Raw genomic sequence first — 72,089 nt, 5'->3', positions numbered from 1 at the left:
TCATTATGTAACTGTATTTGTAAACATGTATTATTTGTCTTAACTCTGTGTCCAGGACATACTTGAAAACGAGAGGTAACTCTCAATGTATTACTTCCTGGTAAAATATTTTATAAATAAATAAATATTTTATAAATAAATAAATGCCAGGGTCTGCCTGTCTGTAAGAAACCCGCAGTAAGAGGGCTGAATCAGTAATTCTAACTATGCGCCTCTCACAGGCGATTGTGCGGTTTTTATTTAATTTTAAATATTACAGTTATGTAGCAGGGGGTCTTTGGAGCTGAACCGCATTGATTTCAGGTCCGGGGACCCCCTACTTCCTGAGATACAGGTTATCTCCTATGCATGGAAATGTCTCGTGTCACGTGATCGAGACATTTCCATGCACAGGAGATACCGGCACCCCACAACGGGGCCTTTATCTCGGGAAGCAGGGGGTCCCCATACCTGAAACCAACGTTGTTCTGCTCAGGAGACCCCCTGCTCATCTACAATAGTCATACATTTAAATAAAAAATGTAGTAAGCACCAATACACAACCCACCCCCCTGTGACCCAAATAAAATGAATATTTATTTTTATAGACACAATATTAATACCAGAGACAAGAAGGGGTCCACCCATGGGTGTATATGGGCGCTCGGATGGTCCCCGCTAAGCTCCATGTGCTTCCAGGTGGTCCCGTGGGTGTCCGTGGGCCCCAATGGGGTCCACATGTTGTCCCTGTGGGTGCCAGGGGGCCATGGGTCATCTCCACAGGTGTCTGAGGGCCCTCGGGTGGTTCCCACGGGTGTCTGGGTATTTGGGCTAGTGGTGTGATTTATTTAATTGATTGGTTGGTTAGTGGTTTTATTTACTTTAGGTAATTGATTGGCTAGTGGTTTTATGTCTTTAATTGCTTGGTTGGCTAGCGGTTTTATTTAGGTAATTGATTGATTGACTATTGCTTTTAATTTTACTGTTTGGGTGTTTAGGTGCTTGTTGTATAGGTTTTATTATTGTGTATTTTGGACATTTAGGCTTTTGTATTAGAGTGACCATTGACTGCTATAGTAGCTTATGCCCATATTATATGGGTATGATGTACTACTATAACAATCAATGGGTACAGGATGGGTATAGTGTGTCCGGGGTGGGTGGTTAGGCCTCCTGGTTGTGTAGTGGGGCAGAGTGGGTAAATCCCTTAATTACTATAGCGGTTATTAACCGCTATGGTGATTAAGGGGTTAGGGGTCATTAGATTGTATTTATTATGTATGCTTTCTGGCAACAGAGGACATGGCTTGCAGTATGCTGACGAGGACGCCCTTCACATTGGCAGTCGTATGTACAGTAGAACGTTTTTTATTTATTTATTTATGCTGCCTAGCTAATATTGTGTTTAATAATGGGCAAATGATCTATTAAAATACAGGAATGGTACCACAGGCCACCCAAGGGCCCCCAGACACCCGTGGGAACCACCTGAGGGGCCCCAGAGACCCGGGGAGACAACCTCCGGACCAACGGACGCCCACGGGGACCACCTGAGGTCCCACGGACACCTGTTGTGAGGAAACAGTTATGGAGGCCCGGCGGACCAGCAGGGACCACCCGAGGACGAGTGTAGATGAGCAATGTGTCTCCGGAGCAGATTTGCATTGGTTTCAGATCCAAGGACCACCTGCTTCCTGAGATACAGGCCCCCTTATGGGGAGCCGGTATCTCCTATGCATAGAAATGTCCTGATCACGTGACGCAAGATATTTCCATGCATAGGAGATACCGGACCTAATAACGGGGGCCTGTATCTCGGGAAGTAGGGGGTCCTCGGACCTGAAATCAATGCAGTTCAGCTCCGGAGACCCTTTGCTACATTACTGTAGTGTTTAAAATTAAATAAAACCCCTGTGATCGCCTGTGAGAGGCGCACATTTAGAGTGACTGATTCAGCCCTCTTACTTTGCATCTCTTACAGACAGGCAGACCCCAGTAGGACAAAGCAGGGACCCCTGCTGTCTTAATCTGATGGGCCACTATGTCTGCAACTGAACATCTTCCAACCTCCATGCAGCATAACGCATCATTTACGCATCTGCATTCAATACATATTTTCTTCTGTCATCAATCCACAATTTTTGTATTACTATGGTCAATACCATTTTTTTTGCCTTTCAAATAATCCTTCAATTTTGTTATAATTGTTTCAACATTTTTTATTTTGTTATATTGTGGGTGTGTGTGAATTTAAAGGTCAAAATGCTTCAATGATTTAGTAACAATTATCCTTAACCGCTAATTGCCACTACAATTTCTGACTGTTGGGTACGTGACAATTACTGGCATTTGAAACATATGTTTTTATTTGTCTAACTAAAGTATACCAATAGCTACGTCACATATTGAATAAATATCGGGTTATAACTATTAGGGCATGCTAATCAACAGATATTCATTGGTTCCAAACACACATGGAGGCTATTGTTGCTAATTTTTGGGGGTAACATCTTTCATTATTTCAAGTCACGTGGCTTCATGACATATCTACTTAAACAAAGTCAATGTTACACTTACTTTGTGGTATAGATGGTGGATGCAGAGATGGAGATACTGTAGAGTTGAGTCAAATTATGATGAGAAAGAGAACCCTGGCTTTGGAGGAGAGACAGAGGAGGGGAGAGAGGAGGGGGAGATAGGAGAGGCGAGGGGAGATAGGAGGGGAGAGGAGATAGGAGGTAGGGAAGGAGAGGACAGAGGAGAGAGGACAGGAGAGGGGATATGCCCCACCAATGCTTATACCGTGAAACAACAGTTTTGGAGGGGCTTACTGAGGAGGAAATTTTAGCTGAAATTGCTTCAGTTCAGCAGCAATCTTAGCTCTTTATGCAGAGTTTAGAGAAGATTTAGATTCCGTAATAGACAGAGGTCGTGCAAACCTTGGCCTTGTTAAAATGCTGTGCTCATTACATTTTCTTGCTTCTGCATCTTTCCAGACAACTGTGGGCATAGTAGTTGGGATCTCACAGTCGGCATTCTCGCGGGCCTTTAGCCAGTTTCTATGTGCACTGACTAGACATTCTATGAATTATATCCATTTTCCTAGAGAGCAGACAGAGTGGCAGGAACTCAGGAATGGCTTTTATAACATAGCCGGGCTACCATGCGTGATGAGTACAATCAATTGCACACATGTTGCACTGACCCTGCCTAGTGGGATTGAGCATGTATACCGTAACAGGAAACACTTTCACTCCATCAATGTGCAGGTGGTATGCGATACCAACATGAAAATTGAATATGGTAGCCAGATTCTCGGGTTCCTGCCACGATTCCTCTATTCTGAGAAACTCATCAGTCTTCCATGCATTTGAAACGGGTTATTGTGGACATGGTTGGTTGGTGGTTAAGTACATATAATACAACTAAGCGGTAATGTCACTTTTGTTTGATGTGTATGCCTTTTATACTTAATAGTAATATTCTATGGACATATATACTGTTTTCTATAATCAGATCTATATTAATAAATACTTTAGCTATATGTTATAATTTTGTACATTTTGTTTCGCATACAAATGTACATGTGGATAGAATCACATATACAGACACACACACACACACACACACACACACACACACACACACACACACACACACACACACACACACACACACACACACACACACACACACACACACACACACACACACACACACACACACACACACACAATTTTTTTACACAATACAGCTGTTCTGTCATACTTAATATTCTGCATATTTTGAGCCAACATAGATAAGAAGAAATCATGTAAATTATGAATGACTATACTATGGATGTGTATTTTTCCATAATTACATTATGAAATAATGTCTCAAACACAGATATCTGCATGTTGGGTGAGCCTCTAATATATGTATAAACACCTCACATCAGATACTACATAGTTGTTGTAAAGCTATTGAATGTTTTAGACCAATAACAATACATATTGGTGTACATTACTACATTGTACAATTTTGTAGTAATATTTTAAATTGCTGAATTATATGTGATTCAGGAAACGGGATCCGACCGTGGCTCCTCAACCCACTGGCTAACTTCAAACCACTGCAGAAGAGCGATATAATGCGGCACACATATCCACCCAATCGGTTATTGAGCGGACATTTGGACTGTCAGTTCAGGTGTCTGGATAGATCTGACGGTGCCCTACAGTACAAGCCTGAAAAGGTGTCTGACAGTGATGTGTTGCTGCATTCTGCACAATATTGCACTGTGTCACAATCTTCCAGGCAACATACAGGAGGGTCTCAAGGAGGATCCTCCATTCCATGCTGCAGGGGATCATGAGCAGACAGCCAGCTGGGTGGAGACACGGTGGAATGTTATCGCCACCTATTTATCAGGTAAACAACAATGTATGTTTTAATATATACTGTCCTTCGTGTTTATTTGAATTAAAGCTCAAAATATTTTCTCATCATAGGATAGTGATGGCTGTACACGTCTTGTGTGTTCAAGCTCTGCTGTGTGTACATGCCCATCTGTCTATGGTATGTCAAGCTCAAACACATTTGTTATAACCATGTAAACAAATATGTATCATAGCTGCGTTATTTTCCAGGCAGGGATTGAAGCATTTTATTCCCGCTGGCTGCAATACTGCACAGTATATATATATAAACTGCATTAAAATTCATGAATTTATGCCATCTGGTAGACGCGCGAAGCATTGCAGCCTATTAAATCCTAATCATTATCATTTAACAGATCAGCCGCCCGTCAGCCAGGCATGAACCGAGGCTGGGAAGGCAAATGCAACAGGGCTTGTCAGAGGTGAGGAGCGGCGCATTCCAGGTATCTGCCAGGTACATACCGGGTATTTGCTCGAATAAAGTGTGTCGGTGCAGTATCCTGTACATCCATGGTTGAGTAAATCAATGGATCCTGATGCATTTACATCTCGTTGCCAGCGTTGCTTTTTCCGGCCACCTCATTTTCTGCCCAGTACATGGGCTGAATCATGTACGATGCTTGGCTAATGTATTTCCCTGCACAATGGTATAGGGCATGGAAGCTTTGCAAGTTCCCATAGTAGTTATATCTGGCTTGCCAATCATACTATGTGAGGCACTGTGCTGAGTCTGATATGAGACACCACTCTGTGAACGTCGAATTTTTATGGGTAGCTGAAGAATAATTTATTTCTCATCCAATAGGTGTCATAATCGAACATACCCTTACACGATTCGAGTACTTCCCAGTAACAGTACCTCTTTCCAGGATGTAATATTTTTCGACTGAGTAATAGATAGTAATACTGCACACCAAAAATATATAAGGTAAAGATACTTGCAATAACTGGTGCTCCTGGTTCAGGGAAACCTGCCTATAAATTCCTATATTTAGTGAAAATAGATGATTCAGGGCACAGCGGATTTTCTATAGAATTTATTGTGCCAGAACAGCACGCCGTTTCAACCTTCAGTGAGGTATTTTTCAAGTGACTGTCATAAACAATCTAGCTGGAAGTCCATCATATATAGTCCAACAAACATTTGCTTAAACTAATGATAATCCCCCCTAATTACCCCACATGGTTCTTCATCTGATCTCTTCCGCATTCTGAATAGTGTGTCTGTGCGCCGGTCCGGTCTGTAGTCACGGTGACGTCATCATGCCTTCCCATCATCCACCATGGTTCTTGATGAGTCCAGAACACTTGTGAGATTTCCTCTGCGTCGACGTCATTGTAGGGGAATTCGGTACTGCCCTCTCATCACTCGCAACACATTTAGCTCCATTCCAACTTTACGCAGGCACAGTGTAGTTGCACATCCATGTGCATTCTCCAGTGTCCACACAGGGTCTAATGGGGGAGGGATACAGCTTGTCATGTAGCTAGATCATCATATATGGGGAGGTGGCCGTCACATAGAGGGAAGAGAGAATAGAATCAGTGAAAAAACACACACCAAGGGGCCTATGCAGAGAACTGCGAGAATGGCCATTCGCCATACTTTAAACTCTCCATGTTTTTGGCGGATTTCCCTCGCAGTATGCAGGAAGGTGCGCATATCTGTGAGAGGAATCCGGCAGAGAGATGGCGAGCCCTGGCGAGAAGTGCTCCGCTGGCGAGATCTGTCAGCAGAGAGCGAGATCCGCCTCTCTCTGCACAAATCTCGGCTGGAAAAAAAAATGTGCACATAACAATTTGATTACTATTATAGATGTGCAGGGGGTCTCCGGAGATGAACCGTGTTGGTTTTATGTCCGGGGACCCCCTGCTTCCCGAGATACAGGCCCCGTTATGAGGTGCTGGTATCTCCTATGCATTGAGATAGCCCGATCACGTGACGCGGGACATTTCCATTCATAGGAGATACTGGCACCTCATAAAGGTGCCTGTATCTCGGGAAGCAGGGGGTCCCCGGATATAAAACCAACACGGTTCATATATGACATTGGTGGAGGTGCATGTAATTCTACTCTTTATGTTATACTTCTGACCATTTCTAGGATGAAAAATCTCATCCCCTGTATTGAGGCTGTTGCAGATAGAGCAACCATAACATTTATAACACCCATGTCTTGGGTTGCTCAGAAAGTGGGATGTATTATACTGCTTTTTGTCATCTGCTGAGATAAGAATATATTTTAGGTTTTGTCCCCTTTGATATGCAAATCTTGGTTTGTCATTACAGACAGGGCCCAAAGACTCATCCATATGAAGCATCCTCCAGTGTTTGCAAATACTATTTTTAATAAACTTACAAGCAGCTGTGTACTTGCTTACAATGTTGATCCTCTCAGTATTTTTATCCTGATGTGTAGCTGTTATCTCTTTTTCAAATGCCCTATCTAGGGTTAATATGTGTGCCCAAGTGACATAAATCTCATCTTTATATCTGTAAGTGTCTCTTTCAGTTTCTCTGGCCTATTAATTAGACTATCTTTTTGGTACTCTGGAAGCTTGTAAAGTGTGGACATTCGTTTCTACATTGTTCGTGGATATCTATGAGCTCTATGGCAGGAGTTGTTGTATTGTATGTCTTTATTTATATAGGAGGAGGAGCCTAAGGAGCAGTGTCCCAGTCATCCCAGCCGCGAGTCTTACGGAAGATAGTGACGTCACACTAGAGCGCCGGATACACGCGAGGTACACGCGGTACCGGAGCGGACTACCAGTGACTCAGGCGGCAGTGTGTGTGTGCTGGGCCGAGCACCTTTTTATTGTATTTTAACTCACCTTCTTTTGTGAGTATTTCATTGTGGTTTTGGGCAAGTGCCATTAAAGATTTATTGTGCTGCGCAATCCTCTGTCCTTCTTCTTTTTGTTCCCTAAACGGAGTAAGAGGTACAGGATTCCTAAAGACAGGGGCTGCAGAAAGATCCCTTCTATACCCACGGAGGCCAGGAACACCACGAGGGGTTCGTGCGACATCAAGAGGCTTCCAGGGAAAGAAGGTTTAAAGAACAGATTCTCTCCCCTGCATGTGATCTAGCCACTTCTAGTAAGTAGGCAATTCAGATACACATCTATATTTGGAAATAATATTGTTTGTCTCAATATACTGCGCAATGTTTGTTCTCTGCTTGATATCTTTAATATGCAGGATCAAGTACAACATATGAGAAGAACCATCTGTTTTGATGAACTGTGAACTGAGTCTGTGCCCAACCGGACTTTTAAGGTTGTAACCATTGAACTATCATTTCATCACTTGGCACCATTTGGGACTATATACACAATATTTTTTCATTTTTGTTTTTTTTTCACATATATTAGCGCCGGGTTATGTCATCTATTTTTGTGTTTATTTAAATTAGTTAGAGATAATAGAGATGTCTCAATAGATTACCAGGCTGCTTAGTTTAGTTAGTGCACAGCACTGTAGTAATAGCATTAGGTTTAGCGCTTTAAACAGTATATTTGTATTTTAATTTATTTATATAGCGCCAAAAGTGTACTCAGCGCTTCACAAAGAATACAGTACAGGGAATTATAATAATACAATAAGTGCAGCAAAAATCAGACATAAGGAAAGGAAATCCCTGCCCCGAAGAGCTTACAATCTAACAGGTTTGTGGGGAAACTTACAGAGAGCAGGTGAGGGAATAAGTACTGTAGATGGGTGTGCTTGGCCAGAATGGGTGGTATAAGTGACTGTGGGACAGTAGCCATGGGTGCAGGCTTTTGGGATGCTTGATTCGTGGGGCAAATTTTAAGGTTAGTCAGTTTTAAATTAAATGGTTAACACCATTTACAGGGAAAGATATGGAAGGGATGCATGGGTGAGTTCAGGTGTTTATGTCTGGCTTCAGGCTTAGGGTAGATCCCTGGCAGAAGGAAGGAGTAGATAGAGGGTGTGAATAGAGGATTTGTGTGGGTGTTTTTTTATTGAGGGGTAAAGAAGTTGTTGGGAGAGAAGTGTATAAATAATGGTGCAGTGGGGAGTGGGGATGTTTTAGAGAACAGAGATGTTCACAAAGGAGTGAGGAAACAGTAAACATTAAAAGAAATAGGGAGGGCATAGTGAGATACAGGAGGAGAGACTGCCCAGTTATTGGAGGATAGGAAGAGTACAAAGAATCACAGCTTTTAGAAAGTAAAGTTCTCACAGGTATGAAGTTGTTGTGCAGAGTTCAGATCCTCCTCAATCTTCACCTCCAATTTCAACTCCAAGATTAACTCTGCTTCACACTTAAATGTTACACTTTGAAGTTACACAGCCATATGGCTCACAGCCAAAGTATCCTGCCTTAAGTTTGCTAAAACACAGCCACATTGACTAATAATTAAGGGAGGGGTCTGCCTAATCAACAGACACACCAAATTGTTAATTAAATTTTAGGATCTTTCAACTTGATAGTAGAATCCAGTTCACACATACCTGTTTGGAGAAATAAGTCAGAGTGTTAGTCCATGCTTTTTTACTAGCTACACTTGTGAGTGTACTTTTTTATAATTATTATCGTTGAGAATACATTTTATACAGAATTACGCTATGTAGCACGCCCTCTCTTTTCCTTTTTCTGAGATATATATATATATATATATATATATATATATATATATACACATAACACATTAGCGCACACTTGATACACTTGATACACTAAGCCTATAATGACAATAAAATTGTAAATAAAACCCAGTAGAAAGGCTATAGGAATATGGCTGATAGTGTGGACAAAAAAATACATTGATATATTTTGGCTTTATTTTTGTTAAATAAATCATGACAGTGTAATATGCCATGTGTTTTTGTTCATCTGAAGTTGTATTTACCTCATTTGTGACCTGCTAAGGAACAGGTGATTGTTATTATGTCCTGATATGTAAAACCATAGAATTCAAAGAGGGTTTACTTTCTTTTTCACACAACTGTATATATACAGTATGTATGGTAATTGTAGCCAGAATACTCTCACTTAACACAAACTTAAATATAGACTGATTTAAGTTTGTGTTAAGTGAGAGTATATATATATAATATATATATATATATATATATATATATATATATATATATATATATATATATATATACATATATATATATATATATATATATATATATATATAAATATATATATAGTAAATGAAAAAATTGTTTGCACTCACGGTTTCTCAAATGAAGGCAGATGCTCATCCCATATAGAAACATGTACAGGGTAACCAGGGAAATCCATTTAACAAAGAGACAGCACACCGCAATAACGAAGTAAATGAAGTGTATTAACAACACAGGGCAGCCAACGTTTCGGTCCTCAGAGTGGGACCTTCCTCAGGGCAGTGCAACCAGTGACTAATCCAGACCCCTTAATATACCCCCACCAGTGACTAAAAACACACCTGCACCAAATGAAAAACAATCAATGAAATTAACTACAACTATGTGAGCACCGCCTACTCAGGCCAGCAGACCAATGAAAGGCAAATGCAGATACTGACAGCCAGACAGTCCAATGCGAGCAGCTCTGCATGTAGGCATCATGTGTATGCAAATGTCAATAGTTGAGCGGCTCGATATCCTAGTTGCCAAACCACAGAGCTGGTAAGGCAAGGGTGCCGCTCAGCAAGTAAAACACTGTAACCCCTTAAGCTACTAGCAGGACAGAACACACAGAAGAGCTAAATGAGAGAGAGACAGCAATGTCCAACTCTGGAGGTTAACCCCCCAATAAAAAGGCCTAAACATGGCCCGAATATAATACAAAAGAAACCTATAGTGACAAAGTGAGAATATGACGTAAGGAGGGGGGGGGGGTCTGACATAACAGCACTGGGATCTATGCAACCATTTTAAGTCAGCATCCATCTTAGGTTTTTTCTGAGTGAACGGGTTATGAGATGGACGTTTTTGAATGAGGTTTTTGCTTTCAAATTTTAAAGTGATAATAAGCCAAGCAGCTAACTGAAAAACCTTGAGCAAAGTGCCAATGTTATGGAAATGCCAGACTGATAAGCAAGGTTTCCCAATCCGAAGGTGGGGGCTTTTAAGGTTCTGTATGTAGAGAAAAGGTCACCAGCTTAATAAAGTATTATTGCTGAATCATCTCATTTAGACATCCCATAATGTCATTAACTCAATGTATTCGTGTGCATAATTTGTTTAACTTTTACACTCACGTAGTGACGACACGCAACCTTGTAGAGGGGGCGTGTGTTTAGTATTTTGTGTATAAATAAGGCCTATATGCACCATGTCTTTGGGAGGGTTTTATTTTGAAACTCTCCTCTGCGTGTGCACCGCACAAGCAATAAACTTATTTGTCATTCTGCAAAATATAACCTCAGACTTGTGTTGTTATTCACACTTTATCAGATGGTGCCCAGAATAGAAACCCAGAAATACCGGAAGCTGAGCACCTGAAAAAACCACTCCTCGGTCACTCAAATCTGAGCGCTCATAAGAATCAAGGTAAAAGGCACCTTTTGAGGAAAGCCTGAGTTTAAAAAGTTGTTTTGAGTGATGTGTAGAAAGATGTGTTTTGAAGGGTGTCTCAATCTGTGTTGACGGGTTAGCCTAGCAGTGTCAAATAAGTTTATTTGTCTGTTCCTGTATCCATTTTAAAGTGTTATAGATGTTAAGTTTTATTGGGATTAAGGTGAGAGTCCCGTTAAAAGTTTTGGTGTTTTGGTGATGAAGGTGAGTGTTTGTATGCTTAAGGGATTGTTTTTCAGACTGTCCTGGGTTGTGATAAATATTTTTGTTGTCTGAGCAGGAAGGGTCCCTGATTGTACATTTGCTCTGTCTTGTCATTAACATACCAAATGAGTTTATTTATGGATATCTGTTTAGAAGGTCTTATCTGTATCCATGTTATAGAAGTATAAGGTTTATCAGGACTGGGTTGGACCCGCTGAAGTAATTCAAGTGTTTTCTTGGGTATAGTTATGTGAAAAAATCAGAACAATAACATGCCAAAAGAGTTGTACGCAATCAGCTTGCGCTGATTATTGTATCAGGTGTATTGTACAGGTCAATTTAATGTGATTACTGTAACAGGAGAATAATGGGAAACCAAAGTTCTAAAAATTTGCCGTTAGAGGTTGTGTGTCTGCAGACAAAAATAATAAGGAATGGATACAGAGAACAAGAAGAGACAATATAAATATGTTTTGTTGGCCAATGAAAATACATGCAAGTTCAAATGAAAACACATGCAAGTCCCAGTGAAAAACATGCCACCCCAATGAAAAAAAGTTTGTTTGCAATAAATTACTATGGAAGGAAGCGTGAACCTATGAGCAGCCGCACCGGTTTTCTTATTCGTAAGAATGCGAACGCAAGGGCTCATAGTGGAACCTTCTAACTTTCAGTAATCCCTGTGTGTCTGTAGCAGTATAAATCTTTGGATTTTATGAGGTTTTTGTGGCAAATGTCATGCATGGCATGCCTGGCTGGCGGACGCCGCACAAATCAGTTATGAACGTATCAGCTTTTCCTTCCATTTCCCCACATGCAATAAGTGGTTATAAATCATTTCCTGATATAAACTCAAGTTTCGGTGCCGGCAAGTAAAATTGTTGCGCCCTTAATGGAGAGTGGTTAGATGGATTTGATACCCTAATGAATTTTTCCTGAATGATTACCTGTGTGAAAGATGAACCATGCTAAGTATCACATGTGTGCACAAATCACCATACAAAAACTTGCAAGTACGTACGAAAACATGAATATTTTTTGCTCACAATGAAATCAAAAGGTCTGAAAGAAAGAGGATCAGAATCGCAGCAGCACAGAGCGTGCCCTCACCTTTTTCTCCAGCGTGAGGAATGTGCTAAGATACGACAGTTAACTCAAAAGCTCCGGAGCATCAGAGTAGTTTTAAAGTCAGGTTATTTATGAGAATAAAGAAAGAGAAGGGAACTTTTATTAATATAGTTGCAGGGTGAAATTGTGGGGTAATAGGGGAGAAATGTTTTTCTTTTATTTGTTTGTTATTTTTGTGATGTTGTTTGGATGTGTATGAGAGAAGTTTTTTGTATTTTGTGTTCTGTATTGTGTATAACCAGTAAAAACACATTTTAATTTTATTTCTAGAGGATTAAGATGTTTGGGAATATTTTGTGTTTAAAAATTTGGTTAAAAGCTCATAAGCATTGTTTGAAGTATATATTGTATTGTATGTTTTTATGTATATAACGCCATTAATATGCACAGCGCTTCACAGAAGTGGTGCACGTCGTAATCATATAGGTAGCAAATGGTAAAGGTAAGAGGTCATGAAAAAAGTGATCCAGACATAAAAGTAACATTAAGGAAGAGAAGTCCCTACTCTGAGGAGCTTACAATCTAATTGGTAGGCTTGGAAAGCGTACAGAAACAGTAGGATTTGATTAGAAGCCAGGAGAGGAATTTCAGGAGGGGAAATGCAGAATCAGAGTTTAAAGAGTAGAGTGATTCTGGCAGCAGCGTTTGGGAGAGATAGTAGTGAAGACAGGTGAAAGTCAGGAAGCTGGGATAGCAGGGAATTACAGTTATCAAGATGGGAGAGAATGAGGGTCTGAATCAGAGTTTTTAATAGTTGAGCAACAGAGGAACAGGTGTATCTTTGTGATATTGTGGAGGAAAAAGCGACAGTTATAGAAATGTTTTGAATGAAAGAGGAGAATATGAGAGAGGAGTTGGGAGTGACCCCTAAGCAGCGTGCTTGAGCTACTGCATGGAAGATTCAAGAGTAATGTGGAAGGAGATAATAGGGTCAGGTTTGGGAGGAAGTATGAGGAACTCTGTTTTTGCCATGTTAAATTTAAGGCAAAGGAGGGTCTTCCAGGATAAGATAACAGAGAGACATTCAGAAACTTAGGTTTGTATGGCAGGTGTAAGGGCAGGGGTTGAAAAGTAAATGAGGGTGTTGTCAGCATAGTGGTGATATTTAAACCTATGAGATGTTATTAGGTCACCTAGAGAGAGTGTGTACAGAGAAAAGAGAAAAGTGTGGTCCACAGAGGCAAATGCTGCAGAGAGTAATATGAGCAGAGTGTAATGACCTCTGTCTTGGGCAGCATATAGGTCATCAGTTATTGTAGTGAGAATTGTCTCCGTGGAGGGAGCAGTGCAGAAGTCAGATTATAGAGGGTTAAGGAGAGAATGGGTGTTGAGAAAATGGAGCAAGCAAGAGAATACAAGACAAGTTCAATACTTAAAGAAGAAAGACAGGTAGGGTCAAGCTTGCTATTTTTGAGTCATGGTATAACTATTACATGTTTTAAGGAGAATGGAAATGTAGCAGATTAGAGGGAGAGAGGAGATCAACAGTGATGGTGACATTCTCTTTTGAGACAGTGGAAAAAGAGTCAAGGAAAGCAGGAAGAGAGTAGGAAGCAAAGTAGGATAGGAGGAAAAAGAGGGAATATTCTGGTGTATGGATTCAACCTCTTTCTTAAAATAGTCAGCAAAAGTCCTGAGGTGAGATGAAGGAAGAGTTAGTGAGGGTTAGACTTGTGAGTGTTGATTAATGGAGAGAAATAGGTTTGTGTAGCTTGAGAAAGGACAGAATTGCAACAAGATAGCATAAATTTGTAGTGAATGAAGTCAGTGAAACTATGAAAGTTCAAAACAGAAAGCATTAAAAAGAACTGAGTGTGGGGAGATAGCATGAGCGTGTGGAGTTATTTGTGTGTTAAGAAGTTATATAAACCTCAGCTATATAAAAGCTCGTTGGTTAATTTTTGAGAGACCATAAAAAATGTAGTTCTTAGGGCTCTGGATAAAGCTCCATGTATTTAAACTTTAAGCAAAAGTTCCAATCCAATAATTATTATTTTTCAGGAAGAAGCCGTGGTGTACCGTTATCTTATCTTTTCAGGGTCAATTGGCGAAATTCCCAGAAACAAAATGGCTCTTTGCCCGGAAACAAGTCTTATAGAAAATATTTTTTCTTTAGTCAGATGAATATGCAGAGTGTCTTTAAAATTATAAAGCTGACCGTGTGCTCAGCACTGTGCAAAGAGATTATGTAAAGTAAGACATTAGTGTGAAGTCTTACACAAAATCATTTGTCTATTAACTGAATGTGATGTATGTTATAACGAATTAACCATTTATTTTTTCCAAAGGTGTCCGTAAGCAGTGGTTATTGTAAAAGATTGCTGTGTAATCTAGAATGGGTTTGCCAGGAAGGGGTGAATTTGGGAGTCACCTCTCATTTGTGGGTGTGTCTTGTGTATAGGGTTAAATACAGGGGATACATAGTTGCAAAAGCAGTTACATAAGTGAATAAGGTATGCATTATGTAGAAGGCATTTCAATTTTTTAACAGAATAGTTACAGTGGAGTGTTTGGGGTAAAAGCCAGATAGGGAGTGGCTAGTGAAATTTGTATGGGTAAAATAATGGCTTAATTGGGAGGGAATATTTTTTCCATGACAGAGGATAGTATTGGGAGAAGAGAGATTGGCCTGTAGTGTGAGACAGTGTTTTTTGTCCCCACTTTTGAAGATTGGGACAAACTCTGGCAGTTTACCAGGTCTTAGGGATATGGCCTGCAGACAGGATAGAATTAATTATGGAAGCAAGTGGTTTGGCAAGGGATGAGGCCCCAAAGTTTCAGGAACTTAGATTGTATCAAAGTCAGGTTCACATTGGCTACTTAGTTTTAATTTGAGGAATGAATTAGGAACATTAATAGGGAATACCTTTGTCTATATGCGTATGCTAAGACAGGAGTAAACACATTGATACAAGAATTTATTTCTAGGTATAAATTATCTCCCTATGAGACACATATGGGATGACTTGTGACTATCAGCAGTCCAAAGGAACGAATTAAGGACCATGTTATTGGTAATAAAGCAATAAGTTGTATGCAACTAATACATTTTTTGAGTCTTTCTAGGCAAAGTTGAAAGTGCACCTAATCGAGAGGGGGTTAATAGTCATATTTCCTGCGCAAGCATGCTCTTCATCCCAGGTGAAAAGGCCTAAAGTAATCACCAATACAGCAATTCAAGCGGCAGAGTAATTTTCCTGGACCCAAAGCACGTAAAGCTCGTTCCAGCTCCACCAAACGTTCCAGCGCCACCAAAGACCAAAGTCACCTAAAGCACAGCCGCAGCAAGTTAACGTCTTGCCGTGTCAAAACTCAAACCGTTAACCAACGAGGAAAATAAGACACCAGGCTAAGGCCCGGTTTTATCAGAACATTTCATTTTTTCAGAGACTCAATATTTTCATTCTTTAGAGTGTGTTAAGTTAGAAATTTAAGGTGTATGTACAATTGAGCCTTGATGAGAGGATTGGTTTCCTGGAAGCGTGGCTTGTGAATGCTCTTGTATGTGTTTTGGCAGTACTCTTCACTCTCTATGTATGTGTCATGTGCAGCAAAACTTTGATCCAGAAGTGTGTTGCACCTCCACCGAAAGGAGGGGGTCACCCAGGGGCGTGTGTCAGCCACAAGGAAAGGATCATAAGTCAGCCATGTTGACCATCGCAGACATCGTCTGTTCTGATATTCTGAGTGAATGATGTATACAATGCGTGCAGGGTGAGGATCATGCATTTCGCTTCCACAGATGCCAAACCCCCTCAATTCTCAGTAATAGAATGTGGTGATGTTTCTGAAAATATATGATGATAGAGATAGATGCAATTTCCTTTATCTAGCAACTGCATATCCAAAGAAAGGTTGCTTGCATAAAATAAGGTTTTTAGTATTATGTGTATAATTTCTGTATTTTTCCAATTTTTTTTTTTTTCAACTTTCAATTTTTATTTGTGGAAAGCAAATATACAGAGACTCACCTCCCATTGGCGTACATTACAATCACAGTCCACTTTTTAGTTTTTTAACAATATTTAACAACATCATCAATATTCTAGTCCTAAACAAGGAAACAAGACAAGACATACAAGACTCACAAGACTGGGGGGGGGGTATACATGTGGTGGGGGGGGAGCAGGGGATGGTAAGATCCGACGTGATAGTGGAGGAGGGTCGCTTTGGATCTGACTGCTTACGGTTCCTCCAACGAGAGTTTTTTGTTTGGTGTACATGTGAGAAGGCGCTGACTAGAGTTGTCCTATGTCCGTGTCTAGTACGTCCCATCCAAGGAGAACGCATTTATTGTTATTAGTGCAAAATTGAGGCAGCGTCCACCCCCGTTATGTTAGTTTGCTCAAGCCATGGGTTCCAGACTTTTAAAAATTTAGTGCCAGAGTCGTTAACCCAACTTGTTAACTGTTCCATCTGGCATACGTGCCAAATTCTGTTCCTAATTTTGGGGATAATTGGAATCTCGTTCTGCTTCCACAGTGCTGCGATCTCGCATCGAGTGGCTGTCGCAAAATGCATGACTAATTTGTGTGTCGTTCTAGACATAGCCTGGGGCCGTCTGCCCAGTAAGAACAGCCACGGGTCCAGGGGGATCTCTAAGTCAAGCATCCCTTGCAGCCAGGCTCGAATTCTTTCCCAAACCGGGACCACTCTTGGACAAGACCACAGCATGTGTGTTAGGTCAGCTAATTCCCTGCACTGTTTAAGGCAGAGCGGCGAATATCCTCTGACAAATTTAGACAATTTAGCAGGGGTATGGTACCACCGCATAAGGACCTTATATGCGTTCTCCTTTAATGTGACACATATTGAACTTTTCGCTGCAGATTGCAATATGTATTTCCAGTCATCGTCCTCTAAGGTCTCCCCTAACTCTGTCTCCCACTGTCGCATGTATCGTAGGCGGGGGGGGTCCTTACCAGCCGGACAGACTACCTCCCTGTACATCCGAGATGTCAGTCCCCGCGTGTCCGTTGGTCTGGAACACAGCTGTTCGAAATTGGTTCGTGCAGGACGAACAGGAAATTTGTTATAAAATGCCCTGACCTGGAGGAATCTAAATAATTCTGAATTTGGGAAATTTGATGCTTCTTTGAACCAATCGAACGTCTTGATAGATCCCTTACCCCCCAGGTCCTTTAATCGGTTGTACCCTGCCTGCGTCCACTTTACAAATTTATCGTTCGACAGCCCCGGAGCAAAGTCCGGGTTGCCCCATAGGGGGGTCATTAATGTGTGGGGGGTGGTTAAGTTAGCTTTAAATTTAGATGTCTCCCAGACCGCTAAGGAGTTCGCTACTGCGCAGAGCGGCGTTCCGATGTCGCGTATGCATCGTTTTGGTAGCCAGATCAAGTTATGGAGTGCAACTGGCGCACAGCATTCTCCCTCCAATTCTGTCCATCTTCTTTTTGTGGGGTCTGCATGCCACAGAATGATTTGGGTCAATTGTGCCGCTTTATAGTACGCCATCAAGCAAGGTACCGATAGTCTTCCTTTTGTCACTGGTTTTGTCAGTAGACTTCTTGCAATTCGTGGGCGTTTTTTATTCCAAATGAATTGTATGATGTGAGTTTGAAGGGCATGGATCTCTGATTTAATTATCGGTATTGGTAGGGTTTGAAACAGATATAATAGTTTGGGCAACAGATTCATCTTTACGCTGTTAATCCTGCCAAACCAAGATATCCCGTAACCCGCCCACACCCTGAGATCCTCCTTTAACTTCTTCATCATCTTGGGGAAATTTGCCTTATACAAGGTATTGTAATCCCTGGTGATATATACCCCTAAATATTTGATTGCGGAGGCTTGCCATTGAAAATTAAAGTTAAGTTCTAGTAATTTTTCGGTTGGTTTTGGCAAGTTGATATTGAGCGCCTCTGACTTGGCCTGGTTAATTTTAAACCCTGAGACCATGCTAAAGGTGCCCAGGATCTCAAAGACGTTGGGCAGAGTTGTCAGAGGTTTAGAGATAGTAAGGATCACATCGTCTGCATATAATGCAGTTTTGTGATGTTGTCCCTCTGTTTGAATTCCTGTTATATTTGGGCATAACCTAATATGGGCTGCGAGGGGTTCGATACAAAGGGCAAAAAGTAGAGGGGACAACGGGCAACCCTGACGGGTCCCACTTCTTATATCAAATAATTCCGACGGGAAGCCCTGATGCCTTACCCGCGCTGTGGGACCTGAGTAAAGGGCCATTATCGCCTCTAGAATACGATTCCCGAACCCGAACACCCCAAGCGTCTGCCGTAGGTAAGACCAATCGATCCGATCGAATGCCTTCTCGGCATCCAGGCTCAACACCATAGACGGTATGTTTTTCTTTTTCGCCAGATCTATCAAATCTATTATCCGTCTGGTGTTATCTGCTGCCTGTCTGCCTGGAATAAAGCCTACTTGATCCGGATGAATCAGGCCCGGAAGGACTCTGCCCACCCTGTTTGCTATTAGTTTGGAGAAGATTTTTATATCCGAATTAATCAGGGAGATTGGCCGGTAGCTCTTGAAGTCTGCCGGGTCCTTACCGGGTTTGTGGATCACTGAGATAGACGCCTGGAGCATCTGGGCCGGGAAGGGATCTCCCTCCAGAATCCCGTTAAATAACTTCAGAAGATGGGGAGCTAGTATTTTACTGAACTTTTTATAGTATAAATTGGAGTAGCCATCGGGGCCTGGGGCCTTGGCTGGTTTAAGGGACTTAATTACCTCTGTTATCTCTTCTAGGGTGAAATCATCCTGTAGTACCTCTCTCTCCGCCCTGCCCAGGGTCGGGAGCTGTGCCTCTGATAAGAACTTCTGCAGTGTAACCGCGTTTTTTTGATTGTGGGAGACCTTATCGCCGTCATATAGTGTAGCATAGTATTTTCGGAATGCTTCCACTATCTGTCTCGGATCGGAGGTAAGGTCACCCTGTTGTGTTCTGATTTTCTCTATCCTAAAATTTGGAAGCTTGTTTCGGAGCTTGTTGGCTAGCAAGGTGTCTGGCTTGTTGGCTTTTTCGTAGAATCTGCGTTTGGACCAAGTTAACTCCTTCTCGGCCTGGGAGGATAACACCAAATTGAGGGCCGCCTTAGTATCTATTAATTCTTGCCACGTGTTCTGGTTTTTGTCCGCGGAATGCTGTGCAGCGAGGCGTGTTAGTTTCGTCTGCAGCTCTTTTATTTTAGTCGCTTTCTCCCGCTTCCGCTTACCCGCTATATTCATAAGGAAACCCCTGAGAGTAGCCTTATGGGCTTCCCAGAGCGTGGCCTGCAACTGTACACTTCCTATATTTTCGCTAAAGAATTCTTTTATCCGGTCTCGTATCGCCTTTTCTGTAGCGGGGGCCTTGAGAAGAAGCTCGTTAAGCTTCCAGTTTGCTCCGGGTCTGTCAAGCCCTACTATCGTGCACCTCAGCTCAATAGGCGCGTGGTCGGACCATGAGATCTCATGTATCTCTGTATGGCCTACCACTGGAACCACTCTACTTGACACTAGGAAGTAGTCTATTCGGCTGTATCTGTTGTGGGGGTTTGAGTAGAACGTGTAATCTCGAGTCATTGGGTGTTGTTCCCTCCATACGTCTGTCAGCTGACAATCCTGGAAGCCATTGCGTATGGTTAGTAAGTCCTGTTTTGGGGCTGTGTTAGTTTGAGTGCATCTGTCCAAGTCAGGGTTCAATGTGCGATTTAGGTCGCCCGCAAGAAAGATAGATCCTTTAGCTATTTTGTGCAGTTTAGTAAATAGTTGTTCGAAAAAAACAGGGTTTAGTTCACAGGGTGCGTACACTGACACTAATGTAACCATTTGATTTTGTAGTGTGCCCGTTAAGATTAGAAATCTACCTTGCGGGTCAGCATATTGTTTGTCAATGGTCAGGGCAATCCTATTATGCAAAACTATTGCCACGCCTCTCTTTTTGACGTCTGCAGACGCTAAATAGATTGTTCTGTAACTCCTATCTAAGAATTTAGGGTGGTTTTGGCGGGAGAAGTGTGTCTCTTGCAGAAAAATTATGTCCGCTTTTCTACGGTTATATTCCCTAAGGCGATTCTTCGTTTAGTGGGACTATTGAACCCCTTTACATTATGTGAGATCATAATAATTTCGCTACTCATCTGTGCGGAATCTCGGGGACCATCTGCGTAGCGACTGTGGCGATTTGTGTGTTGCAGTTGCGCTGCTTAACCCTCTGTTGCTGCATCCGGGCTCGTTGTACCAGCTTCTCTTGCTGTCGTCTGACTGCACTCAGCTCCTCTTTCCGATCTATAGAGTCTGTAACCTGCTGCCGGAAGGGGGTAGACACAAGTGGGGGGGGGGAGGGTAACATGTAGACAAACAAAAAAAAAGAAGAAACAATTTTTAGGTCATTGGTCACGTGACCTTGGTACCAACACCTTGGTCCTGTGAACCTAGCCCCATGGCACTCAGCTGGGGGGGCCCAATGCACTCCCAATTGGCATCCCTCCTCTGCCCCTGCCGCCCGCCCCTCCCAAGGGACTTTGCCGGGGACCTTGGTTAGTGTCCCATACGGTCCCGACATGGAGAGCATGCGGTGATCAGGGCCGGCCTGAACTCCACCGCTCCCCCCCGCTCTGAAAATATGTATTATATGATAACGGAAAACTTCAAACTTTCAACACTAACTATATGCTGTACTGACTTCTTGCTCTCTCCCCTGTACTCGTATGCACAGAGTGTGTTGCCTCCATCTCTGCCTAGGGCCTTCGTTAACTGACCCTCCTATTCTACTTAAATATGGGCACTTTACATTGCCTTAGGTCTGTGTCCTCCTATGCCTCCTAGCCCTCTCCGTGTATCCTTACATGGGGGGGACGGCCTATGACGCCGGGATCCTGGTATCTGGACTTCCCTGGAGTGTAAGGGGGGGTGGATATCCTCTTTCCTTTATTTTGGTGTATCTTTAATTATTTATTTATTTACCCCTCCTATTTATATCCCCTTTTCCATTCCTTCAAGGGATGCACTCTTTTCCAATCTCTTTAATGGCCATAAGAATATAAAATGTAGCCTAATATTCCTATATGTGTCTTAACTCCCTTCTCCTGTTACCTCCTGGTCCCCTCTGCACCTTCTGATTTTCTCACTTACTTCGGTACACTCTTATGCCTGTGCCTACACCTCCTATATGTTATCCGCTTCTATTCCGTTTTATAAATGCCTCTCCATTTTGTCACCTTTTCTCTCTCTTCTTTATCTTTCTCCCTCACTCAACTTGCTTTTCCCTTCTAAAATCACCACCTCTTTTCAAACCTACTTGTTGCTTTCGCCTTCAACTAATCTCCCTTACTCATCCTCTCAGCATCTAGTTCTTCTTCCTCTGCTCTCCGCTTGCATTCACTTTCTATATCCTTGCCCTCCGTTTACTCTGCGTTTTAGACTTGCCTATTCTTTCATACTATTTAACTCATCTTCATGTCTTGTTTCCCCCCCTCCCCCCTCCCCTCCTCCCTCCCCCCTCCCCTCAAGCCCCAGAAATTCATGTCCTCTTTTGTGCGTCTTATATACGGTGGCCGGTATTTGGGACTCTCTCCTCGGCTCTCGGTAGCGTGGGTGCCGCTTGCGGTGAGCGCTCGATAGCTGCCCTCTGTATAGGGGATCCGCCGCCTTCTCTGGCTGCCTTCGCCGTCTCGCGGATGGATATCTAGGCTGCTTCCGCCTCCTCCGATATGGCCGCTGTTAGGTCCGCCCCTTCCGCTGACGTCTTTCCTCTGGAAGCCATTTTGGATTGGGATGTACCTCGGGGGAGACGTGTCTGCCGATGCTGCCGCCCCTTTCTCCGATGAACCTTTCCCGCCTGGTGAGTTCTTCCCGCCCTTGTCTCTTCCGTGTTCTGCGGGTCACGGAGGAGACCCCTCCAGCTCCATCTTGGCCACCATGCGGGGAACACGAGGTGGGTGCAATGATTTTATTGATTCGGCCTCCTTTTCATCTATTGTAGGGCTGTTGGTCAAGCGGATGCTTGCTCTGGGGGTATCCGAAGCAGGGGGTTTTAATAGAGTCCTGTATTAGGTCAGTACAGCGTGGCAACGTAACTGATAACTCCAACTGAGCACCTTTAGGGTGCCGATGCAGTCCCACCTAGGGATATTGAACTTCTAGTCCCGGGCTGACTTCTCTCTGGCTGCTCGCCCCACCGTGGACCACGAGGGGCCCGGGGCGGGCTCCTCAGACTCCTCCTGCACCACACTGGACCCCGCACTCAGACCCAGTTTCTTTAGGAATTTTGGTCCCTCTTCCGCTGTTTTTAAGTGTATCGGGCGGCCATTACGCAGGACCATTAACCCAAAGGGAAAGGTCCAGCAATAGCGGACCGCCCGATCCCTCAGGACCCTAGTGACGGGCCAGAGGTCTCTCCGACGGGCCAAAGTGACAGGGGACAGGTCCTGAAACACCACTATCTTCGTCCCCTCAAAGTCCATAGAGGGGGTGTTTCGGGAACACTTTAGCACTTCTTCTCTCGTGCGATAGTGGTGCAGGCGTACTATTATGTCTCTAGGGGGGTCAGCCGGTTGAGGTTTGGATCTGAGTGCTCTGTGGCAACGATCTATGTGTAGCAGCTCTGCAGGGGACTCAGGACATATGTGCTGCAGCCATCTTTGTACAAAGTCTTCGCAATCTCCTATAGATTCCGGGATCCCCCGGAGACGCACGTTATTTCGGCGATCTCTATTTTCGGCGTCCTCCTGCCGGTCCCTGAGCTCATTGATCTGCGCCTGTAATTCCCCAGTTTTCTTTGTGTTTTTTTGGGTTGCTATGATATTTTCGTCCACCCGCACCTCCATCTCCTGCACGCAGGACCCCAGTCCCCCTACCTCCCTGGCCAGTGCACGGATCTCCGCCTGCAGGACCCCCTTCAGGTCGTTGTACAGCCGCTCTATATCACAGCGGCGGACCGGTAGGAGTCCCTGATCCCGCGGTTCACCGTCTCCTTCCGATTACGATCCCGGGTGGGAGACGGGGGCCATTGCTGCTGAGGCCCTGCGGGATCTCCCGTCCCCAAAGTACTCCGGCAAAACCTTCTTGCTGGGGGTCTTTGTCGTTTTTTTAGACATTGTATTGTTCTTGGTCAGTTAAGAGCAAAAATCAGTTACGTTTTAAGCGCTTTATTCCGTTTTCTCGTTGATTTTGTCAGAACGGGGCATGGAGCAACAGAGTCACACAGCCATGCAGTCTGACCTCGCGCATGCGCTCCTTTCCAATTTTTTTAAGGGAACCTCTTTAAAGGGTGTATCACACAGTAGGAACAAGAATCAATTTATTGGTCAAGTGTCTCCACCAACTAATGAAACCTGTGTAAAAATGTATGTTTAGTCAGATAACAATTTACAGGAAGGATATGGCCTTAATTTTGCAGTTTTAATTTTATCATTAAACCAAGAACAGGTTCAGATTAGGCTTATGGCCTTACAAAACAGAATTGCTTTAGACTATGTTTTAGCTTCAAAAGGAGGGGTATGTGTTTGATTAAAGACAATGTTGTGTTTTTATTCCAGATCAGTGTAGCAATGTGCAGCATGAACTAGATGAAATACAAGAGATTCAAAAGAGGGTTACAAAGGGAAGTGACAGGTTATCACCCTTGGGGTTAGGTGAATGGCTTAGATCACTTGGAGCAAAAACTTTTGAATGTTTTGATGTGTTTGGGAGTGTTACTTGTTGTCATATATGTGGGTGTCCCGTGTTGCAAAGGTATGATCCACAGGTGTGCGACCCCCTCCCACATTCGGATGCCACTCTTTACAGATGCCAGAAAACAGCAGTACCATGAAGAAAGAAGATGCCGACCACAGTTATTCAATTCATCAAAAGACATATTGGCCGCAGCGCCTTACGAGACTATGGGCCTCATGCAGTAAGCGTTGATAAGGGAATTATCGCCATTTTATAGCCAAAATTGGGTTTGAGATTCAGTAAGCGCCGATAAGTGCTTGATTTCGCCAGGTTTCGGAGCCGATAATTTTGTTATGGCCAGTCGGCTGCCGATAAGCCAGTTTTCGCCACTGATCGCCACTTTTTTAAATCGGCTGGATTCAACAAAAAAAATCAGCTTATCGGGGCTGATCGGCACTACGAAATTGAGATGTTATGGCCAATTTCTCCCGCCAACTAAAGTTGGCAGTTTGGAGGGGAGAACGATCGCTAAGGCTGCCGGAACGGCACTTAGAAAAAAAAAATCTTCTGTACATCAATGGAGTCAATGGAGGGGGGACGTATAACAGTATAGTACTGTTTACGTTTCATTGCTCACAATACAAACGTCATTTGCATTACAGTGTGGGGGCATTCCCTGCATTGTGTCACAGCTGACGTGTATTATTTGCATAACATTCTACTTTTACATGTCTTCAGAATTTGCGGGTCACATTACTCATCATGTGATGATGTGTCAAGGGAAAATACTATACTCAACTCTTAAAGGAGAACCTCACATCATATCACACATTTTATTGAACTGAGCAACAATTATTTACATGATGTTACACATGTCACACATGTCACACATACACCGTATATTCATGTTCCTTTACATTACACAATGCTTGTAATGTGTCACGCATCTTTAAACGTTCATGTACATCTAAATTCTCATGTTTACATCTACGTTTGGTCCTCCCTATTTTCATGACGTCACTTATTGGACGATCAATCACATTGCATGTTTACATTGTAACCGTTGCATTACAAGCACTTCAACCTAACTTATACACACATGTACAGTAATTCATCATTGGGACACCTTGTAAACTCATTCTATAGCAACTATCCTCCTTACAGAAATGCATGCATATGCACACGACTATTCATTGTTGTCAACATGTGACAATAACATGGCTAATTACACATGTTACACAAAACTTTTCCCACGTCAATCTCAGCCTTTTTGTCTAATTACATGACTGACTGTTGCGTTCACAAGTGTTACATGCATTGCACATGCAACTATTTATTTGCAAGCAATGTTTCTACAAAGGTTCACGTCACATCATTGCCAAATATCATCATTCCCTGCAGAATACACACAACAAATACTTATAACAAGAACTGCACACAGCTTGCCACAGAAGTACTTTATTATGTTAATGTAACACCTTGCATTTTACTATGTCACCTGACATCATCACATACCTATTTAAAGGACGCCCATTACCTGCTCATTCACAGCTACTCATTTCAAAATGTTGCGATTGTTTAGGAGACGGAGGAACATTCTTTTCTATGACATGCTTGCTGATCAAGAGAATCATATAGGGCAAGGGAGGGACACACCGAGGGACAGTGACAGGGACAGTCACGCGGATACGACAGGGACAGGGAGAGGGACAGGCCGAGGGACAGGTAGAGGGACAGGAGATCAGAGGAGAAGACAGAGGAGACAAGTTGTGCCTCGTCCGCGTGTGTACAGGGAGAGAACCCTGTTAGATGGGATGAGTGAGGAGGAGATTGTAAGTCGCTATCGTTTGAGTTCAGCAGCAATCTTATCTCTTTATGAGGAGATAAGGGGAGATTTAGATTTTTTCACAGCCAGAGGTCGTGCAGTCCCTGGGCTTGTTAAAATGCTGTGCTCATTACATTATCTTGCTTCCGCGTCATACCAGACAACTGTGGGCATAGTGGGCGGGGTCTCGCAATCTACATTCTCGCGGGCCTTGACCCAGTTTCTCTATGCACTCAATAGACGCGCTAGGAATTATATTCATTTTCCTACAGAGGCGACAGAGTGGCTGGAAGTCAGGACTGGCTTTTATAATATAGCAGGGATACCATGTGTGATGGGTGCAATCGATTGCACACATGTTGCTTTGATTGCACCTAGTCAGAGTGAGCATGTCGTAAGCACTACCATTCACTCAATGTACAGGTGGTATGTGATGCGACGATGAGGATAATGCATGTGGTACCCAAATTCCCTGGTTCCAGTCACGATTCCTCTATCCTGAGGAACTCTTCAGTCTTCCATGCGTTCGAAGAGGGACATTTTGAACATGGTTGGCTGCTGGGTGAGTACACATTTACATGTTCTAACACAAAACACATTTTTATTTAGGAATGTTGGCATTGTACAATTTGATCACTAATGTCAGCTTATGTGTGCTCCATTCATTATAGGTGACTCAGGATACGGAATTAGGCCGTGGCTCTTGACTCCGGTGCTAAACCCTCAAACTGAAGCAGAGGAGAGGTACAATGCAGCCCATATATCTACAAGATCTGTTATAGAGAGGACATTTGGCCTACTCAAGACCAGATTTAGGTGTCTGGACAGAACTGGTGGGGCTCTTCTATACAAGCCTCAAAAAGTGTCTGATATTATCCTTGCCTGTTGCATTTTGCACAATATTGCACTCAGGCACAATGTACAATCAGACCTAGCTGAGGCTTTGGTAGACGAGCATCCCACCCATGTAGCTGCTGAAAATGAACAAACAGCCAGTGGTGGCCAGACACGCCAGAATCTCATCAATTCATTTTTTTCTTGTAAGTAAAAACATATATGTTCCAAGTTCTACTTTTATAGTTACATTATGTTATCTTAACAATAATGTTTTTTTATATACCCTTCTGGTAGGACACAGATGAATATGGGTTGCACACCTTTCTTTTCTCTGCTGTGTGCACAAAGGGATGTGGCACCGGTATGTTATTGTTGCACAGGTTATATAATCCCTCTTCAATTGTACTTTAGTTGTGTGTATGTGAATACAACTGGGGTAACAAAGCACTAATATTTTAGCATTGTGTTGTTCCTTATGCTAACACAATACACATATTATGCCCATACTCATTCATGCTTCTAGTATGCTTACATACAATGTTATTGGTGCAGTGTAACATGTACATCCATATGATGTGTACACCAGGCTGATTTACATTTTGAATGTGATTAAATATACATGGTGTTGCACATTTAACACCAAATACACACTTTGCTGTGTTGTTTACGGTACTGAAGATGGCATGTCAATGTTTGCAATTTATATACAGTATTGTTCCTTTGCATTATAGGTATATCTCCAGTATGACTGATCATGGTATGTATATTTGCTGACATCTCTCATAAGATGTGCCTACATCAATCTTCCTATAATTATTTGAAGTCAAAACCCAACATATTGGTTTAAACACAAATGTAACATACAGTATATGTACTTTCTGTATCATGTATATGCATTTAGCTACTCTTGAGCTTTCATGTGCATTGTATTAGAAAATGATTACTCCCATTTCATCACATTTTATGTATGTTTCCTTATAAATTCCATTAATGTAATATAGAGGTGTTTGGAGACAAGGGGATAACTGTACTTATTTGTTTACTTACGGGAGCTCATTCATCACGGATGAAATTGACTGATCATAACACTCCATGCATGAATGCCTGTAATCACAACAATGCGTACTACATCTTATATTTAGCAATGTAGGTGTTTTTTAATGCTAGGAATTAATAGTCAACATTAATTTAAATTTGTGACATGTGTATGTATAAGTCACACGTGTGTGGATGTGTCCTACATGTACCAAGTGTAAAACTGTTAACAGAAAAGACAATTTTGTCGCAAATGTTACTGTCATTTAACATTTCTAATTTACCAATATGACAATGTTGGTAATATTTTTGGAATATAAATCACGTCACTTCATCATTATCATGATGATAATTATCAAGTATTCTCACAATTGTAACGTCAATCACGTGCACATTAGCATAGACACACTTTTTAAGACAACTGTTTGTGTCTGTAACAATTTGTGTAGGATCCATGTATAACACCGACAAATGATAACACCAGCTTTATTATGGTAGCTTATATCATCATATTGACTATACTATGTATTTTTAGAACGTTTAATAAACACAGTAAACTATAGTTAGTTAGGTTAATGAAATATACACAGAAACGTACTTCATTACATGATGTTGATGTAATATTCAGAACATCATGCATTGTAGGGGACCACAACATCTGGCCAATAACATTATTTGCTACAGTCCCAAACCATTTTATCAACATACCCATGTAACAAGAGATTTTTAACAATAAATGGCTAGTTGGTTGTAAGTGTCCTTTACATTGGGAGAAGGAGTGACTCAGTGAGTAAAGACACACACTGGCACTGAGAGTTTGAAGCAGGGGAGTCTGGTTCAATTCCCGGTGTCGGCTCCTTGTGACCTTGGGCAAGTCACTTTATCTCCCTGTGCCTCAGGCGGCAAAAAATAAATTGTAAGTTCCACGGGCCAGGGACCTCAGCCTGAAAAATGTGTCTGTAAAGCGCTGTGTACAACTAGCAGCGCTATACATGAACATGCTCATATTATAATTATTATTATTATTATTGTTACATAGTTTCGACAGTCATACGTTCCATTACACAATAGAATACACAAATGTGTTAGCAGAGTGGGAATGGTTGTTATATATAAAACACACCATGCCATAAAATGATAGTAGTCATTAAAGAACACTCAATAAAAATTCATGAGGCACTCTTTTGCAACATCATTATGTTAATTAAGTGCTTAAGCAATATAGGCATAAGGGTATCACATTTTTAATTGTTTGTTAATAAGCGCTGCAAGCAATATAAAATTAGTTCCATATGTAGTATAGTAGTCGGTGGCTCCTCCTCACAATCATCTCATATAAAGGTAGACTCTTCTGAAATCATACATTGATCCGATTGTATCTTCCCCGACATCTCTGAAATACAGCAAACACATGATGGTCAAATATGGCACCTTACTATATATGTATCCGTGACAACGCGTTACACAGCTCTATATGATTGTGTACATACACACGTCACTCACTTATATGTTAGAACTACAAGTGTACATCAGTATGTAATTTTTCTTTACATTTGTAGCAGGCATAACTATGTATATGAAGTGAACGTTGCCTGTATACTGAAAAATGTGCGCGCACATCTTAGTGTGCGCACGCACTTCACGCTTGGCTCCACTAACTGTTAGCGCATGCGCAAAACAAAGCGTACGTTGTGCGTTCAATACATGTTGAAAATACCAGTAAACAGAAAATCTTTATTTCAAATACAATGAAGATGAAACTACATTCGTTCTAAACTAGTACATCTGTATTCTTTTTAAACAGACGTGTTTGGACAGAAAGGACGGCCGATAACACAATGCGCAAATGCAATACGTGTGACGTCATGTTAAGCCAGCGTGAAACGCACGCTAACACTCCTCCCACTCAATTAACATTCGGCTAACGCCCAGTTGACGCCTACAAACAGTGAGCCGCACGCATGACACACTGCAGTTACCGTTACTATAACAAAACATGTCAGCCAATAGGCTTTGAGGCGCGCACGTCGCTTGGGGGCGGGACTTACATCCGTAATCCTTTTTAAGGACGCCTTGGCCCATGACAAGGGTCCCACGTCATACGTGGTGGACCCGCTTTTAAATGTTGTAGATGTTGCATGATAACAAAACAGGTATGTGTTAGAGTTATGGTAAAATGTTGCTAATATGTTTAAAGGGATAGGAAAGTACGTATAATTATTCCGTCAGCAATGTGTACTACTCTTTCAGGTTCTACTATATTGTATTCGGAAACAATTTCTTTGTGATCGCTACATGTTATGCAGTCTGCAATGTTACGCTGTATCCACGCATTGAAAGGGAAAATGGTGGTTACAAAAAAAAAAACCATTTAAACGCAGAGTCAACGCATAACGGTTGTTATATTTACCATTCTTCTAGAATTAACTCTTCGTCTGGCTGCAACTGGTCGCTCCAGAAATGCAAGGCATTTTCATCCACGCTTGACCCAACCGCTGAATCCAGTATGACACACATCTCCTCCATGAAGCGCTCATACGAATCGCCACTGCTTTCTTCAAACAATTGGTCCGGAGGTAGGTTCATTTCTTCGGGTACCCATTCCAATGCATTTTCAGCTGAAAGGCTTGCTACATAATCATAGTAGTTTTGTTCTTGTACAATGTGGGTTTCAGGAATGGAGGGTGCAGATATTGCAGCAGGTATCGATTCACACGGAACAGTAGTAGCGGATCCATTGCTATTGGCATTAGGAATAAATATGCCTTTAAGCACAATATATGTGCCCTCTTTCACGGTGAAATGTTTTTCCTTGGCAATCTTCCAGAAACCATAGTTGTCTTCTAGCTTATCCTGCACACGTTCAAAACAGTCATTAGTTGATAAAGTGATCTTACTGAGGAATTAAAATTGCGCACATGCCCACGGTCTTGGTAATAAGGATATTTTGCTCGAATCAAATCATAGATTTGGCGTGTGCTCGCTTTGTGTCCGCAAGTTGTCAAAATAGCTTCTGATACCATGTATTTATACCCTAAATGCGGATTCATATTTTTAACTAATTCATCAGCCATTGCATATTAGCACAAAAGATGTGTGCAGGTATCTGTTCTTTGCTCATAAAAATTAAACTGCTCAATGGCTAACAAATTGCTGTGTTTCCTTTTCAAGGTCAACAAAAGTATAAACTGTTACTCCTTATTTCAAACGCCAATTGGATGTGTAGTTTTAATTGGTTGAACATTTGTGGTTTCTGATAGCCGCTTGTGGGACAAACATGTATCCTTTTTTTATCTCGTTTCTGAAAACATTCCTACACTTTTAATTCAGTAACATTGAGTTTTCTTGAAAAATAACAAAGAGCACTGTGTGAAAATAGTGGTTAGACAGCCATATCAGTAAATACACACACCTGCAAAATGAAATGTTTTTTTCCCGCATACATTTCTGTGTGTATTTGAAAGTCTGGTTAACTCCCTGTCTGCATGAGTTTAAATACGTGTGTATCTATATATATATAAATATATCTCTCTCATAAATATATATATATAAAGTGTATATTGTACTATATGTATATTGTGTGTGTGTGTGTGTGTGTGTGTGTGTGTGTGTGTGTGTGTGTGCATATATATATATATATATATATATATATATATATATATCATTTTTTTTTTTTTTTTTATATATATTGCAGGAGTACACACAACATATTGATGGCTGTAAATAGGCCTTGTATGAAACCTATTTAAATGGTGATAAACATGAGTGAATTAAGTAATAAACATTTGTTTGCGCCCAATACTGTTAGAGGCTCACACTTAGTATAGTTCTCAAACATTAGGCCTGTATTATTAAAATACTGTGTTTTCACAAGGAAGCATGAAGTGTATGTTTTTTGTAAATACATCTATACCAGTTTAGATAGTACTATATATACATACACACACACACACTGTGTGTGTGTGTGTGTGTGTGTGTGTGTGTGTGTGTGTGTGTGTGTGTGTGTGTGTGTGTGTGTGTGTGTGCATATATCCATACATACTACATATATATATTAGTATACATTCAGAGATGTTGTTCAAACAAGAACACATAAATGATTAAAGGACAACATTACAATGCCCAAGCAAGGCAAAGGTAAGTAATATTTTACACATAATCCTGCTGTACACGTACAAGAAAGATGTTTGCAGTTAAATAGGTGCTTTTATAATTGCATGTGAATAATATGCACATGCAATGATTACATCAAGTAACACACCCAAATGCAATGTTTTGCTGCAAAGTCAATGGCAGCTTCTCTAAACTTAGCAACTGGCTCCTGGTGGACCATTACTGAACAGATGATTAATATATAAATATTTATAACACTATTCATTAATTATGACTGTTAACATTTCCAAAACTTCACGTGTACAAGAACATACTTGAAAGTTTGGAAACAACACAGTCTTCAGCATACATACAATATTAATTAGATAATCTGAAGTCAACAAAACAAGGCCAAAGACATATTTAGTGAATTATAAAAAAAAAAATTTTTGTTCCTTTTGAGAGCGAGTAACAGGCCTGCTTGTTGTCTCTTGAATTTTCCTTTTTCGTTTGGCAACAACTTTAGCCACAACAGAGCCACTTTGAGTGGCCTCTGGCACTTCACGGGCAGGGCTTGTGGCCAGTGACTCACCTACAGGGCTTTTGGGCAGTGACTCACCTACAGGGCTTTTGGGCAGTGACTCACCTACAGGGCTTTTGGGCAGTGACTGTTCACCGACAGGGCTTTTGGGCAGTGACTCACTTACAGGGCTTGTGGGTAGTGACTGTTCATGGACAGGGCTTGTGGCCAGTGACTCACCGACAGGGCTTGTGCCCACTGACACATGTGAGCAAGTTGGTAGACACTGCACAAGTGATGGTTGGTCTGTTTCATGTGTGTCTTTTTTTGTTTTTGACCAAAAACTGGTCAGTAGTAACTGCTTGTGTTTTGTTTTTGTCGCCTCCTTTGTAGGTGTCAGCTGCTGATTTTGTACAGATGGCAGCAATAGGATGTCGTCAGGAACCTGCACAGCAATGTCTGCTACTTGACCGGTAACATTCGGACCTGGTGAATGAAGATCAGAAGCATGTGGTGAAAACTGACCAGCATGAACAGATCCTGCCTGTGAGGTGTTCAAGTTGAATTGTGGTACATTAGTCATTCTCAAGTAATTAGCTTGGGTTTGCTGAACAACTAATGCTTCGAATGAGGTGTTGATTTTTTGCAACTGTTTAGGCACTTCAATGAAGACTCTGTGGAGATGTGCCAATTGTGAAACTGTTTCTTCCTGCAGTGCAATCATCCTTTCCAGCACTGTCATCAGGTCAGAATGGCGACGATTTTCTGCTTCCACAATTTTTCCCTCAGAAGCTACAATTGCATCGTATGTGGTAGTTGCTGGACGATTTGGCGGTAAAACAGTTTCAATTGGAACCTCTTCATGGTCACTTGCTTGTATTTGTGTGTCTATGGCGGCATCATCATCATCATCATCATAATCCTCATCATCATGTTCTACAAATAAATGTACACATTATTAAATGGCATGTTAATCTCTGCTGTGTTACTATGTAATTCTACTGTGTCATAAGTAACAACTAACATGTTTCCATACGTTTTATAACCTCACATTAAAAACTACCTTGACTTAAGAATAATGTTTGGACTCAGTATGAAATATGAGTGAATGAAAACTTGCTGTAAACTCACAACTCCTACATGATAGTTAACATCACTAACACAATACATGTTGCCTTACACTTCATTTTCACTGACACTAAGTAATCCTATTTAAAGAACATGTGCAAAACAAATAATGAACATGACAACATAACATATAGAAGAGCACATATTATATGGCCACCAACTGATACACTCACCTTCTAGGTGTGTTGAGCTGGCTGACCCAGGTGAAGACACTTGTTCCGTCTCAGGTGACACATGTCCTCCAGGGGCAACTATATATAACAATAACATAAGTTTTACATTTACATGTGTAAATATTGAACAAACAGTTATTGTATGTTCTGTATTTATGAGTACCTAACAGCATCAGTTCCTTAACCCAAAATGTGTGTGTGAAAGTGAACATAAATAGTTGTAATAACAATGTACATGCCTGTGTACTTAGAACTTTTGAGTTCCCTAACATACAACATACTATGTTTCTTCAGTAATGCGTGAGGATAAATAGATTAAATTTGTACATAAAAATCATATGTTGTGTAGTGATATCTGTATCATAATGTACATAACTATCATGAGATGACCATTCACAATGGTTATCATGAAGGTGGTCATATTGCAAAAAGTTTTGTTTTTGGTAGAGGATATGTGTGGTACATTAATAGAAGATGTGGCACACCTGAATGTGGCTGTCACTCAACAAGACAACACATGCAGTGTGTGATAATGTGTCGTTGATAGTAGTTCAACTATAGATATGAGTGAACTAATGTGTGACGTACGCTTTGATAAGTAATGAGTTGTTGGGGCATTTAGTAGCTAAAGTTAAGCTTTCAAATGAGTGTGATTAACTTCAGTTGTGCTAGTCAGGTTGTAAGAACGGTATTCCCTTCCCCAAAAAGCCTAATCAGCCACACCTTTCAATTACTTCAAACAGGTGAAAATGGTGTGAACTAAGTTGACCCTAAAATGAGCCTGTAATTTGTGTGTGTGCTGAACCCCACCCCCTCTGTTGAAGTGTATGCTGTGATGAGATATTAATTGCAGCTGCTTTAACACAATGGTAGATGAGCTAAATAGTCGTGTGCAGTTTTTAAGTTATGAAAACAATGACATAACATATGATACGTGTGCCTCATTATGCTGTCTGTATATGAGTTAAAGCAAAAATGGACCTTTTCATAAACAACTATACTGTAGATGTGTTAGTGCAAGTGATGTTTGTAGGCAGTTGCATGCAATATATTTGATGCATGCTTAAAATAGGCAGTAATGTCATGTTTGTCGGAGTAAAATCAATAAAATACACAATAATATGATACATATTTATGTTCTGTACCTGTAGCTAGTAATAATTTCTCATTAACATGTGTTACACATGTGTACTACCCTGTTGTTCCCCATCTTCGCCCACCATCAATTGCTTCCACTGCAGCAATGCATTTTGGGAATTCACATGTAATTGAGCACGCAATGGCACGTGCTATATTAGTTACTGCTTTTAGTAGGACTACAACATATATGTCTATTTTGAGATAAATATATATACAGAATCAGACATATACATATATAGATGCAGGTATGCTTATATTGTGAAGACAGTATAAAAAGCAGTGTAAATATGCAAAATAACTGTAAGCAACGACACGCCTAGTACAGTAATATTTCTCACCTGGTTGAAATTGTGAGGGATAAATTCCAAGATCACGGTCACCAGGTAAGCCTTCCACGACGACGGGAAGTAATTTTGCCCGAAGCAGCTCCTCCAATGGAGTTAATATCAGACGTTGTGGTGTCGGCCCACCTCCAGTGCCAGTAGCATGCACGCGTTGCTGTTGTATTTTCTTTTTCAATTTTGACCTAATATCATCAAATCTCTTGTGACAATTCCGCTTGTCCCTCACATGATTCCCACACGCATTGACACCAATGACTATTGTGTCCCACATTTCTTTTCTGCTTGATGAACTTGTCCGCCCTTGAAAAACATATAAAATATATGAGGTAAATTAATAATAATAGAAGCACCAGTTTCCTACACTGCTAGCTGTTCCAAGAGATAGCAAACATGCTGTTTTATGTGTAATATGTGAAGCACATGAGCATTCACTACTAAACCTATACATGTAAGCAAGGTTGCATTCATATTGTATGCAGTTATGGCAAATTGACCGCCTGTGTTTAGTTGTCCTTGTAAGGCATGATAAAAAGCTGTGTTTCCAGACTAATTAACATAGAAAGATATTCTGAACCCATATTTGCATATGAACAAAACTCAGATGACCTAGGATCACATGTATTTGAATAATAAATGTAAAGGTACACTTACCTAGTAAATGTCCATATATACTGTCATAGTGCTCCAGAATGCCAGTGACAAGAGCTGTATTTTCCTGGTCATTGAAGCGAGGATTACGTGGCTTCTCCACACGTTTCTTCCGAGCAGGTTTAGGGTCAGAGCTTGGCTGGTGCTGACTGGACTCTCCTTCTTCCAATGGAAGAGCCTCCAAAAGCTGGCCACCAGCAAGCACGCCACCACCAGACACCCCATCAGCAACTGCGCCACCAGCAGCACTCCCAGCACCAGCACTCCCACTCCTAGCACCAGCACTCCCACTCCCAGCAACAGCACTCCCACTCCCAGCAACAGCACTCCCACTCCCAGCAACAGCACTCCCACTCCCAGCAACAGCACTCCCACTCCCAGCAACAGCACTCCCACTCCCAGCAACACCACTCCCACTCCCAGCAACACCACTCCCACTCCCAGCAACACCACTCGGTGCACCAGCAACATCACTCCCCTGAACAGTACGTTCACTCCGACGCATACTCGCACGAGTAGCACTCCCACTCCCACCAGCATCACTCTTCCCACGCTTTGCGGGCATACTTACAGCACTCACAAAAAACAGACAATAAATGTACAGCCAATCACACGAAACACTTCCACATATAAAACAAGACAAAGATGTAAACAAAACAACAAAGGACAAAGCTCTCCCAATACACAACAAGTCTCTCAGTCAATATGCAAATCTTCAATCAGCCAGCTCTGTGCGTCTCTCTCTCTCTCACTCCCAACAACACAGAGAATGATTAGCAGTACATGTTGCCTTTAAATATGGCACGCTATCCAATACATGCTTGTTTCGCCTGATTCAGCAAGATTTGTGATTGGGCAACCTAACAGAACCCCGCCACGCACGCCGATACACCTGTATGTGATCGGCTAATCATCGTGAGAGTGGGCGGATTTGTTTTCGGGTTGATTTTGAATGTATTCGGCACTTACTGCATACGGAGAGGAAAAATCACTAATAACATGACTAATCGGTAAGCTTGCCGATTTCACATAATCGACGCTTACTGCATGAGGCCCTATGACAGTGAAGGGCACGCACCCTTGTCCTCTGAGTTATCCCTGGACTATCATCATGAACTTAATTCTCAAAATCTATGTTTTAAGAATAAAAAAGGAGGGAGTGACAAAGTGAGAATATGACGTAAGGGGGGGGGGGTCTGACATAACAGCACTGGGATCCATGCAACCATTTTAAGTCAGCATCCATCTTAGGTTTTGTCTGAGTGAACGGGTTATGAGATGGACGTTTTTGAATGAGGTTTTTGCTTTCAAATTTTAAAGTGATAATAAGCCAAGCAGCTAACTGAAAAACCTTGAGCAAAGTGCCAATGTTATGGAAATGCCAGACTGATAAGCATGGTTTCCCATTCCGAAGGTGGGGGCTTTTGAGGTTCTGTATGTAGAGAAAAGGTCACCAGCTTAATAAAGTATTATTGCTGAATCATCTCATTTAGACATCCCATAATGTCATTAACTCAATGTATTCGTGTGCATAATTTGTTTACCTTTTACGCTCACGTAGTGACGACACGCAACCTTGTAGAGGGGGCGTGTGTTAAGTATTTTGTGTATAAATAAGGCCTGTAAGCACCATGTCTTTGGGAGGGTTTTATTTTGAAACTCTCCTCTGCGTGTGCACCGCACAAGCAATAAACTTATTTGTCATTCTGCAAAATATAACTTCAGACTTGTGTTGTTATTAACACTTTATCAATAGTATTAATAGGTTAACAATACATTATGGGGTTACCATAAAAAGAAGGTTGGACATGGCAGTCCAGAAAAAACACTAGAGTTAGGGAGTGATCACAAAACCACACCAATTGAAGCAAATAATAGGTGAATGAATGGTAATCCAAAAAAGTGGGTGCAAACTGTGAACTGAAAAGTGAATCAGAAAAAGGGGGGGAAAGGAGAACACAAAATGAATGTGTCTCCTAAAAGAATTCACTGTAATGCACTCCTACTTAATTTAAAATTTAACTTTTAATATATTTTCATAAAACATATGTTACCAAAAGCGTTGTGTATAATTCATTAAAAATAAATTAAATTGACATTAACTAGCGTCTGTGTCAGTGAATGTGTGTAAGGCCGAGTCCACGGTCCCTGCTGGCGTGCTGAGGCGCGCTGAGGCGCAGGGAAAACGGGTGCTTTCCCTGGCCTTGCGGTTGCTTACCGCAAGCGCTCTCAGCAGCCGTCAGGGGGCGGTCCGGGGGCGGTCCGGGGGCGGGCGCGTCACTGGCCGGGGGCGGGCCAGTGACGTCACGGAGCTGGTTCGCCCTCATTGGGCGAACCGCTCACGTGACCGGCCTGTCTCGCCGGCAAGCGGGGGAATTTAAAATTCCCCCAAGACCTGCGCTTCCGCAAGCGCGCGGAAGCGCAGGTGAGCCCCTACTAAAGCCGCTCTAATTGCGGCTGTAGGGGCTCAGTGCTGAGCGGGAGCGCGCCTCAGCGCGCTTCCGCCAGCAAGCACGTAACATGGCCGAGGCCTTAGAGTGGTCTCAAACGACAATTAGTGGTAGAGGCTTCTAGACACAGAACGCTGCTTGGTCAGGGTATAAACCCCTCTGGGGCACCTATGAGATCAGGTACACAATTATTATTGAATAAATAAATGGACGTAGACACTCAGTGACTAAGATGTGTCGTAAGGCTCCAGCAGTCCTGCTTGGTTTATAAACCACAGTGCACGTAAAGATGTTAGTTATACATGTATTGCCAACCAATATATATTGAAGTGCTGCTGATAGTATAGTGATGGAGGGTAGATGATTCATAGCTTAGTGAAGCAAATGTTCACAGCATATTAATCATTGAATCATTCTACAACACACTCCAAGTGGTTATATCATATAAAGAGCAGGAATGCTTGCACACTGAGTGTTAGTAAAGTACCCAATTCAGATCTACATAGATAAAGCCAGGTAGACTACAGAACACTACATAAAAGCAGCTCCAAATAGGAGACTGACAACATGGCGCATCCAACGCGCGTTTCCCTCCAGCAAAGGAGCTTCCTCAGGGACAAATTTGCTTGGGGGAGGAAGAATGAACCCTTATATACCCAAACAATACCTTGATTACAGATTGAACAATTTACACCTGTTGCACATGCGCAGTTGGTCCGTTTTCAAACTACACCCTTCAAATTACAAAAATGCTTATTAAACCATCTGTATAGGTTACCACACATACAGCAACACAAGTGCTGAATTAGTGTGTAGAAACGAGTGTTTTTAAGGCTCTCATATCAGTCTGGCATAAATCGGCAAAATTAGAGTCTAATAAGCATTTTTGTAATTTGAAGGGTGTAGTTTGTAGTTTAATTTATTTTTAATGAATTATACACAACGCTTTTGGTAACATATGTTTTATGAAAATATATTAAAAGTTAAATTTTAAATTAAGAAGGAGTGCATTACAGTGAATTCTTTTAGGAGACACATTCATTTTGTGTTCTCCTTTCCCCTCCTTTTTCTGGACATGGCAGTCCCACACACAAATAGACATGGGAACACCTTGAAAGTGCAATAAGTGAAAAACAGTGAAGGAAAAACGGGAAAAAACACAAGGGGGTTGTGACAGGGTAAATCAAAGCCACAGGTTATATGCCTGGAAAAACTATGTCTAGTCTGCAGTGCAGCACTGACTAGGTTAACTTCAGCTGGGAACCTCAGGACAATTAGTTGGATCCCAGCTGCCTAATCAAGGTGTGTTAAAACCCAGGCTATAGACACATGGATCTTGGCTGTTGATGAGAGAGGAGTAAGCTGCTAAAGTGATTCCTGAAAACAAGGTCTGAATAGCAAAGTAGTGAAACTGTGAACTGTCTGTCCCCTGCATAGAAAAAGGGTAGCTGCATATATATAAACTGTCTGCTAAAGAGAAACTGTTTTGTTCAGTTTGCTGAAGGAAAAGCAATTTTCGTTTGTTGCTGAAAAAGAGCTATTTTTGTTTTGTGTGCTGTATATTTTTCAAGGCAAAATAAAACAGCCTTGTCAAGAAACCCACGTGTGTAGTTGCATGTACCCTGCAAAATATGGTTGTCAAGAAGTGAGATTTGATTTTTTTCAAAAGGCTCCTGCAGTTAAAGGGCCACACACACACACAAGAATGGAAGAAATGTTGAAAGTGTTTCTGTGCGAGCAGGCCCGGCTGCAAGCGGAGAGATGAAAGACTACAGACAGCACAGGATGAGCGCAAAACGTGATATATCAAAAGTGGCGCTCTATTATAAGCTTTAAACACGTGTTAATCCAATATTAACATATAAACCATAAATTGAATAAATATAAGTGATACAAACAAATCCTTGAATGCTGCTGTGACCCAGTGCAGGACTGCTCTCTCAATCCCAGGTGAATATGGCGACGTGGTGATCAAAGGGAAGCGCAAACATGTGGAGATATAAAAAATAAAACTGATGGTGCAGTATTGTGACAAATAAATACGTATTCTTCTTTAAGTCTGCTGTTATTTATACTCACAAATGTGAGGATGATACTGTGTACGTAAAGGTATCTTTGGGTATATGTCTGCAGTGATGATAAGCTGGCTGGAACCTCGGTGTGGGAATATATTCCTTAAATGGTTAAACACAGAAAAGCCAACATAGCGCGATCTGTTTAAAAACTGTATTCAAGTGGTTAAAAATATAACATTACACTCACATGATGTATGCTATTTAAAAGCATTTAGATACGCAATGCATCTCGCCTCCGGTATCTTGGTGCAGTTTTTCCTTCCCTCTTCTCGGCGTGCGTCTCACTCCTGCGTTCCAGCAGGGCGGATGTGACGTCAGTGAGACTTCGGGAGTTCCGGTTTGGAGGGCTGACTGTGATGTTGTAATATGGAGATAACATCAATGTATATGTAATCTTGAAATATGTTGTAACAATATATACACATTTATTCATAACAATTTGCATAACATCTAAATCAAGTACTAATTAGAATGTCTGATACTTGAAACTTTTAATAGCACAGCTTGCACTTTAGCCAGAAATAAAGGAATATCCCTTTAAGACACTAATTAAGTGTTGATCCTATCAGTACACATGTTAGGGTATATAATCTAGCCATAGTATCATCACCAACACTCCTGAAGAAATCCTAAGGGAAGAAACGCGTAGAGTGAAGGTGATTCACAGCCAGCCCTCCAAACCGGAACTCCCGAAGTCTCACTGACGTCACATCCGCCCTGCTGGAACGCAGGAGTGAGACGCACGCCGAGAAGAGGGAAGGAAAAACTGCACCAAGATACCGGAGGCGAGATGCATTGCGTATCTAAATGCTTTTAAATAGCATACATCATGTGAGTGTAATGTTATATTTTTAACCACTTGAATACAGTTTTTAAACAGATCGCGCTATGTTGGCTTTTCTGTGTTTAACCATTTAAGGAATATATTCCCACACCGAGGTTCCAGCCAGCTTATCATCACTGCAGACATATACCCAAAGATACCTTTACGTACACAGTATCATCCTCACATTTGTGAGTATAAATAACAGCAGACTTAAAGAAGAATACGTATTTATTTGTCACAATACTGCACCATCAGTTTTATTTTTTATATCTCCACATGTTTGCGCTTCCCTTTGATCACCACGTCAGCACAGGATGAGCGGATTGCCAAGCTGCTGACCCAATTCCAAGGGTCTGCCGGTGCAGAACTGGCCAGCAGACCCCCGATACTACTGAGGAAAATGGCTCCGAATGAGGATCCAGAGGCTTTTTTACTAACATTTGAAAGAGTCACCGAAGCTCAGGGCTGGGCTGCAGATCGCTGGGCAACTGCTTTGGCCCCGCTCCTCATAGGAGAAGCCCAGGCCTCATATCAGGGCCTCCCTACAGATCAGGCAATGGACTACCGACAAGTAAAAGCCGCCATACTGGATCACTTAGGTCTGACCCCAGAGACCTACCGGCAGCAGTTCCAGAACATGAAGTACACCGCTAAGATGAGACCCCGGGTCCTTGCTCAGCGATTATTGGACTTGTGTATGCGCTGGATAAAACCCGAGGAGTGCACTAAGGAGGCAATTCTTGAGCAGGTGGTTTTGGAACAATTTCTACAAATAATACCCCCTTCCGCACGCTCGTGGGTAAAACGCCACGCTGCTGAAACCCTAGCTTTGGCGGTCCGACTCGTGGAGAACTTCCTTGGGCAGCAGCAGCAGGCGAGTGTCCTGGACCCGACTCCACGGCACTTGCGGATGTCCAAAGAGGGAGGTCGGATCAATGGGGAACCTACGGCCCGTCACGGAACCGCCAAGTCCAACGGAAGGAGCAGTCGTTCCAGCAAGGATGGAGTCCAAATGCTGGTCACCGCAGAGACCCTCATCTCCTTCCGGATGTCGGCTTGTCGCAAAGTGAGAGGAACTTCCGAGGACGTTGCCCACAGGACCCACCAGATGCCTGGTCTCCAGTAACCGGTCCAGCGGAGCGCTATCCACAGCCCCCTCCTGCGAGGGAACCGTCCCCATGTTCCGCCTGCGGAGAACAAGGCCACCGGTATTTGGACTGCCCACTGATGGATTGTTCATTCAGCAGAACCGTCGCCTCGGCTTTTACTGGGGAAAATTACAAGCCCTGGCTACTTCCAGCCCTGATTGGGGGAAAAAACGTCCAGGCCCTTGTAGATTCGGGCTCTGGGAAAACTCTGGTCCTCCAGGAACTGTTACCGCCCAAAGTGTGTTCTTTTGACTCCCCATGGAGCATAGAATGAATACACGGCGATGTAAAACGCTATCCGATGGCCAAAATCCGGCTACAGGTAAAAGGTCAGGAGGCTTACCTCGAAGTAGGAGTCACTCCTTGGCTCCCTGCCCCCGTTGTGCTCGGCCGGGACTGGCCTTTCTTTTCGGACCTAATGGCCCCAGTCTTTCACGAGGAGCCTCCTTCTAGGGCTCAGGAGAACCCTGGTAAACTGTTCCCCTTCTCGGCACACCTTTTTCCCAGTAGACACCGGGTTCAAAAGACTCAGAAGCAAAGACGCTTGGACAAACAGGACTGGTTGCAGAAATCTGGGTCTCAAGGTGACCATTCTAGTAGTAAGAGGTCACAAGTGATGGCTGGGAATGGGCAAAGGGAGGGGGATATGGGCCCTGGAGATTTACCAGACCTGTACCTCCCTGACTTTTGCCAGAAGCAAAGGAAAGATTTAACCGAACTTTAAAAGGGATGCTGAGGAAATTTGTAGATTCAGAGAATAGAGCCTGGGATGAACTTCTCCCTTTTCTGCTGTTTGCAGTGCGGGAAGTTCCCCAGGCCTCCACTGGATTCTCTCCATTTGAATTGCTCTATGGCCACCAACCCCGGTGTATCCTAGAACTCCTAAAGGAGTCCTGGGAGGAACAGCAGTCCCCTTCTAAGAATAACCTGCCATATGTACTCGACCTTAGGAAGCGCCTAGATGTGGTCGGCCATTTTGCCAGGGAGAATCTTAGATCAGCCCAAGACAGTCAGGAGAGACATTACAATCAGAATGCTCGCATGAGAGTGTTTCACCCAGGAGACCAGGTGATGTTATTGTTACCCAGTTGCGAGAGTAAACTCCTGGCCAAATGGCAGGGCCCGTTCGAAGTACTCCGCCGTACGGGTGATGTGGATTACGAGATCGCTCAACCAGGGTCCAGAAAGGGTAAACAAATTTACCATGTGAACTTGCTGAAACCCTGGAAGATGCAGCAGTCTCTATTCATCCACCCGGTGGAGGAGGAAACGCACTTGGGTCCTCAGCCTCCACGGGAGAACATCGTGAGTGACGATAAAATCCCAATGGGTAAACAGTTGTCCTCTGAACAAAAAGGGGACTTGTTAGCAATAATTACTCAATTCCAGGATGTTTTTTATGACTTACCAGGACAAACTAACTTAATTTCCCATGCAATCGAGACAACACCTGGGGTAAAAGTACGTTCCCGTCCTTATAGGTTGCCTGAAAGTCGTAGGGCTCTGGTAGAGGAGGTACAAGAAATGTTACACTTAGGAGTGATTGAGGAATCATGCAGTGAGTGGTGTAGTCCACTAATTATGGTCCCTAAACCCGATGGGAAGGTAAGATTTTGTGTGGACCTCCGAAAGGTCAATGCGGTATCCAAGTTTGACGCATATCCGATGCCACGGGTGGACGAATTAATTGACGCCCTTGGTAACGCGGAATATATATCCACGTTGGACTTGACAAAAGGATACTGGCAAATACACTTAGAGGAAATGTCCAAATGCAAAACAGCCTTTGCCACTCCCATGGGTTTATACCAGTTTGTGACAATGCCATTTGGACTGCATGGAGCCCCAGCCACATTTCAGAGACTCATGGATAAGGTACTGAGGCCCCATAGGACTTATGCCGCAGCCTACCTAGATGACATTGTCATTTATAGTAAACACTGGCGGGCCCATCTAAATAGGCTGAAAGCAGTCCTCAAATCTGTAAGAGAGGCAGGGCTCACAGCCAACCCTAAGAAATGTGCCTTTGGTAAAGCGGAAACCAAATACTTAGGGTATGCAGTGGGAGGTGGAAAAGTAAGGCCACTAGCTGACAAGGTAGCTGCCCTGAAAGAAGTTCCGACCCCCGAAACAAAAACGCAGGTACTCTCTCTGCTGGGTTTAGCAGGGTACTACCGGCGGTTCATCCCCAACTATTCGGAAGTGGCAGCCCCTTTAACGGACCTCACAAAAAAATTGTGCCCCTACACAAGTGGTGTGGTCAAGGGATTGTCAGAAAGCCTTTGAGGACATAAAAAGGTGTCTATCAGAGGGTCCCATCCTTAGAAGCCCAGACTTCAACAGCCCTTTTATAGTGCAAACAGATGCATCAGAGATAGGGCTAGGGGCAGTGTTGTCACATCAGTTTGAGGGAGTTGAACATCCTATCCTTTTCCTGAGTAGGAAATTGTTCCAAAGGGAAAAAAAAACTTCTCAGTGATTGAGAAAGAGTGCCTCGCAGTAAAGTGGGCAATCGAGGCTTTGAGTCATTATCTGGCAGGAGTCCATTTTACTTTGGTGACGGATCATGCTCCACTGAAGTGGTTAAATAGCATGAAGGATTCCAATGCTAGATTGACTAGGTGGTATATGGCCCTCCAACCCTTCTTATTTGAGATTCAGCATAGGCCGGGAAAAGAGAACGCAAATGCTGACTTCTTTTCTAGAGATGGGATGGATGGTCGGGCTTCAGCCGTGCGTAGCCCCAGCCACACACTAACAGGGGAGGAATGTGACAGGGTAAATAAAAGCCACCAGTTATATGCCTGGAAAACCTATGTCTAGTCTGCAGTGCAGCACTGACTAGGTTAACTTCAGCTGGGAACCTCAGGACAATTAGTTGGATCCCAGCTGCCTAATCAAGGTGTGTTAAAACCCAGGCTATAGACACATGGATCTTGGCTGTTGATGAGAGGGGAGTAAGCTGCTAAAGTGATTCCTGAAAACAAGGTCTGAATAGCAAAGTAGTGAAACTGTGAACTGTCTGTCCCCTGCATAGAAAAAGGGTAGCTGCATATATATAAACTGTCGGCTAAAGAGAAACTGTTTTGTTCGGTTTGCTGAAGGAAAAGCCATTTTCATTTGTTGCTGAAAAAGAGCTATTTTTGTTTTGTGTGCTGTATATTTTTCAAGGCAAAATAAAACAGCCTTGTCAAGAAACCCACATGTGTAGTTGCATGTACCCTGCAACATATGGTTGTCAAGAAGTGAGATTTGATTTTTTTCAAAAGGCTCCTGCAGATAAAGGGCCATACACACACACAAGAATGGAAGAAATGTTGAAAGCGTTTCTATGCGAGCAGGCCCGGCTTCAAGCGGAGAGAGATGAAAGACTACAGACAGCACAGGATGAGCGGATTGCCAAGCTGCTGACCCAATTCCAAGGGTCTGCCGGTGCAGAACTGGCCAGCAGACCCCCGATACTCCTGAGGAAAATGGCTCTGAATGAGGATCCAAAGGCTTTTTTACTAACATTTGAAAGAGTCACCGAAGCTCAGGGCTGGGCTGCAGATCGCTGGGCAACTGCTTTGGCCCCGCTCCTCATAGGAGAAGCCCAGGCCTCATATCAGGGCCTCCCTACAGATCAACCAATGGACTACCGAAAAGTAAAAGCCGCCATACTGGATCGCTTAGGTCTGACCCCAGAGACCTACCGGCAGCAGTTCCAGAACATGAAGTACACCGCTAAGATGAGACCCCGGGTCCTCGCTCAGCGATTATTGGACTTGTGTATGCGCTGGATAAAACCCGAGGAGTGCACTAAGGAGGCAATTCTTGAGCAGGTGGTTTTGGAACAATTTCTACAAATAATACCCCCTTTTGCACGCTCGTGGGTAAAACGCCACGCTGCTGAAACCCTAGCTTTGGCGGTCCGACTCGTGGAAAACTTCCTTGGGGCTGAGCAGCAGGCGAGTGTTCTGGACCCGACTCCACGGCACTTGCGGACGTCCAAAGAGGGAGGTCGGATCAATGGGGAACCTATGGCCCGTCACGGAACCGCCAAGTCCAACGGAAGGAGCAGTCGTTCCAGCAAGGATGAAGTCCAAATGCTGGTCCCTACAGAGACCCTCATCTCCTTCCGGATGTCGGCTCGTCGCAAAGTGAGAGGAACTTCCGAGGACGTTGCCCACAGGACCCACCAGATGCCTGGTCTCCAGTAACCCGTCCAGCGGAGCACTATCCACAGCCCCCTCCTGCGAGGGAACCCTCCCCATGTTCCGCCTGCGGAGAACAAGGCCACCGGTATTTGGACTGTCCACTGATGGATTGTTCATTCAGCAGAACCGTCGCCTCGGCTTTTACTGGGGAAAATTACAAGCCCTGGCTACTTCCAGCCCTGATTGGGGGAAAAAACGTCCAGGCCCTTGTAGATTCGGGCTCTGGGAAAACTCTGGTCCTCCAGGAACTGTTACTGCCCAACGTGTGTTCTTTTGACTCCCCATGGAGCATAGAATGTATACACGGTGATGTAAAACGCTATCCGATGGCCAAAATCCGGCTACAGGTTAAAGGTCAGGAGGCTTACCTCGAAGTAGGAGTCGCTCCTTGGCTCCCTGCCCCCGTTGTGCTCGGCCGGGACTGGCCTTTCTTTTCGGACCTAATGGCCCCAGTCTTTCATGAGGAGCCTCCTTCTAGGGCTCAGGAGAACCCTGGTAAACTGTTCCCCTTCTCGGCACACCTTTTTCCCAGTAGACACCGGGTTCAAAAGACTCGGAAGCAAAGACGCTTGGACAAACAGGACTGGTTGCAGAAATCTGGGTCTCAAGGTGACCATTCTAGTAGTAAGAGGTCACAAGTGATGGCTGGGAATAGGCAAAGGGAGGGGGATATGGGCCCTGGAGATTTACCAGACCTGTACCTCCCTGACTTTTGCCAGAAGCAAAGGAAAGATTTAACCGAACTTTAAAAGGGATGCTGAGGAAATTTGTAGATTCAGAGAAGAGAGCCTGGGATGAACTTCTCCCTTTTCTGCTGTTTGCAGTGCGGGAAGTTCCCCAGGCCTCCACTGGATTCTCTCCATTTGAATTGCTCTATGGCCACCAACCCCGGTGTATCCTAGAACTCCTAAAGGAGTCCTGGGAGGAACAGCAGTCCCCTTCTAAGAATAACCTGCCATATGTACTCGACCTTAGGAAGCGCCTAGATGTGGTCGGCCATTTTGCCAGGGAGAATCTTAGATCAGCCCAAGACAGTCAGGAGAGACATTACAATCAGAATGCTCGCATGAGAGTGTTTCACCCAGGAGACCAGGTGATGTTATTGTTACCCAGTTGCGAGAGTAAACTCCTGGCCAAATGGCAGGGCCCGTTCGAAGTACTCCGTCGTATGGGTGATGTGGATTACGAGATCGCTCAACCAGGGTCCAGAAAGGGTAAACAAATTTACCATGTGAACTTGCTGAAACCCTGGAAGATGCAGCAGTCTCTATTCATCCACCCGGTGGAGGAGGAAACGCACTTGGGTCCTCAGCCTCCACGGGAGAACATCGTGAGTGATGATAAAATCCCAATGGGTAAACAGTTGTCCTCTGAACAAAAAGGGGACTTGTTAGCAATAATTACTCAATTCCAGGAGGTTTTTTATGACTTACCAGGACAAACTAACTTAATTTCCCATGCAATCGAGACAACACCTGGGGTAAAAGTACGTTCCCGTCTTTATAGGTTGCCTGAAAGTCGTAGGGCTCTGGTAGAGAAGGAGGTACAAGAAATGTTACACTTAGGAGTGATTGAGGAATCATGCAGTGAGTGGTGTAGTCCACTAATTATGGTCCCTAAACCCGATGGGAAGGTAAGATTTTGTGTGGACCTCCGAAAGGTCAATGCGGTATCCAAGTTTGATGCATATCCGATGCCATGGGTGGACGAATTAATTGACTTCCTTGGTAACGCGGAATATATATCCACGTTGGACTTGAAAAAAGGATACTGGCAAATACCCTTAGAGGAAATGTCCAAATGCAAAACAGCCTTTGCCACTCCCATGGGTTTATACCAGTTTGTGACAATGCCATTTGGACTGCATGGAGCCCCAGCCACATTTCAGAGACTCATGGATAAGGTACTGAGGCCCCATAGGACTTATGCCGCAGCCTACCTAGATGACATTGTCATTTATAGTAAACACTGGTGGGCCCATCTAAATAGGCTGAAAGTAGTCCTCAAATCTCTAAGAGAGGCAGGGCTCACAGCCAACCCTAAGAAATGTGCCTTTGGTAAAGCGGAAACCAAATACTTAGGGTATGCAGTGGGAGGTGGAAAAGTAAGGCCACTAGCTAACAAGGTAGCTGCCCTTAAAGAAGTTCCGAACCCCCAAACAAAAACACAGGTACGCTCTCTGCTGGGTTTAGCAGGGTACTACCGGCGGTTCATCCCCAACTATTCGGAAGTGGCAGCCCTTTTAACGGACCTCACAAAAAAGTGTGCCCCTACACAAGTGGTGTGGTCAAGGGATTGTCAGAAAGCCTTTGAGGACATAAAAAGGTGTCTATCAGAGGGTCCCATCCTTAGAAGCCCAGACTTCAACAGCACTTTTATAGTGCAAACAGATGCATCAGAGATAGGGCTAGGGGCAGTGTTGTCACATCAGTTTGAGGGAGTTGAACATCCTATCCTTTTCCTGAGTAGGAAATTGTTCCAAAGGGAAAAAAAACTACTCAGTGATTGAGAAAGAGTGCCTCGCAGTAAAGTGGGCAATCGAGGCTTTGAGTCATTATCTGGCAGGAGTCCATTTTACTTTGGTGACGGATCATGCTCCAATCATGCTCCACTGAAGTAGTTAAATAGCATGAAGGATTCCAATGCTAGATTGACTAGGTGGTATATGGCCCTCCAACCCTTCTTATTTGAGATTCAGCATAGGCCGGGAAAAGAGAACACAAATGCTGACTTCTTTTCTAGAGAAGGGGTGGATGGTCGGGCTTCAGCCGTGCGTAGCCCCAGCCACACACTAACAGGGGAGGAATGTGACAGGGTAAATAAAAGCCACCAGTTATATGCCTGGAAAACCTATGTTTAGTCTGTAGTGCAGCACTGACTAGGTTAACTTCAGCTGGGAACCTCAGGACAATTAGTTGGATCCCAGCTGCCTAATCAAAGTGTGTTAAAACCCAGGCTATAGACACATGGATCTTGGCTGTTGATGAGAGAGGAGTAAGCTGCTAAAGTGATTCCTGAAAACAAGGTCTGAATAGCAAAGTAGTGAAACTGTGAACTGTCTGTCCCCTGCATAGAAAAAGGGTAGCTGCATATATATAAACTGTCTGCTAAAGAGAAACTGTTTTGTTCGGTTTGCTGAAGGAAAAGCAATTTTCGTTTGTTGCTGAAAAAGAGCTATTTTTGTTTTGTGTGCTGTATATTTTTCAAGGCAAAATAAAACAGCCTTGTCAAGAAACCCACGTGTGTAGTTGCATGTACCCTGCAACAGGGGTATGGAAGAAAAAGCAGAGAAGGGCAAATAAAACAATTACAAAAAACAACCGTTTTTTGCGTTTTGCGTTGTCTGCAATACCGTCGAGAAACTCAAGTGGGCGATCGCGAGTTGTTGTCTTAAAAATATGATAGCAATTACAGTCTTGTGCAAAAAAAGTGGTTATTTGGCGCTCCAATACAAAGTGTGAAAACAGTGATAAAATATATTAAATATATAAATATTAAATATATAATCTTAAATATATAATCACTAAGAGGTGCATAAAGTGCACTAATATAACTTAAATAGTGATAGTGCAAATGTGTTAATTATGTAATGTGAATTTTTTCTCGCCAAATCCACAAGAAAGATTTATCACACGTTGGCATGGATGTGTGAAACTGGCCTCAAGACTCTGCACAGTTCATAAAAGCCTGAAACTTAATGAATGGCTCTGGGGGATGTGTCAATAAGCAGTTGAATTCACTTTTCTTTGTTAGGCTTTGTGTCGGGGGGCGGGGTGGTGCTACTACTACAGCTCAACACTGTTATAGCGTGATCCGCTATAACGCGGTTTGAGCGTGGACCCCGAATATTTAAAAAAATATATATATTTTTTGCACACATACTACACACACACTGCACATACACTGCACACACACTGCACACACTACACAGACACAGCACACTGCACACACTCACAGCACACACTGCACACACTAACAGCACACACTCACAGCACACTGCACACACTCACAGCACACTACACACACTCACAGCACACTGCACAAACTCACAGCACACTGCACACACTCACAGCACACTTCACACACTCACAGCACAATGCACACACTTACATCACACTGCACATACTCATAGCACACTGAACACACTCACAGCCCACTGCACACACTGCACACACTCACAGCACACTGTACACACTCACAGCACACTGCACACACTCACAGCACGTTGCACACACTCACAGCACACTGCCCACACTGCACACACTGCACACACTGCACACACTCACAGCACACTGTACACACTCACAGCACACTGCACACACTCACAGCACGTTGCACACACTCACAGCACACTGCCCACACTGCACACACTGCACACACTGCACACACTCACAGCACACTGCACACACTCACAGCACACTGCACAAACCCACAGCACACTGCACACATTACACACACACAGCCACCCCCTCTACCACCCTACCTGCTTCCTTTGGTGTCAGCTGCTGGCGGGGATTGGTGCGGGGCTGGCAGAGGGGGGGTCGGAGCGGGACTGGCGGGGGAGGGGGGATCGTAGTGGGGCTGGCGGGGGGATCAGTGTGGTGCTGGCATCGGAGTGGGGCTGGCAGGGGGAAGTGAGGCTGCTGGGGGAAGTGCGAGGGGAGTTACGGTTGCTGCTGGGGGAAGTGCGAGGGGAGTTACGGTTGCTGCTGGGGGATGTATAGGGCTGCCGGCGGCTCACGCCACCTCTTACACCTCTTCCTCCCCTCCCCCTCCTCCCGATTTGGCGTGCAGCGGCCATTTAAAAAAAAAAATAGTACGACCCCGGTTATACCGCTGTCGGATCGGATGGCCCCCGAGGATCGCTTTATAACGGGGTTGAGCTGTATAACTTTGAAAGTCCAGGTGTGTGGGCAGGATTATTAGTTCAAAGAAATCTTTTGATCAGTTCATCAGAATCATTTGAACACCCCCGCCCCCAAATAAAAGTTACAGTTATATGTATGGGTATTGAACATCTAAAACCAAATTGGCGCGGGGGAGACAGGCTGGGCATGTTGTCCAAAAGAGAAAGTTATTGGATATATGTCCTGAAAACTTTGTCCCCATTGGGTCTATATATTGATTTCGATCTGGCATCCTTTTTGAAAGACCCTTAAAATCTGCTTGTTTCATCTTTTTTCAATTCAGGTATCGTTTTTTTATTGAATTCGTAAATATAATCAATGCTATACATTATGTTTATGTAATCAACTATAGGATAAGTGTTTATTTTATTAATTTAATGTTTTATCATGTTTTAATTCATTTTATATGTTTTGATATTTTAAAAGGGTAATAGTTAGGACTGGTTTGACCCCAACAGCATAGTATATCAATTAAGCTGCTTCTGGTCCTGCAATTACTCAGCTAAGTGACGAAAATGATCGCCGCCCATGTGTGGGCAGATGCAAGTTTTAGTGCATGTACTTAAGGCACCAGTGTACTGGACTCCTTCATCCCCTGAGGAAGTGACGTAGAGTCACGAAACGCGTAGGGAGGAGGAGCCTAGTACAGTGCACGTTGTAAGCCGTCACCTGCGTTGCATCTCGTGGTGTGGGGAGAACTCCGGGCGCTGCGCTACTGACGTCATCGGTTGGCGCGCGACCTCGTGAACAACACACCATCGAGTGGACACAAGCTGCGGACGGCATTCTTGAGCAGCATGTTTGCCCTCGCAAAATGTGAGTGTAACATTGCTGCTTTTTAACATTGGTAAATAAAATTTGCGGAGTACACTAGGCTGTCTTTCAATTTTCTCCAACCACGGCTGTTGCGGTGTATGCTGCTCCTGGGACGACGCAGACCGAGTTGAAGAGAGCCACCTTAGGAACCACGAGGGGCCTGTGGAGATCAAGGTGGAGGAAGAGAGCCAAAGAACAGATCCTCTCCCCCAAATGAACAAGAAAATATCCTGTAAGTAGGGATTTTCCTCTTCAGGTTGGGGCAATTGAGTCTGTATACTGCGCAATGGTGTGTTTTCTTTATCTGTTATTGCAGACAACACAAGGGAACTACGCCTAGAGGAAAATCTACCTCACATTGTTGATGAAACATTCTACTACCAGGACTGACTTTTCAACCAGGACTGTCTTTTGATATGGTACTGTAATCATCATCACCACACTTTGCGCCGGGGACATTCTTTGTATTTATATTTGTATGGTATTGAATTAGAACAATCTATTGTTTATTGCCCTCTTGGCTGCATATGTAATCACATTGTAATCACACAATTGTTGTTATCACACCAATTAGTTTATCACTTGGATCAAGCGCTGGTAGAGAGTTTTTTTAGTTAGTTTTGTATTTCACGTTTGTGAGATTTAAATACTGCAGGAGATACGGGGCCTGTAACTCGGGAAGTAGGGGTCCTGATGCTGACATCAATGCGGTTCAGCTCAGGAGACCCGCTGCTCTTAAACACTAGTATAATTTTTTTTTTATTTATAAGGCCTGTCGTGTCTTATTTGAGTTTAAGAAGACAATGGGACCACTTCCGCCCAATGGATTGGATTACAAACAAAGTGGAGAAGACTGAAGAAAGAAGACAAGAAGAAGTTACCTAAAGTTGAGGAGCATTGCGTCAAAGATCGAGAGGTTCCTGCTGAAGTCAGAAATGGAGGGGGAAGACATCAAAGTTAAGACTAATATTTAATGTATGTTATTTTGTATTTTTGGTATTTTTTATTTTTTATTTATTTTGTTGCCAATTAACTGCCAATGCGTTTATCTATGTCCATTTTGGATATAGAAAAATACAGTCACAGGCAATGCATTTTTAGGCAAATGCTTGTTTTTATTTAATTGTAATATATTTTTGATTCTTGTTTTTTTTATTGTGTTTCTTTTGGTGCTCGTTTTTTTGTGTGTTTCTTTTGGTGCTTTTTTATTGTTTCTTTTGGTGCTTGTTTTGTTAATTGTGTTTCTTTTTGTGCTTGTTTTTTTATTGTGTTTCTTTTGGTGTTTGTTTTTTTTTTAATTGTGTTTCTTTTGGTGATTTATTTAATTGTTGTGTTTCTTTGTTGATTGGCACATTTAATTGTTGTTTTTGTTTTGGTGATTGGTTTGATTTAATTTTGTATTTTTGGTGCTTGTTTTTTTAGGTTGCCCATTGACTGCAATAGTGGCAAAGCATGCCCATATTATATGGCATGGTTTAACACTGTTCCAATCAATGGGTAGTGGGGGTGGAGGGTGGGGGTAGTTGCCTGGGGAGATTGGAGGGTTTTAACCCCTTAATTACTATAGCAGTTACTAACCGCAAAGGTGATTAAGGAGTTAGTGGCCATTATTTAATTTTTGTTATTGTAATGTTCCTTCCAATGGAGGACAAGGACATTGAGGAAGATGAGACAGGGGTAAGTGCAAGTTTTATTTTCTTTATGCTGGCTGGGTAATGTTTTTTTTTAATGGGAAAATGAGCTATTATCCATATCTGGATAATAGTAATTTTGCCCATTACTGTACTGTTGGGGTTGAGGTTTGGGGGAGATGGGGTTGTATTTATTTAAGTACTGCACTGTAATGATATTTTTGAATGGGGAAAAGTGCTATTAGCCATCTTTGGTTAATTGCACTTTTACCCATTCCTGTTGTTGGTAAAGGGGGTGGGTGAAGGTAGTAGTTACCCCAGGGTAGTGTTTAGACCTTGTGGGAGGGTAGTGCAAGGGGTTAACCCCTTCATAATAAAGGTTTTTTTTATTTTTATGTCAATTTTAGGAGAGTGTTAGTTTAGCACTCAATTTAATTTTACATTTTAGAATTTTGGAATAAAAATGAAATTTTAATTCTTTTTTATAGTTTAATTAGTTTAACAATAATATTAATACACCATTCCGATATGCCAATGTGCGAAAATGGAATAATTGTTAAATATTGTATATTAATGTTAGTTATAGTGTGTAATAATTTAATCTGCCATTGTAAATCGCCGTAATTTTTTTTAACTTTTTAGTCAACCAATCCCTTGTATTAGGAGCCTATTTAAAGCTATTCAGAACCAAGAGAGCCAAAATCCCTGACAAAGCATCATAGCAAAACGCATTGGATTGAACCATACAATTAAAATAAGGACAGAACAGAGAAAACACAGACAGAGCCCAATGCTACTTAAATGGCACAAATATACAGTAAAGTACATATATATACAAGTCCTAACACTAATATACATATATATATATATATACATATATATATATATATATATATATATATATATATATATATATATATAATATATATATGTAAAAGAATTATAGACAGCGCCCCTTACCAAACACACCAAAACTGCTGCAACGCTGATATATGTGGTAGGTGTTTGCACCAGGTTGATAATTTAAGTTCAAACAGATCAATAACAATATAAAAATATAAAAAGTGGCAGGGACCGTATATATGCCCAAAAAATGAATAATTTTATAAAAATGTGTTAAAAAGAAAAGAAAAAGTGTGCATAAAAATCAAAAAGAAAAATAAAAAAATTGTGAACAAAAATTAATTCAAATTGTATCAAAAATAAAGGACAAAAGAATATCTGTGCAATTGATATAAATGACTACAAATATGCAGGGTCCAACCTAACCTAAATTGTGAATTGATTTCAAATCATAACAATTAATGGACCAAATATAATAATAATCAAAAACCAAAAGATTGAAAAAATGGTAAAGCAATTGTAAATGTTCACAAAAAATACTTAAGTCCTCAGATTGTCCAGGATAATGATTCACAGAAGTACAGGCTGCTTCTTCTTGGGTTCACCGAACTCCCACAGCACCTATTTAGATAAAAAAGAAAAGAAGCGCCCGATCCTTGTGTAAAATCAGATAAGAATTTTAATATATCACGGACAAGACAAATGCACACTTACAATTTGTCTGATAAAATCAGGCATGTTATGGGACCAGCCCATGCACCAACTGAAGACTCCACGATCGCCTCTGTGTAATCTGAAGTCCTTTGGAGTGCTGGATCTTATGTCTGTATCAGCCTTTGTTCCAGAGAGTTGTCCCAGAGAGTAAGGGAATCAGTAATTTCCTTTGCGGCTGCTTAGTTGTAGCGTGCGGCCGCCATTCACCTCTCTCGTGGAGCACTGGCACCCGGATGGGACTTCACACACGTCTCTGCGTCTCTGCGTCTTCACGTTGGTAGCTGGGAACTGCTCGACCACCGTAGGTTCACTGCCACAAATCCCTACGCGTTTCTTCCGTCCTTGCAGATTTCATCAGGGGATGTCGAGCAGTTCCCAGCTACCAACGTGAAGACGCAGAGACGCAGTGATACTTAACCATTTAGAAGCAAAGTGGGATGGGGGTGAGCTTGGAACCTGGGAAGGAGGAGCCACCCTCCCAATCAGCTGTGGCCAGCTGGACAAGATTGCAAAACAGAGAAAACAAGTAAGCTCCTTTTATACCCCCAAAGTTGCCACAATATATATATATATATATATATATATATATATATATATATATATATATATATATATATATATATATATATATATATATATATGCATATGAGTGTCAAAACGGAGTGCTACTGGGCATGGCAATATATAGTTAAAATAAGGACAGAACATAGAACACAGACAGAGCCCAATGCTACTTCCAATGACACAAATACACAGTAAAGTACATATATATATATAAAATAAAAACATATGGTCATTTAGTTTGATGCTTTGGCCAAAGTATCTTAAGCCTGCACACCAAACGCCAAGGTAGACCAAATCTGTGCAAGTCCTAACACTAATCAAATTCTTAATAACCTGTATAATACCAGGAAGAAAACTTTATATTAAAGCTATTGTGATTAGCTGCATAGTTCTTAGTTTGATTAAGCTCTTATTTACCTGTATAGTACCAGGAAAAGCAATCTGAATTACATTTGTCGCAACCAAACTGCATGCATGGACCTGCGTGTGTGGAAGGTGAAAAGCAGTGATACTTAACCATTTAGAAGCAAAGTGGGATGGGGGTGAGCTTGGAACCTGGGAAGGAGGAGCCACCCTCCCAATCAGCTGTGGCCAGCTGGACAAGATTGCAAAACAGAGAAAACAAGTAAGCTTTTTTTATACCCCCAAAGTTGCCACAATATATATATATATATATATATATATGCATATGAGTGTCAAAACGGAGTGCTACTGGGCATGGCAATATATAGTTAAAATAAGGACAGAACATAGAACACAGACAGAGCCCAATGCTACTTCCAATGACACAAATACACAGTAAAGTACATATATATATCTAAAATAAAAACATATGGTCATTTAGTTTGATGCTTTGGCCAAAGTATCTTAAGCCTGCACACCAAACGCCAAGGTAGACCAAATCTGTGCAGGTCCTAACACTAATCAAATTCTTAATAACGTGTATAATACCAGGAAGAAAACTTTATATTAAAGCTATTGTGATTAGCTGCATAGTTCTTAGTTTGATTGAAGCTCTTATTTACCTGTATACTACCAGGAAAAGCAATCTGAATTACATTTGTCGCAACCAAACTGCATGCATGGACCTGCGTGTGTGGAAGGTGAAAAGCAGTGATACTTAACCATTTAGAAGCAAAGTGGGATGGGGGTGAGCTTGGAACCTGGGAAGGACGAGCCACCCTCCCAATCAGCTGTGGCCAGCTGGACAAGATTGCAAAACAGAGAAAACAAGTAAGCTCCTTTTTGTTGCCACAATATATATATGCATATGAGTGTCAAAACGGAGTGCTACTGGGCATAGCAATATATAGTTAAAATAAGGACAGAACATAGAACACAGACAGAGCCCAATGCTACTTCCAATGACACAAATACACAGTAAAGTACATATACACTGGCGACACACTTTATTCGAGCTCGGCTAGTCCCACGAATTCGGGTATACTCGGGTGTATTGAGGTTTGTGACTGTTTTCTGCCCGAGTGCATTGCGTTATTTTCCAGGCAGGGATTGAAGCATTTTATTCCCGCTGGCTGCAATACTGCACAGTATATATATATATACTGCATTTCAATTCATGAATTTATGCCATCTGGTAGACACGCGAAGCATTGCAGCCTATTAAATCCTAATCATTATCATTTAACAGATCAGCCGCCCGTCAGCCAGGCATGAACCATGGCTGGGAAGGCAAACGCAACGGGGCTTGTCAGAGGTGAGGAGCGGCGCATTCCAGGTATCTGCCAGGTACATACTGGGTATTTGCTCGAATAAAGTGTGTCGCAGCAGTATATATCTAAAATAAAAACATATGGTCATTTAGTTTGATGCTTTGGCCAAAGTATCTTAAGCCTGCACACCAAACGCCAAGGTAGACCAAATCTGTGCAGGTCCTATCACTAATCAAATTCTTAATAACCTGTATAATACCAGGAAGCAAACTTTATAATAAAGCTGTTGTGATTAGCTGCATAGTTCTTAGTTTGATTGAAGCTCTTATTTACCTGTATAGTACCAGGAAAAGCAATCTGAATTACATTTGTCGCAACCAAACTGCATGCATGAACCTGCGTGTGTGGAAGGTGAAAAGCAGTGATATTTAACCATTTAGAAGCAAAGTGGGATGGGGGTGAGCTTGGAACCTGGGAAGGAGGAGCCACCCTCCCAATCTGCTGTGACCAGCTGGACAAGATTGCAAAACAGAGAAAACCAGTAAGCTCCTTTTATACCCCCAAAGTAGACACTATATATATATATATATATATATATATATATATATATATATATATATATATATATATATATATATATATATATATATATATATATATATATATATATATATATGTCAAAACAAAGTGCTACTGGGCATGGCAATATAAATTTTAAATAAGGACAGAACATAGAACACAGACAGAGCCTAATGCTACTTCCAATGACACAAATGCACAGTAAAGTACACACATATATATATATATATATATATATATATATATATATATATATATATATATATATATATATATATAATAAAAACATATGGTCATTTAGTTTGATGATTTGGCTAAAGTATCTTAAGCCTGCACACCAAACACCAAGGTAGACCAAATCTGTGCAGGTCCTAACACTAATCAAATTCTTAATAACCTGTATAATACCAGGAAGAAAACTTTATAATAAAGCTGTTGTGATTAGCTGCATAGACAAGAAGAAGTTACCTGAAGTTGAGGAGCATTGCGTCGAGGATCGAGAGGTTCCTGCTGAAGTCAGAATTGGAGGGAGAAGACATCAAAGTTAAGACTAATATTGAATATATGTTATTTTGTATTTTTGGTATTTTTTATTTATTTTGTTTCCAATTGACTTGCCAATGTGTTTATCTATGTTCATTTTGGGTTATAGAAAAATACAGTGACAGGCAATGCATTTTATGCAAATGCCTGTTTTTATTTAATTGTAATGTATTTTTGGATCTTGTTTTTTTATTGTGTTTCTTTTGGTGCTTGTTTTTTTGTGTGTTTCTTTTGGTGCTTTTTTTATTGTGCTTCTTTTGGTGTTTTTTTTTTTTTAAATTGTGTTTCTTTTGGTGATTTATTTAATTGTTGTGTTTCTTTTGGTGATTGGTACATTTAATTGTTGTGTTTCTTTTGGTGATTGGTTTGATTTAATTTTGTATTTTTGGTGCTTGTTTTTTTTAGGTTGCCCATTGACTGCAATAGTGGCAAAGCATGCCCATATTATATGGCATGGTTTAACACTTTTCCAATCAATGGGTAGTGGGGGTGGAGGGTGGAGGTAGTTGCCTGGGGAGTTTGGAGAGTTTTAACCCCTTAATTATTATAGCAGTTACTAACCGCTAAGGTTATTAAGGGGTTAGTGGCCATTATTTTTTTTTATTATTGTAATGTTCCTGCCAATGGAGGACAAGGACATTGAGGAAGATGAGACAGGGGTAAGTGCAAGTTGTATTTACTTTATGCTGGCTGGGTAATGTTTTATTTGTAATGAGCAAATGAGCTATTATCCATATCTGGATAATAGTAATTTTGCCCATTATTGTACTGTTGGGGTTGGGGTTACGGGAGATGGGGTTGTATTTATTTAAGTACTGCACTGTAATGATATTTTTGATTGGGGAAAAGTTCTATTAGCCATCTTTGGTTAATTGCACTTTTACCCATTCCTGTTGTTGGTACAGGGAGTGGGTGAAGGTAGTAGTTACCCCAGGGTAATGTTTAGGCCTTGTGGGAGGGTAGTGCAAGGGGTTAACCCCTTCATAATGAAGGGTTTTTTATTTTTATGTCAATTTTAGGAGAGTGTTAGTTTAGCACTCAATTTAATTTTACATTTTAGAATTTTGGAATAAAAATGTAATTTGAATTCTTTTTTTATAGTTTAATTAGTTTAACAATAATATTAATACACCATACCGATATGACAATGTGCGAAAATTGAATAAATGTTAAGTATTGTATATTAATGTTAGTTATAGTGTGTAATAATTTAATCTGCCATTGTAAATCGCCGTAATTTTTTTTACTTTTTAGTCAACCAACCCCCTGTATTAGGAGCCTATTTAAAGCTATTCAGAACCAAGAGAGCCAAAATCCCTGACAAAGCATCACAGCAAAACGCATTGGATTGAGCCATACAGACCGCAATAGTTGGAGTGATGCATTGTATTCCATTGGCCAATCGGGAACCGACAGTTCGTTCACGCAATCGCGAGCAGGACATAGACACTCGCCTGCAGACTGTTATGCTGTGCTTACCACAAACAAGATGAGACCCCGGTGCTGAGATGGGAATAGGCAAACACCAGCCACAGACACGGGGGTCACGTCCGGAATGTAGAGTGGTCTTGGTAGCCGGGTCGGGAGAAGTCAGGGTTGTCATTATACTTGTCAAGGTCAGTGTTGGAGAGGTCCGATCGTAGAAGGAGCTAGCTGAGGTCAGGTTTGGAGAGATATAATACAAGGAAGGGAAATGGAAGGAGGAAAACACTCTCGCGACTGTCTGATAGAAATTGGGATGCTGGGACTAATAACATATGAGCAAAGGAAACCTATCAAGACAAGATAGGAATGAAAAGAAGGCCCCTATTGTAGCACTCCCAATAAATGTAATGATGTATTTGTTAAAAATTAAACTTTAATAGTATTATAATATAAAATAAAGGTGGACTAACCAACAAAAAATAATAGATAATATATGTACCACCTTGCAATTAATGCATCTCAGCACTATATCATAATAGTGTAGCGGACTGTTTTATTTGGGTATTAGGCCAGGATGGTGTTAATAATCCTCCCTCTGTCCTATTGAACCAGATACCAAAGCACCGTTTTATCGAAAAACGAAAATCGCCTCTGAATGGGAGTGCAGTTGCAGTATATCTCAAGTTCTCAGTAATACTGAGTTTTGCTACTCCCAATTAACAAAAAGTGATGATCGCCACTAACTGAGAATGTGATATTAATAGTTAAAAATCCTTGTGTAACAGGAATGACATTGTTAGATACCATACCAAAGCTACCATATTTGTAACCCCTTAGGAGTAGATCATATTTCTAAGTGCTCAAGTTGGACAGAGTGCCCAGTTCTGTAACTCTTTAATGGAACTCACTATGTTTAAATATTAGCTTCTGTGGGTATAAGGTAGCTAGTTGCTTTATACTGAAAAGCCTTCACACTAGTAGGTCAGTCTCCAACAGTTATAAATGCTGAGACTTCACAATTTACAAAGCAAGTTGCTATAAGCCATTCACATCAAATAGCCTTTGAAGGTAAAGATATCAGCTTTTCCTTGGTATGTATAATCTATAGAGCACCCTTTGAATATGTACATGCTCACCAGGATGATAGCTAGTTGCTGATCTTATTTAATCAGTATTTGTGGCATGTAACTTAATTATATGGCTTGAAAATGACTAGCATGGCTCATCTTGCTAGTACTGTATGTACTGCACTGATGTTCTGTGTGCATGCCTCTGAGCCCACATGTTGCTCATTCATATACAAGTCATAGTGTCTGTATGCATCAGTTTAGCATTTGTCCAAAACTCCATGTGAAATAACTGTGCTCACCAGCTCTGCTAACTGCTCATATAACTGCCAGTTACCATCTCAAATGCTTGCCTCCCTCGCAATGCTCAGGGGAAGCATGCGTAAAGCTAAATTCCTAAAGCATTTGTTCAAAGCTCCGTGAGATATAACTGTGCTCACCAGCTCTTCTAGCTGCTCATATAACTGCCAGTAGCCGTCTCAAATACTTTCCTCCCTTGCAATGCTCTGGGGGGGCAAGCATACAGCTAAATTGAGCTCCGTCTAACCTACAGCTTGATATTCTGTATTTTCCGGGGTCACATGGTCTGGCTAACGTAACGACGTAACGAACCAATGGCCGTTTCGTGTCTAGTGACGCTTTCTCAAGGTGGTGCAAGGTTTGGATCCGGTTGTCTGCTGCAGGAACTCCTGAAGAAGAGGGAGTGATGGGTAGATGTACAGGATGAAACCCGTAGTTAGCGAAGAAGGGAGAGACCTGCGTCGACTCATTCCGTAAGGAATTATGGGCGAATTCTGCCCAGGGAAGGAGGTCCATCCAATTGTCTTGTGTCTCGGTGATGAAGCAGCGTAAGTACAGCTCTAAGGACTGGTAGGTCCTTTCCGTTTGCCCATTAGTCTGGGGATGGTACCCAGATGAGAAGTGCATTGATATGCCTAGCTTTTTAGAGAAAGCCCGCCAGAATTTGGAGACAAACTGGGAGCCCCTGTCGGAGACGATGGTAAAGGGGATTCTGTGAAGGCAGAAGATCTCCTTACAAAAAATATCTGCCAACGTGGGTGAATCCGGTAGGCCCTTGAGTAGGACGAAATGTGCCTTTTGGAGAAACGATCGATGATTACGAGGATAGTGTTCATGCCCCTGGAGATAGGTAATTCCACAATGAAATCCATTGTCAAGTGGTTCCAGGGACGATCCGGGATAGGAAGGGGGTGCAAGAGTCCCGGAGATTTACTGCGAGGGACCTTGTTCCGAGCACATGTGGTGCATGCCTTGACGAACTCCTTAACATCTGCTTAAATGTTGGGCCACCAGAATATCCGTTTGATAAGGTCTGAAGTTCTCTTAGAACCAGGGTGCCCGGCAGTCTTAGAAGAGTGACCCCACTCCATGATCCTCCTTCGCAAAAGGGTGGTGTGGCAAAGAGACAACCGACTGGGACCTCCAGACCCTCAGGAATGTTGGTCTGATCTCGAAGAATGTTGTCTATTACGTCGAACATGTTGGCGGATAAGATGAGTTTAGAGGGAAGGATGGTTTGTGCTCTGGCTTCGATATTGTCCTCGACTACAAATTGGCGGGAAAGGGTGTCTGTTTTAAGGTACTTGGAACCTGGCATAAAAAAAAATGATATAATTAAAGCTGGAAAAAAAAAGAGACCAGCGGACCTGACGGGCACCCAGATGTTGGGCGCGCTCCATGAGGTTTTTAAGGTCCGTCAAAATGGTAATTGGACTACCTTCTAATAGATGCCTCCATTCCTCCAAAGCGAGTTTGATAGCTCATAGCTCTCTGTTGCCCACATCATAGTTCTGTTGTGCAGACGATTTTTTTTTTTTAAAGAATGAACAAGGGTGCAGTTTGGTTGAAGGAGACTTTCTTTGAGTTAGAATGGCGCCGGCTCCGATGTTCGAAGCATCCACCTCTAAGGTAAAAGGAAGTTTAGGATTGGGGTAAATCAGAACAGGGGCGGAACTAAAGGCTTTCTTTAGGACGTCAAAGGCCAGGATCGCTGCAGGGGGCCAAGACACCTCTCCTATCTTGGTGAGAGCCATGATGGGGGCAACAATGGAAGAAAACGTGTGAATAAATCTTCTATAATAATTGGCAAAGCCCAGGAATCTCTGAATGCCCTTGAGAGAAGTAGGAAGAGGCCAATCCATGACAGCTTTCACTTTGGAGGGATCCATGGAAAAAACGGAATCGGAGATAATGTACCCTAAGAAAGTAGTAGAAGTTTGGTGGATGTGGCATTTGTCTAGTTTGGCATAGAGGTGGTTCTGATGGAGAAGTAGTAGTACCTGCTTGACCTGTTCAATGTGTTCCGGAAGAGATTTGGAAAAAATCAAAATGTCGTCAAGGTAGACAATAAGGAAGTTTTTAAGAAGGCCTCTGAATATTTTATTTACAAAGTCTTGAAAGACTGCAGAATGGCATGACTAGATATTCATAATGACCGTCCCTTGTGTTGAAGGCCGTCTTCCACACGTCGCCCCAAAGAATCCTCACCAAATTATATGCTCTACGTAGGTCCAAGTTGGTGAAGAAGGTAGATTCTTGGTGACGGTAGAACAATTCAGATATAAGCGGTAGGGGATATCGGTTCTTTATGGTAATCTTGTTTAGCCCCCGATAGTCAATGCATGGATGAAGGTTACCATCCTTCTTTTTGCCAAAAATGAATCCTGCCCTTGCCGGTGAAGAAGATTTTCTGATGAAGCCCTTCTGAAGATTCTCCTGATTGTAGTCAGACATGGCCTTGGTCTATGGGAGAGTGAGAGGATAAGAGCGTCCCCTGGGATGGACAGAACCCGGCAAGAGATCTATGGGAAAGTCGAAGGGCGGTGAGAAGGAAGTGTCTCTGATCTTGTTTTATCAAAGATATCCCTGAATTCTTAATAAGTGTCTGGTAAAATGCTCTGTACCAGTTCGGGTGTTTTCATGCTGCAGATTTTCTGAGGTGGTATAGCGCAGGTCATGGAGCACTTGGTATTCCATGAGATAGGCTTTAGTTTAGCCCAATCTATGTGTGGGCTGTGAGGTTGCAGCCAAGGGAGGCCCAGAATGATCTAAGCAGACGGGGAGTGGATGACATCCAGGGTAATCTCCTCCCTGTGGGTTTGCTCGCACACAAGAGAAAGTTAACGGTTTGTAGGATGATAAAGGCCGGTTGCAGTGGGCGTCCATTAATGGCCTCTAATCACACCGGGGTTTTCTTTCTTTCCAATGGAATGTTATTCTTTATGGCAAAGTCTTGATCCATGAAGTTACCTCCAGAACCGGAGTGGATGAAGGCCGAAGAAGCAACCACAAAACCCGGACCCTGAAGAGACACTGGGATCAGGATTCTGTTGGGTAAAGATTCTTTGGTAATAGAGGAGTTGGAGAATCTTCCCACGGAGGCTGCTCAGGACCTCAGTGGGAGTCGGCTTTTCCAGACTTGAGAGCGCAGCGAAGAGCCAGATGTCCTTGATTGCCGCAATAGAGGCAGAGGCCAGACGCACGGCGGCGCTGCTTTTCCGAGACGGACAGCTTGTTGCCTCCTAATTGCATAGGTTCCGGAAAATCGGCAGCGGGAACTTCTGTGAAAGCGGAATGAACAAGGGAAGATCTGCTGGGTACCTGATGAAGGCGAGAACGCTCAGACCTCTTTTCCTGCAGGTGCTGGTCCACCCGAATACAGACAGCGATGAGCTCCTCCAGGTCAGCTGGGCGCTCCTGCGTGGTGAGTTCATCTTTCAGTTGTTCCGAGAGTCCCTGCCAAAAGGCAGAAGATAGAGCCTCGTTGTTCCATCCTGTCTCAGAAGAGATTGTCCAGAATTCCAAGACATACTTGGCCACGGAACGATTCCCCTGAGTTATGTGAAAAAGGGAGGATGAGTCAGTAATCTTGCATCCCGGGGTGTCAAAGACACATCTGAAATCTTTAGTGAATTGCCCAGTGTCTTGTGTGAGGTCTCTTCTCTGTTCCCAGATGGGTGGGGCCCAGGCCAAAGCATCGTCAGTGAGTAATGAAATAATATAGGCTACCTTGGATCTTGGTGTAAGGAATATGGAGGGTGTCATCTCAAACTGAATAAAGCCTTGGTTGAGGAACCCACAACACTCTATGGGATCTCCGGAGTACCGCCTGAGAGTGGCAAGTCGTGGTTCGGAAGATATGGGGTTAGCTGGAGGGGGAGACAGGGGTGGAGAGAAAATGGGTAGGTAAGCCTGTTGCACCTGTCCTGAGAGGGTCTGAAGGTTCTTCTGTAGGGAGCCATGCGACGGTCAGACTGCTCTATGTACTTCTCGAGTTTGGGGAACATAGCGGCATGAGATGCCACCATAACTCCCACCTCAGCGAGGTCTATGTTTGTGGGGCTGAGCATACTGTTACGCTGTGCTCACCACAAACAAGACGAGACCCCAGTACTGAGATTGGAATAGGCAAACACCAGCCACAGACATGGGGTCACGTCCGGAATGTAGAGTGGTATTGGTAACCGGGTTTGGGTTGGAGAACTCAGGGTTGTCGTTGAACTTGCCGAGGTCAGTGTTGGAGAGGTCCGGATTGTAGAAGGAGCTAGCCGAGGTCAGGATTGGAGAGAGCAGGATGGTCGAGGTACAGAGCTGTGGTCAGTGTTGGAGAGTAGCGGAGGGTCGAGGATAGCCGAGATCAGTACTCCAGAGAAGCGGTAGTCCAAATGCAAGTCGGGTCGGTACACAGGTAATCACAAAGCAAGGCAAGGCAGGAGATCTTGAATACAGGAGAGGTAAGCACAGGGAACAAGAATCTATGCTTAGCCAAAGTGCCAGTGGCACAGCTGAGGATATATAGCTAGAGGAAGCCAATCCCCAACTGGGGTTGAGCGGAGGTGTGGCCACCGCGGAGACAGTGATATGCTGGAGATACAAGGCAGGTTAAATTGGTCCGCGCGGCTCCCGGGTCCTCACACAGACACCACTGGCTTCTTATCTCTCCTTAGCTTTACACAATCCGAGACATAAGAGAGGCTGCGGTTCTTCTCCATTGAGAGCAGAGTTGCTGGTGGACCAGAGCTAGGTGAGACAGAGACTGTAACGAAAGCTGGGAAGCTATCCACGATGCTGAACCCCCAATGCTGTTCTGTGAGGGCATTTCTGTTTTAACCAGTTCCACTATTAAATATATTGCTCTATGATTTCCTCTCTTTTATTTTTGCTAAGCTAATATCCTGATCCAATAAGAAAATACGTCTGAGTTTCATTTGAGTGACAAGCAAACACAAGCAAACACAGCAATAATTCATCTGCTGCAATTTGGAAACACTGGATATATAGAGGTTATAAGATCAGGTGGAAACAAAAAAGATAGAAGCACACTGCCCAGGGAGTAATAAAAATGAAAAATGTATTTAAGTAAGTGCTCCTTAACAAAGCACATTCATGTGCAAAACGCGTAGGAGGACCCACACCTCCTTTTGGTGATGCTGTTTTTTTAAAATAAATGTTTCATTTTTATACCACATGACACAGTGGTATGTGCGGCTGTTCGCTGCTATCTTTTTTGTTTCTATCTGGATATCTCTACCAGCGGCTGGACACGCCACAAACATACTCATTGAGGCTCTAGGAGTGGGTAAGATTTTTTTTTCCATAATTTTATGATAAGATATGATAATAATTCATCTTAAGATGAAAACAATTCTAGATTAATTGTGAGTTTATGATATTTATTATTTTCAGTGGGATTTTTTTAATGTTTTTCTCCAATGAGGTCACATCGAGGTGATTTTTATCATTTTTGACTTCTTCCTTCAGGAGAGTCTGCCATTATTCTACAATGGATACTCACACATCACTTTACTGTACCCACTCCATGCAAGAGTTCAACTCATATGTTTTATTTACTGACATTCTGTATTGCATTCCAGAACTATTGGAGCAATCACTATTCTCATACTCTATAAGATCAGGGGAAAGCTACTCTATATATATCCTTTACCTCATTAACCAAATTAATTCTGAAGGTGACCATTTACCACAATTGTTGGTTTTGCTGTAAAAATTAAGTTGCAATCTATTTGTTTAAAATCAGTCAACCGTAATCATATATAGAAATTAATTTTGGAAAGCTTTAATTGGAACAACAAGTTTTTTCTGTGAATACATAAGTTCCAGTAATTGAACAATACAATTAATTAATTTGTTCACGAATACACTGATTTTCCTGTATTTTTCTATATCTGAAAATTGCTCGAGTGTACGTGCCGGAGGACATCCTTTTCTTCTTGAATAAAGCTTGTTAAAAAGATTAGTGAATAGCAAAGCAAGCACTGTCGAGTTATAAGGGCATTTAATGTGCATTAAGCCACGTAGCACTGTCTAGTGAATGAGCACCTATGAGAGGTGTGTGCACTATATTTATTTTCAGACAATTTTAAGAAGGTGGAAGGGCCTTTATCACACCAGCAGCAACACCAAAGAGTTAATTTATTTGGACTTTTCTAGGATCTAGAGGGTGCTCAAGAGTGTTGACTAAAGACTACGTCCTCATTCTAGTAGCTTTGATTACTTTTCTGCTATCTTGAAAGGTTTGACATGAACCTATGGAACAGTTTGTTATTTGTGTTAACACGGTATTCAGAAAGAATCTGAAATGGCGCTATTTTGATTTTTGAAGCTCCCACTCGGTGAGTTTGGCCAGGAGCGAGAACTCGCGGAAAAATGCACTCCCGTATGAGTTTGCCAACTCATTAAGGCTTTCTGAATTGCAAACTTTCAAATTTTGCGAGAACTGCTCGAAATCCTCGCTGAGTTGGTTACTGAAGCTACTAGAATGAAGCCCTAGGTATTTAACACTACACATTGTTGCAGATACGACACTATATTTTCATGTGTATGTGTACACATTTACAGATTGTGACAACCGCACACGTTCTTGAAATGTATATTAATCTTTATACCATATGCTATGTGGTTTTGATTTCAGCGAGTTAGTATTATTTTCTCTCTCACACACTCTCTCGCTATGTTTATATATATATATATATATATATATATATATATATAAAATAAAAAGATCACTTGTGAGCACATTCACATGACTTAGGCAGGTCTGCAACCCTGCATTTTACCATTATCCACAGCATACAGTGCTTCCACTGCAGCAAGGGATTCTGGGAAATTACATGCAAATGAGCACACAATGTGTCACCTTTTGTCTGAAAAACATGTAACAATGTAAAAAATACAAAGGTGTCCCAGCACTCACAATTTTTTATTTGCTATATGCAATACGGTGGAGGTTTCTTGTTGCCTTTTCACTCACTACTACATGCACAAGCTTCTCACCCCTACCACATGCTGCACTTATCATCTGATATCTGACTCCAAGTTTCAACAAAGTATCCGGCCGCTCCTCCTTCTCTTACGTGCACTTCACAACTGGAACAACTGGAAACTTTCACTGCCGCCACCCGTCTAAGTCCTTTGAAAACTAAAGCTGGCTCACAATTTAATCTCGTCTTTAACTGTTATATACGCCTATAATATACTGTATATTATCTTTAACTGTGCATACAATGTCTTGTATATAATGTACTGTTTAACCATTTTCACTCATTGTAACTATGTATTTGTAACCATGTATTTGTAACCATGTATTTGTCATTATAACTCTGTTGTGCCCAGGACATACTTGAAAATGAGAGGTAACTCTCAATGTATTGCTTCCTGGTAAAATAGTTTATAAATAAATGTACTGTACATTTTGGAAAAACAATTTGAACTTGTGTGTGTCTTTGTTCTGTCCATGGGAGTGCTGCCTTGCTTCCCATATACCAGTCCCACTTCAGCATAGCAAAGAGAGATTTTGAAGGAGCCAGTGATACCCCTGAAGAGTACTCCTGGACAGCCCTCTGCATTGATACATGCTGTCTTTTAACTATGGGGGCCATGTGAGTTTTGGCCTTGCACGACTAATTTCAGAGTTTACTTTTTATCTCAGTTTACAACTATTGCACTATGTTCTATATATCTTTTAAAGTTCGTGTTTATCTGTGCTCCCCACATCATGAAGAAAATATTCCTCCACACAAAGTTATCCTCCCTGCTACCCATGAATATATTTGCGTAGCTGGTAGCTAATCTCATTCCCATATCTGTACCACATTTTTGAAGGAAGAAAATATCCATAAACTTAAAATAATTATTATATTGTATGAATAATAATATACTGAGTTTTGTTATATTTTCTATTTAGTTTTATATTTTCTGTATTTTTATTTTTTATGGTTTGTAGCGCCTAAAGCACTTTCTTTTGTGTTTATTATATGAATAATAATACTTTCCCAAAAAAACAGGTCGCGAATAACACATTTTTCTATTGACTCTATACCCTTGATCATGTTTAATTGATGACTGAATGTCACAAGTGACCCAATAGATCCTCTTTCCATTCAAATGTATTCAATATTGAGGTAGAATCTCTAATATACAATCTCAGATCAACCAAATGTTGCTAATAGTAATTGTATCAATTTTTTTATTGGAAACTCCAGTTTTGTACTCTGGAAATTACATTTGCACATGTATGTATTTATGATATGGATATTGTTTGTGACTTAATCCCCATAATTCTAGATTCACAATCCTTTGAATTGACAGACATTGAAGGTGAGCTTGATAAAATAATTTATTCTGTATATAATTGTGACTTGAATCACTATCCAGTAATGCTTTTGAGTACCTTCCTTCAATTTGAACAAGAATTATTGAAGGTCATGCTAATCCTTTGGGAAGATTGTACTAACTGTGGATAACTTGTTGAAATCTTATATTGGAGTGATTCTGCTTTGGAGGTCCAGTCACTCCTTTATTGAAAGTATCCCTCTTTGTCTTCTAGAATTAATAAACCATTGTTTTGTAGATTCTCTTGGCTCATACAAGTTCATGCCATATGTCCACCCTCACCACATTTATAATAAAATATAGTTTAAGTTGATAATTTACTCTTTTATTTGGAGTTAATGAATTAATGGCTGTACTGTAATTTGTCTTTCAGACCGAGTTCTTCTAGCTTCCGATACTATATTAGGGTTTATGCCACAGTTGACACTACAGTTGACACCACAACTGTTTCTGCTCTAGGGGTGGCCATATTCATTCGCAATAGCTGCACATTTATTCTACAATCATATGAAATTTTTACAATACAGACAAAGCATTTTCTTATGGAGAAACAGCTGAACTCACTTTTTTTTTTACACAGCCTTTTTTTGCATCCTTAGTCATATTGAAATCTTCCTCTTCTCTAATGAGTGAATCATAGTGGAAATCTAAATTTTTCAACTAACTGTAATTTTAATTTTACTACATCAGTTATAAGTGCTCCTCGCATCAATTGTGTCATTCTCCACAAGAAATTCCTCCTTTTAATACAATTTTGTAAAGCATCTTAAGTCGATTCATATAATCAGATAACTTTTCTCCTTCCTTTTGATAACTGGTTCAAAACATATGTATTCAATCTTGAACATCTTCTATGGTGTCATGGGACCTTTCTAAAGAAGCAACGTAGTGTGTTACATTAACTGATGGACTGGGTGATTTCATAAATCTAATTGCATCACTAGCAGGTCCTCTCAGGTCAAGATGGGGGAATCTTTTGCAGACGTTTCTTTGCAGCAACGGATATTCACTACTCAGCTTCAAATACACATTTGCCTTTTTTTCTATATCCTAGAGATTCTCACACGAATGCAAATATCTGCACCTTCCTTCAAATACTTATCTCACTGCCTCAAAGTGGAAGGAAGGTGACAAAGGGTGTTCAGGAAGATGTACTGTATAGTGGCACTTGTGCTGGTTGGTTTAACAATACTATGAAAGCATGAAAAAAATACCCAGCTAAAGTGGGAAAGGTACTTGTCAACATGAAAATGATGCTGTCATGGCAACTAAGTCCTCAACCCCCACATATGGAACTCACAAAAAAGCAATGCCCTTCATTATCATGAGGCTGGGATGTCCCTCGAATTGAGAGCTTTCAGGAAGAAGACATGCAGAGGGTGCAAAGAATCCCTAGAAGTTAAACCTACTGTAGGCTGTCATTCAAACCTAAACGTGATTACCTACAGTCCAACTGCCAGACTCTCTCCAGTGAAACAGCACTGCAAGAACTGGAAGGCAAACGTGAAAAGATTAAATGGAATGTAATGGTGTTTCCTCTGGTCTCTGGGAGATTCTGCCATTACAGCGTGTGTAAAGATCAGGGGAAAGGTACACACTCACCCCCAATGGTAAGAGGAACAGGGCAGGCCAGTATTCAGGCAAACTGTGTGTGACCTGCCTCTCTCAAGTGGGGAGAGGCACTGACTAAATATGGGCAGAAATCCCCTTAAGTACAGCCAGGAGCAGGGCACCAAGTCTGACCCAGGATTGGGTAGAACCCAGGCTAGGTTCCACCTCCTCCCCTGCCACACAAGAGTACACCTGGTAGTGGGAAAACTCATGATAGGTACTGGAAGGCCTGCTCTTACCAGGACATACTGCAAGGGAGGGCAGACTGGTAGCCAAGAACCAGCCCTGGCTACAGGAATATTGTTGGCCAAAGTAAAATTAGAAGAAGACATGTGTCACGGTTGTGCTCGCCACAAACCTGGGTCGGACCGCGTGGCTGAGGTGGGGTTGTAAAAGCACCGACCTTAGACCGCACAGGCTGATCCGGATTGCGAAGTTCGTAGTCGTAAGTAACAGGGTCATGACTGGAGAAGGCAGCATCGTCAGTGAACAAGCCAGGGTCAGGACTGGAGACATCAGGGTAAACGTTGTTCGAGCAGGAGTTCGGCAACAGGTAGTCAGGAGTTCGCCACTTCAGCTTAGGAGCATGAGCGTGGGAGTGGACTCTGTGCATGCAGCGACCATGGCCCATGGTACTAGTCTCAGGAAAGGGTAGGCAGACTGGAGTGGGCACACCGCCTGGCAGCACTGGTAAATCAGTGCTTCAGTGCAAGAGTCCTGAACGGGCTGGAGAAT

This window comes from Ascaphus truei, chromosome 2 (assembly GCF_040206685.1).
Source record: "Ascaphus truei isolate aAscTru1 chromosome 2, aAscTru1.hap1, whole genome shotgun sequence".
Taxonomy (NCBI): domain Eukaryota; kingdom Metazoa; phylum Chordata; class Amphibia; order Anura; family Ascaphidae; genus Ascaphus; species Ascaphus truei.
This window is presented reverse-complemented; position numbering follows the sequence as displayed.